Source organism: Mobula birostris, chromosome 5 (genome assembly GCF_030028105.1).
Source record: "Mobula birostris isolate sMobBir1 chromosome 5, sMobBir1.hap1, whole genome shotgun sequence".
Taxonomy (NCBI): Eukaryota; Metazoa; Chordata; class Chondrichthyes; order Myliobatiformes; family Myliobatidae; genus Mobula; species Mobula birostris.
Genome location: NC_092374.1, coordinates 163,767,754 through 163,839,842, shown reverse-complemented (window position 1 = coordinate 163,839,842; position 72,089 = coordinate 163,767,754).

Below are 72,089 nucleotides of genomic sequence, written 5' to 3'. Positions count from 1 at the left end.
GCTTCATCTTGACAGTAGAGGAGGCATATCAGAATGGGAATGGGACATGGAATTAAAATATGTGGCCACTGGGAGATCCTGCTTTCTCTGGCAGACAGAGCGTAGTTATTCAGCGAAATGGTCTCCCAGTCTGTACTGGCCTTAGTTACAATCTGTACAGAATTTTCCCTGTAGTCATAAGGGTGTCCCAAGGATGCACCAATTTCTTCCCACATCCCAGAGGTGTGCTGGTAGATGAGTTAGCTACCGAAAAGTGCCTCTCTTGTAGGTGAATGGTAGAATCTATGAGGAGTAGATGCAGAAGTGAGAGCAATGCAGTTACAGAGAAATAAGTGGGCAAAAGAGACATGGAATTACTTCGCAAGTTGGTGTAGATTCGATGGGCTGAATATCTTCCTTCTGTGCTGTAAGAACATATGACAGTGAATATGAGCTGCCATCAAATCTTACTGGAAAACACTACACTGGAGTGCATAGGCTGTTATATAAATACAGGTTATTGCATATAAATTGTTAAATTGCTTTAGTTTTGAAACAGGTTTGGAGGTATAGTGAAAAGCATTATTTTACATGCCATCGATACAGATTATTTCATCATGTCAGTGCAGTAGATAGTATAAGAAAAAATATGAGCGAATGCACAACAAAATTGTTGCAGCTACAGAGAAAGTGCAGACAGACAACAAGGTGCAAGGCCATTATGAGGTAGATTGTGAGGTCAAGGTTCTATCTTATCATACTAGGGGACCATTCTATAATCTTAAAATAGTGGGTGCCGTCCTTGAGCCTAGTGGTACAGTATGTGATCTAAGTCTTTGTATCTTCTGCCCAATGGAAGCGGTGAGAAGAGAGAATGTATAGTTTGTGTGGGGACTTTGATTATGTTGGTTGTTCTTCTGAGGCAGTGAGAAGTGTAGACTAAGTCCATAGAGGGAAGATTAATTTCCATGATGTGCTGAGCTGTGACCACAACTCTCTGCTTTTTCCTGCAGATACAAGAGTAAAGACAAGATTCAATACCTATACTCATTCCAAAGATCAGATTTGATCTCTTGCATATGACTCTGCACCTGACTTGGGAGTACTTGATATTCTTATTGCAGAATAGGACTATTCATCAGCTGCACCATCCATCACTTTCAGGCAGATGAAACTCACAAGAAAAATGAAAGATAAAATTGCAAGGAAAGTTATTAATTACAGATGAAAGTTTCTGTTCATCTGTAAAATGTCCACTGAATAATTAAATAGCATGTGACTGAATTCCAGTGACGAGATTTGACTGTGTCACACAGCAGATTTGAATGTGTCAGTCAGACTATAAGCAAGGAAGCTTAGACGCAGGCAAAATTTAATAAAGTAAGTCAGCTCAATTGCACACAACTTTGTAAGACAATGTATTAGAGGAGATATTACAGGTTTTTGTTCCTTTGAGTGCATATGGTACAAATATTCATGAGCCACAGTGGAATTTCCATCATTAATTTTCATGGACAGATAATACTTTAGGAGCCATTGACCTCTCATTCAGATTCCCATGAAGTCATGAAAGACTGAACAATGAAATTCAAATACTAAGGATATAAAATCAGTAGTGCATTTTTATGGGGGTGCAAAATATATTATGTATCAGAAATTATGCATCATTTTAAGTTGCAGAACTGATAGACTTTTATTAATGAGTGATATCTAAATTTTTAAATGCCAATTAGAACAACAAGTTTACACACCAGTAACTGAGCTGTACTTAAATATCACCATTCACTAAAAACCCTGAACTTCGAGCACCATCTAATGTGGCAAACTTTCTCACAGCTCTGGATCCCATTCCAATGTGGCAATCTTTCACATTGACTTCGGACTCTTTCCAAGGCCCAAACTTTTTATATGAGACCTCTATCTCCAAACAGACCACGTCCAATGCCTCGACATTTCAAAAGAGCCAATATTATTCGTCGATCCTTCGCTACCCCAAATATTGAATGTTGAAAGGCCTAGATAGAATGGATGTGAAAAGGATGTGTTCTTTGGTGAGGGAATCTAAGATCAGAGGACACGACCTCAAAATAGAGGGACATCCATTTCCAACAGAGATGAGGAGGAATTTCTTTAGCCAGAGGCTAGTGAATCTGTGGAGACCAGACTCTGGGTGCATTTAAGATGGAGGTTGATAGGTTTTTGATTAGTTAGGGTTTGAAAGGATATGTGAAAAAGACAGGAGAATGGAGTTGAGAGAGAACGGATCAGCCATGATGAAATGGCGGAGCAGACTCGATGAGCTGAATGGCCTAATTCTGCTCCTATATCTTATGGTCTTATGGCCTTATTTCCCACTAGGAAAATATTCTCCATTATTTTAGTAACTCTCCTCAAAACAGTTTGCTGGAGGAACTCAGTTAGTTGAGCAGTACATGTGGGAGTGTTTGCGTGTGGCCAAGTGGTTAAGGCATCGGTCTAGTGATCTGAAGGTTGCTAGTTCTAACCTCAGCTGAGGCAGCGTGATGTGTCCTTGAGCAAGGCACTTAATCACACATTGCTCTGCGACGACACTGGTGCCAAGCTGTATCGGCCCTAGTTCTTTTCCTTGGACAACATCAGTGGTGTGGAGAGGGGAGACTTGTAGCATGGGCAACTGCCGGTCTTCCATACAACCTTGCCCAGGCCTGCACCCTGGAAACCTTCCCTGGCGCAAATCCATGGTCTCACGAGACTAACGGATGCCTATAAAAAAAACATGTGGGAGGAAAGGAACTGTCAAAGTTTCAGGACAAAACATTGTATCAGTAGTCATCATGCAGGATTTCAACCCAAAACAACAATAATTCCTGCCCTCCCACAATTACTGCTTGACCCCCTGATTTCCTACAGTGAATTGTTTGTTATTCCAGATTCCAGCATCTGCGGTCTCTCATTTCTCCTTTGTATTTATCTGGCTGTTCTTCCTTATCTTCCATTATTCCATTCATCTTTGCACTGGGATATCTTTTCTGCTGTTTTATTGTCATTGTTTTAAGTCTGCAGGCATTGGATGAAGAAAGACGCTTTTCAAAGCATTCCTTTGCCAAAACATGACACATAGCAAAAATGTCCATCCAGTTGACTGCTTTTCTTGCATTTCCCTTCATTGCTATTCACATCATTTGAAACAATGCCGGCTTCGTGCATAATTTGAAAGTCCACTAATGGATAAAATGAATAATTTAATCCTCTAGAAGTACCCCTGTGAAGCAATTTCTATCTCTTGGACAATTGTTGAAATAAATTTGATGTTTCTTTCATTATTGCCCTGTGCTTATTCATTTGGTTGCAAGCTTCTAAATGTTTGGCCAAACAGTTACAATTTTTATTACGGGCCTATTCATTTGGAAAGGGCACAAGATACACTTTAAAAGACTTTCCAGCTTTGGAATACTTGGTTAATAGCACATATCCAAGCTTTCAGAGGGTATCTATTATTCTAATGACAGGAGGTTATAGATGTGCTCTGATTTTAGCCTTGTACCTTATCGTTTGCATGATTGCAAGTGGTAAGAAAAAATGTGCTTTATAAAGATGGCTCCCAGCAATAAATTAATGAATTCTGTAAAGACTGCAGTCCCACAATAGACCAGAAAATGTATTGACTTGTTCTATGTTTTGCCTTTGAGCACATTTTTTTTTTCTGATGGAGTAGTTTTTTGTTAAAATTCATTGCTAAATTGAAAGCATTTTGGAGATATGATAAGATCTGCCTAGAGGTGCACAAGATTTGCAAATTGATTTGTCATAACTGGCACTCAAACACTGGTAAATTAATTAGTGTAAAATTAGTGGCCAAACCCTGTGTATGGCATGCACCTAAGTATAATGTTAGCAATATCTGAATGACAATAGCTGGGTTTATCGTAGTGGTCATTAGATTCATTTTTAAAATTATATAGTATGAGTGAATCTTTCTCATACACAGAGTTGTGGGCTTTTTATTTGATAAAACATAACATAATTTACTTTCTTTGGCATTCTCCTGCCACTATTTCTGGTACTGTCCTCTGAAAGCATTGACCACTAACTGCAGAAAAAGAACAATTTGGAAGTTGTAACAGACTAGATTACCAAACCATGGATTTGACAGTGTGGTAATATTATCAATGACTGCTCTGAAAATATACCTCGTAACTTTTGAAAATCAAATTCTCATTTCAAACAGGGCTAAAGGGGGGAGAAGAAAATCAATTGAATTGCCTTTTGCCATCTAAGCTAATTTCATATGAGTTGGCATGTGTTTTCATCCACTTAAAGGGTACTAAACAACATCTGGCTCAGCCTTTTCCCTTTGTTCTGCCTATCCCTCACTGTTAACACACTTGAACTCACCCTATGAAAGAAATCACCTCATACCTAAACATTCAAGTTCCTAGGAGTGAACACCACTAGTTCTATTCATGAGAAAGTCATTGCCAAGAAAATGCATGAGTCCCTTTATTTCCTCAGGACACTAAAGAAATTTGGTTTGTCCCCTTTCAGCTGATCATTTCTTCAAATGCTCCATGGAAGGCACCATATCGGAATACAACACAGCCGAATATGGCAACTGCTCTACTCTGCCCGTGACCACAAGGAACTGCAGAGAGTTGTAGATGCAGTTGAACATATCACTGAAAGGGGCCTCCCCTTCGTAGACTCAGTCAGTAAAGCAGCCAGCATAATCAAAATTCACAACATCATCAAAATGAAGCATTTTAGCTTGTTTTACCTCTTAAATCCATGGCAAAAAATGTTCACTGAAATAAGTAGGATCTCTGCTTATACACCCAGTTTAACTGATGAAGAATCCAATGAGTGATTGTCCAAAAGGAAACCTCAGCAAGGCTGAGTTACACTGTTGAAATGTCTGGCTTGCAGTGTTGGTGACAATCTAAAATATTTAACACTCCTCCACTTTCTCTACCTGTCTTATTCTCCACACCATGCTGACAATAAAACAGGAGGTCCCAGAGTCACAGTAAGAGCATAAGATATAGGAGTATAATTAGGTTATTTAGTCCATCAATTCTGCTCCTCCTAATCAACCTCAACCTCATTTTCCTGCCTTAACCCTCTTACTAATCAGTAACACTCATGCCCAAGACTTACTGTACTTGAACCTGAAATGTTGAACATTATGGGAGCCGTTCATTTGAAGTAAGATTTTTAATTTCTCCTTTGAAGTGGGTGGTTTGTTCCTCCAGTAGTGTCAGTCCCAGTCCCATCATCTGACATCCTTTCTCTTTAATTATTAACAATGTTTCCTGTCTGTCTTCCCTTACTCCAAATGGCACATTTATTATTCCATATGATCTAACTGAGTGCAATTAGCTCATGATGGCAGACCTTTTTATCAACTAAGAACTGGGAGTAAGTTATTGGCAAGAGATACCTGCAGTCGCTGTGTGTAGGATTTAATGTTAAAAATATGTAAGTTACTGCTAGAGCAAGTAGATATGCTTTATTTAAGAACAATCGCTTGTCTACAAGTCTTAACAGGATAATTATGTCAGCTCTACCCACTTTGGTTACTTCCATTAGTACAGGATATTTTAATCAGATGGATACAAAATAAGAATGAATATGTCATTGGAATAAAATGCTGAGTAATGCGTTTGAGAATCTCCCGTTGAGTGAGTAGTATTGTCTGAAATCCAGGAGTGGAAAAGCATTTAAGTAAAAATGTTTTAGATATACCTAAGTGCTATCTCCACATGACAAATTTGGCTGAAAATCTCATTACAAAAAATATTAAATTCAAAGATTATAGCAGATTGGTTGGGTCCAAAAGGTGAATTTACCTTGTATTAGTGACACAACTGGCTGCAGATACCAGAATCTGGACGAACAAACTCTCTGCTGGAGGATCTTAGCGGGCCAGGCAGCATTTGTAGGAGGAAAGGAATTGTGCAAGTTTCATATTAAAACCTGCTATTTCTGATCCAGGGTTTTGTCCAAGATGTTGTCAGTTCCTTTCCTCCCATAGATGCTGTTTCACCCACTGAGTTCATCCAGCAGTTTTTTTGTTTCCTTGCAATCGTATTGAGCATTACAAAACCTAGCTGGAAAATGACTTACTCGAGTATATCGGAAGATTAAAGGACAAGAATAGTGCATAGAGATAAATGTACATTAACCCTGAAATAGTTTGTGAGGTTGTGGAGTTAGTTATAACTCCCAATATGAAGAGGTTTAAAAATTAAGATTATGAGTAACATTAATTATAATAAGGTATCATTCAAACCCAAAGTTAAAAGAACCTCAGTAATGACGGTGAATTTCTCAGAGCTTGTTGCTTAAGGACGGTTCAGGAAAACTCAAAAGTTGAAACTATCCTTGGCATCCTACTCTTTCAGATGAAAAATAGAAAATGTTGGAAGCACTCAGCAGGTCAGGCAGCACCTGTGGAGAGAGAAGCAGAGTTAATGTTTTGGGCTTTCATGAGAACTGATCAAGGTACAAGAGTAAAGCAATAATAAAATGCAGAATAAAATGTTTCAGTTTCAGGGAAAAGGAAATCAGGAGGGCTGAGAGAAGACAAGAGGTTGCCTTGGCAGTCAAAGTGAAGGATAATCCAAAGAATTTTTACAGGTGTATTAAGAGTAAAAGGATTGTAAGGGATAAAATTGGTCCTCTTGAAGATCAGAGTGGTCAGCTATGTGCGGAACGAAAAGAAATGAGGGAGATCTTAAATGGGTTTTTTCCATCTGTATTTACTAAGGAAATTGGCATGAATTCTGTGGAATTAAGGAAAACAAATAGTGAGATCATGGAAACTGTACAGATTGAAAAGGAGGAGGTGCTTGCTATCTTGAGGCAAATTAAAGTGGATAAATCTCCAGGACCTGACAGTGTATTCCATCGGACCTTGAAGGAGACTAGTTTTGAAATTGCAGGGGCCCTGGCAGATATATTTAAAATGTCGGTGTCTACGGGTGAGGTGTCAGAGAATTGGAGAATGGCTCATGTTGTTCCGTTGTTTAAAACAGGATCAAAAAGTAATCCGGGAAATTATAGGCTGGTAAATTTGACAGTGGTAGTCGGTGAGTTATTGGAGGGAGTACTAAGAGACAGAACCTACAAGCATTTGGATAGACGGACTTATTAGGGAGAGTCAACATGGCTTTGTGCGTGGTAGGTCAGGTTTGACCAATCTATAGGAGTTTTTAGAGGAAGTTACCAGGAAAGTGGATGACGGGAAGGCAGTGGATGTGGTCTACATGGACTTCAGTAAGACCTTTGACAAGGTCCCCCATGAGAGGTTAGTTAGGAAAATTCAGTTGCGAGGTATACATGGAGAGGTGGTAAATTGGATTAGACATTGGCTCAATGGAAGAAACCAAAGAGTGGTAGTAGAGGATCGCTTCTCAGAGTGGAGGCCTGTATCTAGTGGTGTGCCAGAAGGATCAGTGCTGGGTCCATTGTTATTTGTCATCTATATCAATGATCTGGATGATAATGTGGTAAATTGGATCAGCAAATTTGCTGATGATACAAAGATTGGAGATGTAGTGGACAGTGAGGAAGCTTTTCAAAGCTTGCAGAGGGATTTGGACCAGCTGGAAAAATGGGCTGAAAAATGGCAGATGGAGTTTAATACAGACAAGTGTGAGGTATTGCACTTTAGAAGGACAAACCAAGGTAGAACATACAGGGTAAATGGTAAGGCACTGAGGAGTGCAGTAGAACAGAGGGATCTAGGAATACAGATACAAAATTCCCTAAAAGTGGCGTCACAGGTAGATAGGGTTGTAAAGAGAGCTTTTGGTACATTGGCCTTTATTAATCAAAGTATTGAGTATAAGAGCTGGGATGTTATGATGATGTTGTATAAGGCATTGGTGAAGCCGAATCTGGAGTATTGTGTTCAGTTTTGATCACCAAATTACAGGAAGGATATTAATAAGGTTGAAAGAGTGCAGAGAAGGTTTACAAGGATGTTGCCAGGACTTGAGAAACTCAGTTACAGAGAAAGGTTGAATAGGTTAGGACTTTATTCCCTGGAGCGTAGAAGAATGAGGAGAGATTTGATAGAGGTATATAAAATTATGATGGGTATAGATAGAGTGAATGCAAGCAGGCTTTTTCCACTGAGGCAAGGGGAGAAAAAAAAAACAGAGGACATGGGTTAAGGGTGAAGGGGGAAAAGTTTAAAGGGAACATTATGGGGGGCTTCTTCACACAGAGAGGGTGGGAGTGTGGAATGAGCTGCCAGACAAAGTGGTAAATGCGGGTTCTTTTTTAACATTTAAGAATAAATTGGACAGATACATGGGTGGGAGGTGTATGGAGGGATATGGTCCATGTGCAGGTCAGTGGGACTAGGCAGAAAATGGTTCGGCACAGCCAAGAAGGGCCAAAAGGCCTATTTCTGTGCTGTAGCTTTTCTATGGTTTCTATGGAAGGTGTATCACAGGAAGAGAATAAGGTGCAAAGCCATGACAGTATAAATTGTGAGGCCAAGATTCCAACTTAACATAAACTTGGATATTTTCTTTGTCAGCTAAAACACTTGAAAGCTTCTACAAATGTACCGTGGAAAGCATTCTGACTGGCGGCATCACCTTCTGGTTTGGGGTTGGGGGTGCTACTGCACAAGATTGACGAAAGTTGCAGAATCTTGTAAAATTACTCAGCTCCATCATGGGTACTAACCTCCGTAGTATCCAAGACGTCTTCAAGGACCGGTGTGTCAGGAAGGTGGCATTCATCACTGAGAGTCTCCACCACCGAGGACTTGCCCTTTTCTCATTGTTACCATTGGGAATGAGGTACGGAAGCCTGAAGGCACTCACTTAGCAATTCAGGAATGGCTTCTTTCCCTCTGTCATCTGATTTCTAAATGGACCTTGAAATCTGGAACACTACCTCACTATTTTTTTTTATTTCTGCCTTTTTTGCATAAATAACTTAACTAATTAATAGATTAATATTAACTAATTAATATATATTCTTAATATAATTCAGTTTTTTCCCTCTATATTTATCTTTAATGTATTTCATTGTACTGCTGTGGTAAAGTTAACAAATTTCATGATATACAGTATGTTGATGTTATTAAACCTGAATCTGAAAAGAGGTCTGTCAGTAATCTTATAACAGAAGGATTGAAGTTGTCCTTGTGGAATGTGCTTTCAGGCTTTTGTACCCTTTCCCTGAAGGGAGCGAGGATAAGACAGAATGAACAGGGTCTTAGATTATGCTGGTTGTTTTTCTGTGGTGGTAAGAGGTACAGACAGTATCTGTGGCGAGATGGTTGATTTTCATGAGCTGTGTCCACCATGCTGTACAGTGTGTAAAATGACCTGAAGTAATTGCCAAATACGCTTCCCTAAAGGGAAGCAAAAATCAGTTTTCTATTGCTTCTCACTGAACTAGACATCAATGTGCTATTAAATTTACAAGCATTAAGATTCTAAAAAGGAGATATGAATTGTTATATTTTTTCTCTCCTGACTGAAGATATAAAACAAGATTATCTCAGTAACCAGAAAGAACTGTGAAAACTCTGCAATAGAATCAAGTTCTGGCCTTTCTGATGGACTGAATGATTATTTTTAAGTAATTAAAAAACAATCAAAGTATGTAAAAATGCAGCTCTAATGTAATTAATAATGCTACTACTGTATATGTGTAATATAACCACTATTCCCTTAAGGGTCATCGCAGCAAATAGAATATCACTTCCATCTTTGCCGCAACATGTTAACATTTGGTTGAATCCTTTTAAAAAAAAATCAATTAAATGTATTGAACAAAATTAAGAAGATGCACAATAGCAGGCATTACCTTTCCCTATCGAGCAAAGTCATCAGTCTCTCTGACATTCGCAGCTGTAGCATCAGTTTTGACAGTGAGAGATTGACTGATGTGACCATGCATTAAGGTCACACACACCCTCGTTTGTTTGCTCTGACCTATCTTTTACACACCACATACTCCAGAGGGAACATTTCAATCATGGTCATTGCTGGCTCACTTCTACGCCCAGCTGAAATCAGTCCTGCCTCTCTCCTGCACAAATATGGGAAAAGTATCATTGAAAGCATGATGGAGAAAAAGACGACAATCAAACCTCTATCTCTGCGTACAATCTGCTCAGGCACTCCTTTTCATCTTTCCCTCTCTGCAGCTGTCCATCAATGTCAATCAATTGTGGTTGGAGGAATTCACCAAGCTTGCTACTGATTTAATTTATCGAGATCAGATAACAGTCAGGTAATGCTCAGCAAAGCAAGATTCAGAGAGGCAAAAATACCAAAGGCTTGTCAAGCATATATGTGAAGTTGATTGATTTGCTGCATGTCCCAAGCGATTAGCATGCAATTATGTAAATAATTCACTTAACTAGATCTGGTCAATGGGCAAGGTCTGTAATATAAATGCGGTTGTTTCCATCTGGAACAAAGTATAAATGGAGAGCTGCTTCAGACTGGAGTGAGTTTGAAATGTTAAGTTCAACATGTCCCTTCCATCTCTGAAGTACATTGTGATTAGCAAGACGGAAATGAAAGCTTTATGCTTCTTGATGTAAATATCACCAACAATTTGTCCTGCTTCAGTCACATGGCCAAGAACGTACACCAGCTAAGAAGGCTATGGAGATTCAACACGTCCCCAATGATCTTACAAACTTTTACAACATAGAAATCATCCTAAATGATTTCCAGAAGCTTAGTATATCAAATTAAAGTTCAAATTCAAAGTAGATTTTATTAACTAAGTACATATATCTCACCATATTTAATCCTGAGATTGGATCAGCCTTGATGAAATGGTGGAGCAGACTCAATGGGCCAAATGGCCTAATTCTGCTCCTAGATCAAATACCATCTACAAATTTGCTGATGATACAACTGTTGTTGATAGAATCTCAGGTGGTGATGAGAGGGTGTACAGGAGTGAGATATGCCAACTAGTGGAGTGGTGCCGTAGCAACAACCTGGCACTCAACGTCAGTAAGACGAAAGAGCTGATCATGAACTCCAGGAAGAGTAAGACAAAGGAACACATACCAATCCTCATAGAGGGATCAGAAGTGGAGAAAGTGAGCAGTTTCAAGTTTCTGGGTGTCAAGATCTCTGAGGATCTAACCTGGTCCCAACATATCGATGTATTTATAAAGAAGACAAGACAGCGACTATACTTTATTAGGAGTTTAAGGAGATTTGACATGTTAACAAATACACTCAAGGACTTCTATAGTTGTACCGTAGAGAGAATTCTGGTATGGTATGGAGGAGCTACCGCACAGGACCGAAAGAAGCTGTAGAAGGTTGTAAATCTAGTCAGCTCCATCTTAGGTACTAGCCTACAAAGTACCCAGGACACCTTTAGGGAGCAGTGTCTCAGAAAGGCAGTATCCATTATTAAGGACCTCCAGCACTCAGGCAATGCCCTTTTCTCACTGTTACCATCAGGAAGGAGGTACAGAAGCCTGAAGGTGCACACTCAGTGATTCAGGAGCAGCCTCTTTCCCTCTGCCATCCGATTCCTAAATGGACATTGAACCTTTTGGACAACACCTCACTTTTTTTTTAATATACAGTATATCTGGTTTTGCATATTTAAAAAAAAATCTATTCTATATATGTAATTGATTTACTTGTTTATTGATTATTATTATTATTTTTATTTTAGTTATTATAATAATTATTATTTGTTTCTCTGCTGGATTATGTATTGCATTGAACTGCTGCTGCTAAGTTAACACATTTCATGTCACCCTGTCGGTGATAATAAACCTGATTCTGATTCTGATATCTTATGATCTTATTCATTTTCCTGCAGGCATACTCAATAAATCTACAGAATAGTGATTATAACAGGAGCAATGAAAGATCAACCAAAGTGCAAATGCAAATATAAATAAATAGCAATAAACGAGAACATGAGATAATGAGATAAAGAGTCCTTAACGTGAGATCATTGGATGTGGGACCATCTCAATGGATGGGCAAGTGATTGTCAAGAGTTTTTGGAGTTTCATCTGGAGCTACAAAACATAACACCTCCCAGCAAAATCATTCTCTCTTCTCCACTCCTCCATTAGGCAGGAGGTTCTAAAGCTATAAAGCATGTACATCTAGGCTCAATTGATCCTACTGTTACCAGACTCTTGAACAGGCCTCTCATAGTTAAAATGTATTTTTGATCTACCTCCTTATGGCTTTTGCACTTTATTTGTTTACCTGCACTTCACTTTTTGTGTACCTGTAACATGATATTCTGTATTTTGATTTCCCTTTGCATGTCCAGTTTTTACGTATGGCATGATCTGCCTGGATGGATGACATATAAACGAAAGTTTTTAACTACATCTCAGAACACACGATAATAATAAACCAATCAGGAGTTACTATGTAATGAAGAGATTATTTTATGTGGGAAGACTGAACAGATTGGAACTGCACTTACTGGAGTTCAGAAGAAGGGGTGAAGTTATTGAAACAACCATAATTTTGGTGGAGGTTGTCAGAGTAGAGGCTGAGGGATGCCAAGAACTAATGAGCACACTTTCAGAATAATAAGTTGCTCGCTTATAATGAGGAGAGATTCCAGTTTATATATTTGTTATTTTGACGCGAGGCCCTTTGGCCTACAAGCCCTCAACATCTAACTACGCCATATCACTAGTTAACCTACTAACCCATGTGTCTTTAGGATGTGTGCGGTCACAGGAAGAATGTAAAAACTCTTCACAGACAGCGGTGGGAATTGAACCTGGGCCACAGACGTTGTTAAGCATTGTGCTAACTATTACGCTACCATGCGGCTCCAAAGGGCTGTGAACCTTTGGAATTATTTACAGCTGAAAGGAAACATTGACTATGTTCATGGCTCACACAAAAGTTTGTATATTGAGGCGGTCTCGGGTGATTAAGACAATAAGTAGTAGGAGCAGGAGTAGGCCATTTGCCCTCTCAGGACTGCTCCACCTTTCAATAAGATCATGGCTGATCCAACTTTAAGTTAAATCCACATTCCCAGTCTTTCTCTCTCTCCATAACTTGACTGCTTCATTGATTTAAAGTATACCTCAGCTTTGACTATGATCAATGATTCTGCCTCCACATCTTTTTGAGGCAAGGAATTCAAAAGCCTCAGGCTTGTTCTTCCTCATGAGTGTTGATTTATTCTGAGACCATGCCCTCTTGTCCTAGACTGCCCCTTGAGGAGAAACTTCCCCTGCATGAACTGGTTGTTGACTTTCATGACTACCCACTCTCAGCTACATTCAAGGAGCTCACATAATTCAGAACAAAGCTAGCTAAATAACAGTGCCACCTCCCCCCTAACTATCCATTCTTCCCAAGGAAGGATGAACAAAAGAACGATGGCACCATGGTTCAGGATGCCATTCAGGGGAGGAGAGACAAGAGAAATTGTACTTGGGATTAGTGTAGTCAGGAGAATAGACGTAATTTCTTGTCATAAGGATTGAGAATCCTGAAGGTGAGTTGTCTGCCTGATGTCCAGGTTTGGGAAACCTCATATGACCTACAGAAAAATTTGGAGTGGAAAGGAAAAGATCCAATTGATGTGATTCATGTAGCCACCAGTAGTACAGGCTACAAAGGAAAGAGGTTCTGTTGAGAAAATTTGAATAGCTGGGGACTAAATTAAAACACAGAACCAAAAAGGTAATAATCTCTATGTTGTTACCTGAGCCACATGCAAAATGGATCAGAGAGCCATTTGTGTGACTCAAAGATTGATGTGAGAGAAATGGGTTTGAATCCATGGGACATTGGCACCAGTGCTGGGGAAAGGGGAGCTTTTACAATGGGACCAGCTCTGCCGGAAACCAGGGTCCTGATGAAGTGCATAATTAGGGCTATGGATAAAGGGTTAAAGGTCCATTTTATTATCAATCTACGCAGAATACAACTCTGAACGCAGTCTTCTCTATATAAGACTTTAGACTGAATAGTAGGGGGAAATGGGTTCAAAATCTTGGAAATTATGGATAAAGGGAAGTAGAGTCAGATTAATGTTTAATGTCAGGTCAGGGCCTTGCCTTGCTACTGGTACCACGTAGCCCAGCACTACCTGTCTCAGGTCGGGTTGTCGGCAACTCAACCAGCACACCCCCTGGTGCACTTCAGTTAACCGGGGGGAGGGTGTGCAGGCACCCAGCGGGACTAAAAACAAAACCTGTCAAAGGGCAGATGAACTCTTTGTGAGTCAACGGCCACCTACTGTCTGTGTGAGGAGTGGCGCGCCACACAGTCTTTCGTTTCGTGCCTTGTAAGGCATTATGATAACAGATAACCCAACATACCCTACACTTCCAGAGCCGGGAGTGCTCAGGAACTCTGTGGAACGCCCAGACCCTGGCCGAGACAGACCATATGAAGATGCAACCTCAAACCCCACGGGGAGGGTTGAGTCCGACAAGGGGGCCGAGCGAACTGCGCCTCTTTTGCGTTGTAAGGTAAAAACGATCATCTCAACCTTCAATGCAAACACCATCCGCCTCTTGCCTCGACGCACAGAGTTGGCATCACAGGCGAGCAGCTACGAGATCTCCATCCTGGGGATCCATGTATACCCTGACGAAGAGATAAAGTTCACAGAGAACCTTGTCCACATGGAGGGAGCCGACGACGATGTCAGCACAAGGTGGAGCAGGGCTGATGTTGAACCACAAGGTGAAGGAGGCACTGAGGGGCGTAGTCTCAGTCAGTGACAGAATCCTTACTGCGAAATTTGACAGAAACCCGGTGACCTCTGTCATCATCAGTTACTCCCCGCACAACTGCAGCGAGGAGAAGGAGGTTGTGGCCTTCCACAGTAAACTTCACAAAGCTGTCCCTTCAATACCGGCACATAACTTCTTGGCTGTGCTTGGCGATTTTAATGCCCAGGTCGGACTGGAAGATGTTCCATACTCATACCAAGACTTGACCGACAGAAATGGACAATATCTAGTTGATTTCATCCAGGAACACAGTCTCATTGCCGCCAACACACAATTCAAGAAGCCAGCTGGTAAACTGAGGACTTATGAAAACAGACCCTCCATCTACAGGAAACAGCTCGATTACATCCTCGTAAGAACAAAATGGCGTAATTGTGTGATCAACACAGAAGCCTACAGCACCTTCAACTCAGTCAGTTCTGACCACAGAGTAGTGTCAATGCAAGTGAGACTAAGCCTGCGGCACCCAAAGCTACAGGTCCCAAGGAGAAGATAGACTGGAAAGCATTCTCCTCACAACCTATTCTTCAAGCCCAGTACACAGTGGAGGTGAGAAATCGCTTTGGGCCACTGGAAAAGGTGGGGGGAGAGACTGCCACCGACCACTATCAACGGCTCATAGATGCACACACAGATGCAACAAAAAGTTCGCCTACTGTGAAGTGAATCAAGAGGAACCGGATCTTGAAACATCCTGATGTTGTCGCAGCAAGAATTGTGGTCAATGCTTGTCATGCCGAACTTAGAAGGAGCGAAACAGAAGAGCTAAGAGACAAGTTCAAGACAGCAAAGAAGAATCTCTTTACCACCTATGAACGACTGAAGGAAGAGGAGCTAGCTGAGAGGATTAGAGAGATAGAAGCTGCTGATGAAGACATGCAGCATGGAAAAGCATGGCGCCTAGTCAATGAGATCAGTAGACGGAAGAAGTCCCCATCAGGTCAAATAAGTGGTAAAACAGCAGAGGACCGTGTCCAGACATAGTTTGCCCACTTTAAGAACCTGCTGGGAAGCCCTCCAACGATCACAGAAGAAGAAGAGGACATACCCACAATACTAACGCAAGTCGACATCGATGATGGCCCATTCACCACTCAGGAGCTGAAGAAGGCCAAATATGCACTCAAACAGGGCAGGAGCGCTGGACCAGATGGGATACCAACAGATGTCCTGAAGAACTGTGACCTGGATGAAATCTTGCTGGACATATGTTGTTTTTGTTGTTGTTGTTGTTCGTCCTTCGTAGTTGAAGATGACCATGGCTTCAAAGTCAAATGGGAGATTGGTGGCTGTGGGTCCGGAGGTGACTGATGAGGCCAATCCGGGCCCTGAAGGCTCGCCCACATGTGGGACACAAGTGGGTGGGTGCTGTTGTGGCAGTGGATGCTGCTCGGGCCTTGCGCACAGCACGCTTTCGTTGCGCCTCGATGATGCGCCTGACTTCAGCTGCACAGGCTCCTGTGGTGATTTTGCTGTGCCAAACTGGACGGCCGAGGGTAAGCATCTCCCATGTGTTGATGTCGACACCCAGGTCTTTGAGGGACGCTTTGAGGCAGTCTTTGTAAAGTTTCTTTTGCCCCCTGACTGAGCGCTTGCCCTGACACAGTTCTCCGTACAGCAGCTGCTTAGGCAATCGGCTGTCTGGCATTCTGACCACATGTCCAACCCACCTGGCTTGGGCTTTCAGCAGGAGGGTGCAGACGCTGCAGAGCCCAGCTCGTTCCAAGATTTCCGTGTCACGGACTTTGTCCTGCCACCTGATGTGGAGGAGTCTGTGGAGACAGCTCAGGTGACAGTGGTTGAGCTGTTTGGTGTGTCTGCTCTAGACAGTCCAGGTCTTGCTGGCGTAAAGGAGGGTGGTAAGGACCACTGCACAGTAGACCTTCAGCTTGGTGGTGAGGCTGAGTCCTCTCCGCTCCCAGACGTTCTCACAGAGTCTTCCAAAGGCGGCGCTGGCTTTGGCAATCCTGTCGTTGACCTCAGCGTCTATGTTCACTGCGCGAGAGAGTATGCTGCCCAGGTAGGTGAAGTTGTCGGCTGCCTGGAGGTTCTGGCCCTTCACCGTGATGCGCCGCTCCTGGTATGGCTTTCCTGGGGCAGTCTGGTACATAACTTCGGTCTTTTTGGTGCTGATAGTGAATCCGAAGTTGTCGCAGGCTTGTGAGAAGCAGTCCATTTCACGCTGCATCTCCTGCTCTGTGCTGGCGTTGAGTGCGCAGTCATCAGCAAACAACAAGTCTCTGATGACAGTCTCTCGCACCTTTGTAACTGCCTGCAGGCGCCTAAGGTTGAACAACCTGCCGTCAGTCCTGTACCTGACGTGGATTCCTTCTTCGTAGTTATGGAAGGCATCTGTCAGCATGGCAGAGAATACCATACTGAACAGAGGCAGGGCAAGAACGCAGCCTTGTTTGACGCCATTTGTCACTGGGAAGGCCTCCGACTCGTCGCTGTCATCCAGAACTTTCACCATCATACTGTCGTGGAACTGCCGGACGATCGTGATGAACTTGCTGGGGCAGCCAAGCTTCTCCATGATCTTCCACAAGCCTTCTCTGCTGACCATATCAAAAGCCTTGGTTAGATTGACAAAGGTCACGAAGAGGTCGCTGTGTTGCTCCTGGCATTTTTCCTGGAGTTGGCGCGCAGCAAAAATCATGTCCGCGGTCCCACGTTCAGCACAGAAGCCGCACTGGCTTTCTGGGAGCAGACCTTGCTCAAGATGTTGGAGAAGGCGGTTGAGCAGGACGCGGGCCAGAATCTTCCCCGCAATGGACAAGAGGGAGATGCCTCGGTGGTTGTCGCAAGACTGGCGGTTGCCTTTCTTCTTGTAGATGTGGACTATGCTGGCATCTTTCAGCTGTTGCGGGACCTGTCCCTTTTTCCACATGGACTGGAAGAGTACAGTCAGCTTTTGCATCATGACAGGGCCTCCTGCTTTGTATACCTCAGCAGGGATTGCATCAGGTCCTGGCACTTTGCCACAGGAGAGTTGCTTCACTGCCTTCCTGACTTCATCTACTGTGGGGAGGGTGTCGAGATTCTTGTTGATCTCTACCTAGGGCAGGTGGGCAATGACCTCATCGTTGATGTCGGCAGGGCGGTTAAGGACGTTGTTAAAGTGCTCAGCCCACCGATCCAGAATCTGCTTCTTCTCTGTCAGCAGCTGCGCCTCATCTGCATTGAAGAGGGGTGAGGAGCCGGAGGACTGAGGTCCGTATACAGCCTTAAGCGCATCGTAGAAGCGCTTTATGTCGGGGCTGTCTGCATAGCCCTGGATTTCATCGGCCTTCTTGCTGAACCAGCTGTCCTGCATCTCGCGAAGTTTTTTCTGCACCTTTCTTCTTGTGCTGGTAAAGGCATCTTTCTTGGCAAGCAATGTGGGGTCGTTCTGATGCATTCTGTAACGTTGATGTTTCTCCATTAGTAATGCCTGTAACTGCGACAAAGGTACTCTCAAGACTGTAGAGAATGATACCATTAAGGAAGTCTTTGACTACAAGTACCTTGGGTCAAGAATGATGAGTTCGGAGAAGGACATAAAGATACGGAAGGTGCTGGCGTGGAGGGCTATGAACAACATGAAGGAAATCTGGAAGTCAAACCTGACCAGAGGGCTTAAAAAGAGGATTTTCATAGCAGTCATAGAGTCCATTCTCGCGTACGGATGCGAGACGTGGACACTCATCAAGACGGTACGAAAGTCTGTAGATGGTTGTTATACACGAATGCTCTGGATGGCTCTTGAAGTGAGTTGGCAACAGCACATGATGAACGTTGAGCTCTATGACTACCTACCGATGCTCACCACTAAAATCGAGGCGAGAAGACTGCAACTAGCGGGGCATTGTCTACGCCACCCCGAGCTACCTGCCAGCCTAGTCGTCATATGGGAGCCCAAGCATGGGAGGATGAACCCTGGCACCCTCCCAAGACTATGGTTAACATGCTCCTAGAAGACAGCAGCGTGGCTAATGTAGATGAAATGAACACACTGATGAGGGAGAGGGAGAAGCGGAGAGTCCATCATCGCGCTCGACGCCGGCCCCCTAGGCCTGAGCTGACGTAGTAGTAGTAGAAGTAGAGTGCAAGAGAGGTTACTCAAGAGTCTAGTATAAAGAAAAAGGCAAAAAGTTATGAAAGAGAAGTATTTAATTTTGGGAAAAATTAGGTCAAAATTGGCAAGCAGGGTGGTGAATATGTGTTACATTTGAATGCACAGCTAGAAATTGACACAAATGATATTGTTGACATTCCTGATTTGTGGTTGAAAGATCATAGCCTGAAAATTAACATCCAAGAATACACATCGTATCAAAAGGACAGACAGGTGAGCAGAAATATGGTCAGCTCTGTTAGTAAAAAGTAAAATCAAATCCTCAGAAAAAAGTGACACAGCATTACAAGATGTAGATTATTTATGGTAGTGCTAAGAAACTGCAAGGATGGTGAAGCCCTGATGAGAGTTATATATAGCCCTCTAAACAGTAGACAGGATATGCGGTATAAGTTACAATGGGAGACAGAAAAGACATTTAAAATGGACAATGATGTCACAGTGGTCAATGGGGATTTCATATTTAGGTCGATTCAGAAAATCAGGTTGGTGTTGAATCCCAAGAGAAGAAATTTGTGAAATGTCTATGAGTTGGTCTTTTAGAGCTCTAAAGAGCTTATGGCAAAGGAACTTTTAGGAGATAGTGTTTATAGCATGATTGCACTCGCTCAGCATTTAGAGAGAAGATAAAATTGGATATATTTGTATTAATGATGAGTAAAAATAATTACAGGAGCTTGGGAGAGGAGATAGCCAAAGCTAATTGGAAGGGAACACTGGCAGGGGTGACATTAGAACAGCAAGAGCTGGAAGTTTTTAAAAACAACAGAAACAATTAGGAGAGAAAAAATGAAATATGAAGTTATATGAAATAATATAAAAGAGGATACAAAAGGTTCTTTTCAGATATATGAAGAGTAAAAGAGAGGTAAGAATAAATATCAGTCCCATGGAAAATGATGCTGTAGAGGTAGTAATGGGAGAACAAGAGATGGCAGTTGAACTCAGTAAGTATTTTTTCCAATCTTCATGGTGTAAGACACCAGCAGCATGTCTGAAATTTGAGAGTGTCAGGGAACAGTAGTGAGTGTAGTCACTACTACTAAGAAGAAATGATTGGTAAACTGAGAGGACAGACGATACATGCATAACTTGGAACAAATGGATTACGCCCAAGGTACAGTATATGAACAGATTGTGGAGGCGTTCGTAAATTGCCAGATTCTGGAATGGTCCTGAAGAACTGGTAAATTGCAAATGTTACTCCACTCTTTAAGACAGAAGGGAAGCAAAAGACATGAAGTTATAGGCCAGTTTGCCTGACTTCAGTGGTTGGCAAGATATTGGAGTCCATTATTATGGATGAGGTTTCCAAACACATGATAAACTTGGCCAAAGTCATCATGGTTTTCCTAAGGAGAAAACTTGCCTGACAAATCTGTTGGAAGTCCTTGAAGTAATAACAGGCAGAATAAGCAAAGGAGAGTCAGTGGATGTTATTTACTTAGATTTTCAGAAGGCCTTTGACAAGGTGATACATATGAGGTTGCTGAACTACATAAGAGCCCATGGTACTATAAGTAAGATACTAGCATGGATATAAGATTGGTTGACTGGCAAAAGTAAAAGAGTGTGAATAACATGAGCCTTTATTGGTTGGCTGTCAGTGAAGAGTGGTCTTCTACAGAGGTCGGTGTTGGGACAACTTCTTTTTACATATATGGTAATAATCTGGATGGTGGAATTAATGACTATGGCCAAGTTTGCAGATGATGAAAAGATAGGTGGAGGGGCTGGCAGTATTGAAGAAACAAGGAGTCTGCAGAAGGACTTGGACAGATTAGGGTAATGTGCAAAGAATTGGCAAATGGAATATCGAGCATGGTCATGCACTTTGGTAGAAAGAATAAGGGCATAGACTATTTTGTAAATGGGAGTAAAGTTGGACATTGAAGGCGCGGAGGTACTTGGGAGCCCTAATGCAGGATTGCCTAAAGTTACCTTGCAGGTTAAGTCAGTAGTAAGGAAGGCAAATGCAATGTTAGCATCAATTTCAGGAGGACTAGAATATAAAAGCAAGGATGTAATGCTGAGTTATTATAAGGCATTGATCATATTGCATTTGGAGTATTGTGTGTAGTTTTGGTCCCTTATCTAAGTAATTATATGCTGTCATTGGAAAGACTCCAGAGGAGGCTCACAAGAATGATTCTGGGAATGAAAGCTTTCACATGTTAGGAGAACTTGATGGCCCTGTACTCACTGGAGTTTAGAAGAATAAAGGGAGATCTCATTGAAACCTATTGACCTTTGCAAGGACTAGATAGAGTGGACATGGAGGAGATAGTGGGAATGTCTAGAACCAGAGGGCACAGCTTAGGATAGAAGGATGTCTCTTTAGAAAGGAGATGAGGAGGAGTTTATTTAGCCAGAGTAGTGAATCTGTGGAATTCACTGCCACAGATGGCTGCGGAGATCAAGTCACTTGATATATTTATAGTGGAGGTTTACAGTTCAAGTTCAAAGTACATTCCTTATCAAAGAATGTATAAGTTATAAAACCTTGATATTCATTTGCTTACAAAGAAAGAAACTGTCATGGTCCGGTCCGTGAAACCCATATTCCGGTTCACGGTCTGGTCCATCAACCCTTATTCCAGGTTTTCCTATCTACCCTGTTTCTGTTCTTGTTGAGCTAATTGAGGCAGCTGAAGCTAGTTGGGGCTGGCTGCATAAATACCTCCAGAGACCAGGCCATGGCTGCTGGATTGTTCTTGTCCCCACTCCTTGTATCCCTTCTTCTGCCTTCCGTTTCCTCTCCCGTAACCCTTGCCTCGTCTTGCCGGTAACTCTCGCTTCGCCTGAAGTTCTCGTCTCGCCTTGCATTGCCTGAAGCCCTGCCTTGTCTTGCTGGTAAGCCTTGCCTCGCCTCAAGTCTCCTGCCTCCAGCCTCGCCTCGCCTCGTCTCCAGCCTCGCCTCACCTCAAGCCTCCAGCCTCCAGCCTCGCCTCAAGTCTCCAGCCTCCAGCCTCGCCCCGCCTCCAGCCGCCAGCCTCGCCCCGCCTCCAGCCGCCAGCCTCGCCCCGCCTCCAGCCGCCAGCCTCGCCCCGCCTCCAGCCGCCAGCCTCGCCCCGCCTCCAGCCGCCTGCCTCGCCTCGCCTCCAGCCTCCAGCCTCGCCTCGCCTCCAGCCTCCAGCCTCCAGCCTCGTCTCCAGCCTCCTGCCTCGCCTCGTCTCAGGCCTCCGGCCTCCAGCCTCCGGCCTCCGGCCTCCAGCCTCCGGCCTCCGGCCTCCAGTCTCCGGCCTCCAGTCTCCAGCCTCCGGCCTCCAGCCTCCGGCCTCCAGTCTCCGGCCTCCAGCCTCCAGCCTCGTCTCCGGCCTCCAGCCTCCAGCCTCGTCTCCGGCCTCCTGCCTCGCCTCGTCTCCAGCCTCCTGCCTCCAGTCTCCTGCCTCTCCTCCAGTCTCCTGCCTCCAGCCTCCAGCCTCTCCTCCAGTCTCCGGCCTCCAGCCTCCAGTCTCCTGCCTCCAGCCTCCAGTCTCCGGCCTCCAGCCTCCAGTCTCCGGCCTCCAGCCTCCAGCCTCCAGTCTCCGGCCTCCAGCCTCCAGCCTCGTCTCCGGCCTCCAGTCTCCTGCCTCCAGTCTCCTGCCTCCAGCCTCCAGCCTCCAGCCTCTCCTCCAGTCTCCGGCCTCCAGCCTCCAGCCTCTCCTCCAGTCTCCTGCCTCCAGCCTCCAGCCTCTCCTCCAGCCTCCTGCCTCGCCTCGACTCCAGCCTCATGCCTCGCCTCATCTCAGGCCTCCTGCCTCCAGTCTCCTGCCTCCAGCCTCCAGTCTCCTGCCTCCAGCCTCCAGTCTCCGGCCTCCGGCCTCCAGCCTCCAGTCTCCGGCCTCCAGCCTCCAGTCTCCGGCCTCCAGCCTCCAGCCTCGTCTCCGGCCTCCAGCCTCCAGCCTCGTCTCCGGCCTCCAGCCTCCAGCCTCGTCTCCGGCCTCCTGCCTCCAGTCTCCTGCCTCCAGCCTCCAGCCTCTCCTCCAGTCTCCTGCCTCCAGCCTCTCCTCCAGTCTCCTGCCTCCAGCCTCCAGCCTCTCCTCCAGTCTCCGGCCTCCAGCCTCGTCTCCGGCCTCCAGCCTCCAGCCTCGTCTCCGGCCTCCAGCCTCCAGCCTCGTCTCCGGCCTCCAGCCTCCAGCCTCGTCTCCGGCCTCCAGCCTCCAGCCTCGTCTCCGGCCTCCTGCCTCCAGCCTCTCCTCCAGTCTCCGGCCTCCAGCCTCCAGCCTCTCCTCCAGTCTCCGGCCTCCAGCCTCCAGCCTCTCCTCCAGTCTCCGGCCTCCAGCCTCCAGCCTCTCCTCCAGTCTCCTGCCTCCAGCCTCTCCTCCAGCCTCCTGCCTCCAGTCTCCTGCCTCCTGCCTCCAGTCTCCTGCCTCCTGCCTCCTGCCTCCTGCCTCCAGCCTCCAGCCTCCAGCCTCCAGCCTCCAGCCTCGCCTCCAGTCTCCAGTCTCCAGTCTCCAGTCTCCTGCCTCCAGCCTCCTGCCTCCAGCCTCCTGCCTCCAGCCTCCAGCCTCCAGTCTCCAGCCTCCAGTCTCCAGCCTCCAGTCTCCAGCCTCCAGTCTCCAGCCTCCAGCCTTCAGTCTCCAGCCTCCTGCCTCCAGCCTCGCCTCCAGTCTCCAGTCTCCTGCCTCCAGCCTCGCCTCCAGTCTCCTCGCCTCCAGTCTCCTGCCTCCTGCCTCCAGCCTCGCCTCCAGCCTCGCCCCTCCAGCCTCGCGCCTCCAGCCTCCAGTCTCCTGCCTCCAGTCTCCTGCCTCCAGTCTCCAGCCTCCAGTCTTCTGCCTCCAGCCTCACCTCCTGCCTCCAGCCTCCAGCCTCGCCACCAGTCTCCTGCCTCCAGCCTCCAGCCTCGCCTCCAGCCTCCAGCCTCGCCTCCTGCCTCCAGCCTCGCCTCCTGCCTCCAGCCTCCTGCCTCCAGTCTCGCCTCCTGCCTCCAGTCTCGCCTCCTGCCTCCAGTCTCGCCTCCTGCCTCCAGTCTCGCCTCCTGCCTCCAGCCTCCAGCCTCCAGTCTCCTGCCTCCAGCCTCGCGCCTCCAGCCTCGCGCCTCCAGCCTCGCGCCTCCAGCCTCGCGCCTCGCGCCTCCAGTCTCCAGCCTCCAGTCTCCTGCCTCCAGCCTCCAGCCTCGCCTCCAGTCTCCAGCCTCCAGCCTCCAGCCTCCAGCCTCGCCTCCAGTCTCCAGCCTCGCCTCCAGTCTCCAGCCTCCAGCCTCCAGCCTCGCCTCCAGTCTCCAGCCTCCAGCCTCGCCTCCAGCCTCCAGCCTCCAGCCTCGCCTCCAGTCTCCTGCCTCCTGCCTCCAGCCTCCAGCCTCGCCTCCAGTCTCCTGTCTCCAGCCTCCAGTCTCCTGCCTCCAGTCTCCTGCCTCCAGTCTCCTGCCTCCAGTCTCCTGCCTCCAGCCTCCAGTCTCCTGCCTCCAGTCTCCTGCCTCCAGCCTCCTGCCTCGCCTCCAGTCTCCTGCCTCCAGTCTCCTGCCTCCAGCCTCCAGCCTCGCCTCGTCTCCTGCCTCCAGTCTCCTGCCTCCAGTCTCCTGCCTCCAGTCTCCTGCCTCCAGCCTCCAGCCTCACCTCGTCTCCAGCCTCCAGCCTCCAGCCTCCAACGTCCTGCCTCCTGCCTCCTGCCTCCTGCCTTCTGCCTTCTGCCTTCTGCCTTCTGCCTCCAGCCTCCAGCCTCCAGCCTCCAGCCTCGCCTCCTGCCTCCAGCCTCGCCTCCTGCCTCCAGCCTCGCCTCCAGCCTCCAGCCTCCAGCCTCCAGCCTCCAGCCTCCAGCCTCCAGCCTCCAGCCTCGCGCCTCCAGCCTCGCGCCTCGCGCCTCCAGCCTCGCGCCTCGCGCCTCGCGCCTCCAGTCTCCAGCCTCCAGTCTCCTGCCTCCAGCCTCCAGCCTCGCCTCCAGTCTCCAGCCTCCAGCCTCCAGCCTCGCCTCCAGCCTCCAGCCTCCAGCCTCGCCTCCAGTCTCCAGCCTCCAGCCTCGCCTCCAGTCTCCAGCCTCCAGCCTCGCCTCCAGTCTCCAGCCTCCAGCCTCGCCTCCAGCCTCCAGCCTCCAGCCTCGCCTCCAGTCTCCTGCCTCCTGCCTCCAGCCTCCAGCCTCGCCTCCAGTCTCCTGTCTCCAGCCTCCAGCCTCGCCTCCAGTCTCCTGCCTCCAGCCTCCAGCCTCGCCTCCAGTCTCCTGCCTCCAGCCTCCAGCCTCGCCTCGTCTCCTGCCTCCAGCCTCCAGCCTCGCCTCCAGTTTCCTGCCTCCAGCCTCCAGCCTCGCGCCTCCAGCCTCGCGCCTCCAGCCTCGCGCCTCCAGCCTCGCGCCTCGCGCCTCCAGCCTCGCGCCTCGCGCCTCCAGCCTCGCGCCTCGCGCCTCCAGCCTCGCGCCTCGCGCCTCCAGCCTCGCGCCTCCAGTCTCCAGCCTCCAGTCTCCTGCCTCCAGCCTCCAGCCTCGCCTCCAGTCTCCAGCCTCCAGCCTCCAGCCTCGCCTCCAGCCTCCAGCCTCCAGCCTCGCCTCCAGTCTCCTGCCTCCTGCCTCCAGCCTCCAGCCTCGCCTCCAGTCTCCTGTCTCCAGCCTCCAGCCTCGCCTCCAGTCTCCTGCCTCCAGCCTCCAGCCACGCCTCCAGTCTCCTGCCTCCAGCCTCCAGCCTCGCCTCCAGTCTCCTGCCTCCAGCCTCCAGCCTCGCCTCGTCTCCTGCCTCCAGCCTCCAGCCTCGCCTCCAGCCTCCAGCCTCGCCTCCAGTCTCCTGCCTCCAGCCTCGCGCCTCCAGCCTCGCGCCTCGCGCCTCCAGCCTCGCGCCTCGCGCCTCGCGCCTCGCGCCTCGCGCCTCGCGCCTCGCGCTTCCAGCCTCGCGCCTCGCGCCTCGCGCCTCCAGTCTCCAGCCTCCAGTCTCCTGCCTCCAGCCTCCAGCCTCGCCTCCAGTCTCCAGCCTACAGCCTCCAGCCTCGCCTCCAGTCTCCAGCCTCCAGCCTCGCCTCCAGTCTCCAGCCTCCAGCCTCGCCTCCAGCCTCCAGCCTCCAGCCTCGCCTCCAGTCTCCTGCCTCCTGCCTCCAGCCTCCAGCCTCGCCTCCAGTCTCCTGTCTCCAGCCTCCAGCCTCGCCTCCAGTCTCCTGCCTCCAGCCTCCAGCCTCGCCTCCAGTCTCCTGCCTCCAGCCTCCAGCCTCGCCTCCAGTCTCCTGCCTCCAGCCTCCAGCCTCGCCTCGTCTCCTGCCTCCAGCCTCCAGCCTCGCCTCCAGTCTCCTGCCTCCAGCCTCCAGCCTCGCCTCCAGTCTCCTGCCTCCAGCCTCCAGCCTCGCCTCCAGTCTCCTGCCTCCAGCCTCCAGCCTCGCCTCCAGCCTCGCCTCCAGTCTCCTGCCTCCAGCCTCCAGCCTCGCCTCCAGTCTCCTGCCTCCAGCCTCCAGCCTCGCCTCCAGTCTCCTGCCTCCAGCCTCCAGTCTCCTGCCTCCAGTCTCCTGCCTCCAGTCTCCTGCCTCCAGCCTCCTGCCTCGCCTCCAGTCTCCTGCCTCCAGTCTCCTGCCTCCAGCCTCCAGCCTCGCCTCGTCTCCTGCCTCCAGCCTTGCCTCCAGTCTCCTGCCTCCAGCCTCCAGCCTCACCTCGTCTCCAGCCTCCAGCCTCCAGCCTCCAACGTCCTGCCTCCTGCCTCCTGCCTCCTGCCTTCTGCCTCCAGCCTCCAGCCTCCAGCCTCCAGCCTCCAGCCTCCAGCCTCCAGCCTCGCCTCCTGCCTCCAGCCTCGCCTCCAGCCTCGCCTCCAGCCTCGCCTCCAGCCTCCAGCCTCCAGCCTCCAGCCTCCAGCCTCCAGTCTCCTGCCTCCAGCCTCGCGCCTCCAGCCTCGCGCCTCCAGCCTCGCGCCTCCAGCCTCGCGCCTCGCGCCTCGCACCTCGCGCCTCCAGTCTCCAGCCTCCAGTCTCCTGCCTCCAGCCTCCAGCCTCGCCTCCAGCCTCCAGCCTCGCCTCCAGTCTCCAGCCTCCAGCCTCGCCTCCAGTCTCCAGCCTCCAGCCTCGCCTCCAGTCTCCAGCCTCCAGCCTCGCCTCCAGCCTCCAGCCTCCAGCCTCGCCTCCAGTCTCCTGCCTCCTGCCTCCAGCCTCCAGCCTCGCCTCCAGTCTCCTGCCTCCAGCCTCCAGCCTCGCCTCCAGTCTCCTGCCTCCAGCCTCCAGCCTCGCCTCCAGTCTCCTGCCTCCAGCCTCCAGCCTCGCCTCCAGTCTCCAGCCTCCAGCCTCGCCTCCAGTCTCCTGCCTCCTGCCTCCAGCCTCCAGCCTCGCCTCCAGTCTCCAGCCTCCAGCCTCGCCTCCAGCCTCCAGCCTCCAGCCTCGCCTCCAGTCTCCTGCCTCCTGCCTCCAGCCTCCAGCCTCGCCTCCAGTCTCCTGTCTCCAGCCTCCAGCATCGCCTCCAGTCTCCTGCCTCCAGCCTCCAGCCTCGCCTCCAGTCTCCTGCCTCCAGCCTCCAGCCTCGCCTCGTCTCCTGCCTCCAGCCTCCAGCCTCGCCTCCAGTCTCCTGCCTCCAGCCTCCAGCCTCGCCTCCAGTCTCCTGCCTCCAGCCTCCAGCCTCGCCTCCAGTCTCCTGCCTCCAGCCTCCAGCCTCGCCTCCAGTCTCCTGCCTCCAGCCTCCAGCCTCGCCTCCAGTCTCCTGCCTCCAGCCTCCAGCCTCGCCTCCAGTCTCCTGCCTCCAGCCTCCAGCCTCGCCTCCAGTCTCCTGCCTCCAGCCTCCAGCCTCGCCTCCAGTCTCCTGCCTCCAGCCTCCAGCCTCGCCTCCAGTCTCCTGCCTCCAGCCTCCAGCCTCGCCTCCAGTCTCCTGCCTCCAGCCTCCAGCCTCGCCTCCAGTCTCCTGCCTCCTGCCTCCAGCCTCGCCTCCAGTCTCCTGCCTCCAGCCTCCAGCCTCGCCTCCAGTCTCCTGCCTCCAGCCTCCAGCCTCGCCTCCAGTCTCCTGCCTCCAGCCTCCAGCCTCGCCTCCAGTCTCCTGCCTCCAGCCTCCAGCCTCGCCTCCAGTCTCCTGCCTCCAGCCTCCAGCCTCGCCTCCAGTCTCCTGCCTCCAGCCTCCAGCCTCGCCTCCAGTCTCCTGCCTCCAGCCTCCAGCCTCGCCTCCAGTCTCCTGCCTCCAGCCTCCAGCCTCGCCTCCAGTCTCCTGCCTCCAGCCTCGCCTCGTCTCCAGCCTCCAGCCTCGCCTCCAGCCTCGCCTCCAGTCTCCTGCCTCCAGCCTCGCCTCGTCTCCAGCCTCCAGCCTCGCCTCGTCTCCTGCCTCCAGCCTCGCCTCGTCTCCTGCCTCCAGCCTCGCCTCGTCTCCTGCCTCCAGCCTCGCCTCGTCTCCTGCCTCCAGCCTCCAGTCTCCTGCCTCCAGTCTCCTGCCTCCAGCCTCCTGCCTCGCCTCCAGTCTCCTGCCTCCAGTCTCCTGCCTCCAGCCTCCAGCCTCGCCTCGTCTCCTGCCTCCAGCCTTGCCTCCAGTCTCCTGCCTCCAGCCTCCAGCCTCGCCTCCAGCCTCCAGCCTCCAGCCTCGCCTCCAGTCTCCTGCCTCCAGCCTCCAGCCTCGCCTCCAGTCTCCTGCCTCCAGCCTCCAGCCTCGCCTCCAGTCTCCTGCCTCCAGCCTCCAGCCTCGCCTCGTCTCCTGCCTCCAGCCTCCAGCCTCGCCTCCAGTCTCCAGCCTCCAGTCTCCTGCCTCCAGCCTCCAGCCTCGCCTCCAGTCTCCAGCCTCCAGCCTCGCCTCCAGTCTCCAGCCTCCAGCCTCGCCTCCAGTCTCCTGCCTCCAGCCTCGCCTCCAGCCTCCAGCCTCCAGCCTCGCCTCCAGTCTCCTGCCTCCTGCCTCCAGCCTCCAGCCTCGCCTCCAGTCTCCAGCCTCCAGCCTCGCCTCCAGTCTCCAGCCTCCAGCCTCGCCTCCAGCCTCCAGCCTCCAGCCTCGCCTCCAGTCTCCTGCCTCCTGCCTCCAGCCTCCAGCCTCGCCTCCAGTCTCCTGTCTCCAGCCTCCAGCATCGCCTCCAGTCTCCTGCCTCCAGCCTCCAGCCTCGCCTCCAGTCTCCTGCCTCCAGCCTCCAGCCTCGCCTCGTCTCCTGCCTCCAGCCTCCAGCCTCGCCTCCAGTCTCCTGCCTCCAGCCTCCAGCCTCGCCTCCAGTCTCCTGCCTCCAGCCTCCAGCCTCGCCTCCAGTCTCCTGCCTCCAGCCTCCAGCCTCGCCTCCAGTCTCCTGCCTCCAGCCTCCAGCCTCGCCTCCAGTCTCCTGCCTCCAGCCTCCAGCCTCGCCTCCAGTCTCCTGCCTCCAGCCTCCAGCCTCGCCTCCAGTCTCCTGCCTCCAGCCTCCAGCCTCGCCTCCAGCCTCGCCTCCAGTCTCCTGCCTCCAGCCTCCAGCCTCGCCTCCAGTCTCCTGCCTCCAGCCTCCAGCCTCGCCTCCAGTCTCCTGCCTCCAGCCTCCAGCCTCGCCTCCAGTCTCCTGCCTCCAGCCTCCAGCCTCGCCTCCAGTCTCCTGCCTCCAGCCTCCAGCCTCGCCTCCAGTCTCCTGCCTCCAGCCTCCAGCCTCGCCTCCAGTCTCCTGCCTCCAGCCTCCAGCCTCGCCTCCAGCCTCCAGCCTCGCCTCCAGTCTCCTGCCTCCAGCCTCCAGCCTCGCCTCCAGTCTCCTGCCTCCAGCCTCCAGCCTCGCCTCCAGTCTCCTGCCTCCTGCCTCCAGCCTGGCCTCCAGTCTCCTGCCTCCAGCCTCCAGCCTGGCCTCCAGTCTCCTGCCTCCAGCCTCCAGCCTCGCCTCCAGTCTCCTGCCTCCAGCCTCCAGCCTCGCCTCCAGTCTCCTGCCTCCAGCCTCCAGCCTCGCCTCCAGTCTCCTGCCTCCAGCCTCCAGCCTCGCCTCCAGTCTCCTGCCTCCAGCCTCCAGTCTCGCCTCCAGGTTCCTGCCTCCAGCCTCCAGCCTCGCCTCCAGTCTCCTGCCTCCAGCCTCCAGCCTCGCCTCCAGCCTCCAGCCTCCTGCCTCCAGCCTCCAGCCTCGCCTCCAGTCTCCTGCCTCCAGCCTCCAGCCTCGCCTCCAGTCTCCTGCCTCCAGCCTCCAGCCTCGCCTCCAGTCTCCTGCCTCCAGCCTCCAGCCTCGCCTCCAGTCTCCTGCGTCCAGCCTCCAGCCTCGCCTCCAGTCTCCTGCGTCCAGCCTCCAGCCTCGCCTCCAGTCTCCTGCGTCCAGCCTCCAGCCTCGCCTCCAGTCTCCTGCCTCCAGCCTCCAGCCTCGCCTCCAGTCTCCTGCCTCCAGCCTCCAGCCTCGCCTCCAGTCTCCTGCCTCCAGCCTCCAGCCTCGCCTCCAGTCTCCTGCCTCCAGCCTCCAGCCTCGCCTCCAGTCTCCTGCCTCCAGCCTCCAGCCTCGCCTCCAGTCTCCTGCCTCCAGCCTCCAGCCTCGCCTCCAGTCTCCTGCCTCCAGCCTCCAGCCTCGCCTCCAGTCTCCTGCCTCCAGCCTCCAGCCTCGCCTCCAGTCTCCTGCCTCCAGCCTCCAGCCTCGCCTCCAGTCTCCTGCCTCCAGCCTCCAGCCTCGCCTCCAGTCTCCTGCCTCCAGCCTCCAGCCTCGCCTCCAGCCTCCAGCCTCGCCTCCAGTCTCCTGCCTCCAGCCTCCAGCCTCGCCTCCAGTCTCCTGCCTCCAGCCTCCAGCCTCGCCTCCAGTCTCCTGCCTCCAGCCTCCAGCCTCGCCTCCAGTCTCCTGCCTCCTGCCTCCAGCCTCGCCTCCAGTCTCCTGCCTCCAGCCTCCAGCCTCGCCTCCAGTCTCCTGCCTCCAGCCTCCAGCCTCGCCTCCAGTCTCCTGCCTCCAGCCTCCAGCCTCGCCTCCAGTCTCCTGCCTCCAGCCTCCAGCCTCGCCTCCAGTCTCCTGCCTCCAGCCTCCAGCCTCGCCTCCAGTCTCCTGCCTCCAGCCTCCAGCCTCGCCTCCAGTCTCCTGCCTCCAGCCTCCAGTCTCGCCTCCAGGTTCCTGCCTCCAGCCTCCAGCCTCGCCTCCAGTCTCCTGCCTCCAGCCTCCAGCCTCGCCTCCAGTCTCCTGCCTCCAGCCTCCAGCCTCCTGCCTCCAGCCTCCAGCCTCGCCTCCAGTCTCCTGCCTCCAGCCTCCAGCCTCGCCTCCAGTCTCCTGCCTCCAGCCTCCAGCCTCGCCTCCAGTCTCCTGCCTCCAGCCTCCAGCCTCGCCTCCAGTCTCCTGCCTCCAGCCTCCAGCCTCGCCTCCAGTCTCCTGCGTCCAGCCTCCAGCCTCGCCTCCAGTCTCCTGCGTCCAGCCTCCAGCCTCGCCTCCAGTCTCCTGCCTCCAGCCTCGCCTCGTCTCCAGCCTCCAGTCTCCTGCCTCCAGCCTCGCCTCGTCTCCAGCCTCGCCTCCAGCCTCGCCTCCAGTCTCCTGCCTCCAGCCTCGCCTCCAGTCTCCTGCCTCCAGCCTCCAGCCTCGCCTCGTCTCCTGCCTCCAGCCTCGCCTCGTCTCCTGCCTCCAGCCTCGCCTCGTCTCCTGCCTCCAGCCTCGCCTCGTCTCCTGCCTCCAGCCTCGCCTCGTCTCCTGCCTCCAGCCTCGCCTCGTCTCCTGCCTCCAGCCTCCTGCCTCCTGCCTCCTGCCTCCAGTCTCCTGCCTCCAGTCTCCTGCCTCCAGTCTCCTGCCTCCAGTCTCCTGCCTCCAGCCTCCAGCCTCGCCTCCAGTCTCCTACCTCCTGCCTCCTGCCTCCAGCCTCCAGCCTCGCCTCGTCTCCTGCCTCCAGCCTCCAGCCTCCAGCCTCCAGCCTCCAGTCTCCTGCCTCCAGCCTCCTGTCTCCTGCCTCCAGCCTCCAGCCTCGCCTCCAGTCTCCTGCCTCCAGCCTCCAGCCTCGCCTCAAGTCTCCTGCCTCCAGCCTCACCTCAAGTCTCCTGCCTCCAGTCTCCAGCCTCGCCTCACCTCAAGTCTAGTCTCAATCCTCCAGCCTCGCCTCACCTCAAGTCTCCAGCCTCCTGCCAAGCCTCGCCTTGTCTCTTGCCTACCATCGAGCCTGAAGACTCCTGCCTCTAGCCTTGAGCCTCTAGCCAAGCCGAGCCAAGTCTCTAGTCTCTAGCCTGAGCCCGAAGATTCCAGCCTCGTCCTGCCTGCCTGCCAAGCCTCGTCCTTAGTTCTGGGGTTTGAGCCAGAGGCAAGACCCAGGTACTGGGTCCTTGTACAGTCTCCGGCTTGGAGTCCAAGCCCGGGCTCCTAGCTCTCTTGTTCAGTCCTATTGCAGGTTCCTGTTTTTCCTGTCCATGTCCTTGCCATCACCCTGTATCCTAATCCTGTCCCTAGTACTTCAGTGTCTGTGCCTTGCACTTGGGTCCGTTCCCAGCCAGGCCATTGACAGAAACCAAAAAAAAAAAACAATTATAAAAAGGCTAACACCTGGTGTGCAGAGAAAGGATGAAAAAACACAAATCATGCAAGTAATAGAAGCAAACAACAGCATTCCAATCCAAACATGAGGAAATCTGCAGATGCTGGAATTTCAAGCAACACACATCAAAGTTGCTGGTGAAGGCAGCAGGCCAGGCAGCATCTCTAGGAAGAGGTACAGTCGACGTTTCGGGCTGAGACCCTTCGTCAGGACTAACTGAAAGAAGAGATAGTAAGAGATTTGAGAGGGGGAGGGGGAGATCCAAAATGATAGGAGAAAACAGGAGGGGGAGGGAATAGTGGAACAGACTCAATAGGCCATATAGCCTAATTCTGTTCCTATGTTTTATGGTCCAACTGATCATGACTTCAGTTAGCAGCATTTACTAGAATCACTTGTCAAAGTTTCAATCGTACTTTCTAACCCTAACTTCCACTTGCTTGTAAAACAAGGGGGAAGATGGACACCTTTGTATTGCCTTGGGCAAATGGAATTTACAATTTGGTCACACTTTCCTTACTTGGAAATATATGAGGCGTTCTTTTCAAGTTGCTCATCCAGTGAGTTCTCAAATTCACAGTAGGGATACCATGTAGGAATCAGAAAGAAGATAGTTCTCCATGATCTTCTAAAATAATTTTAGACAGATAGTGTGATAGTCTTGAAAACGATGTCCTCATCATGACAACAGCTTGAAAGTTTTGGCTTTCATAGCAAAAATAACCAACTGGGCAATGAAGCAGAAACCAGATAATAGCAAATTAATAGCTTAGTAGATGAACGTGTGGAAATTGACAATAAAAAGTGATGATTAGAAAAGTTTAATCAGCTGTATCTAGTCCATGTTACTTATAGATGAGGTTGAAAAGTCGTGCTTACATTTATTGTTTTAAACTCTATAGGTTCTTGAAACAGATTCACAACAGCAATATACTTCTACCCAGAGCCATCTATGTAGAGAAATAGCATCCCAAGGCACTTCTCAAGGATGTAAATACAACATTATTTGACAGCAAGTAACATAAAATGTGATTAGGACAAGTGATTAAATGGTTGGACAGAAGGAAAGCTTTCACATGAAAGCTGGCAAGAAAGGAAAAGATAGGGAAGAAATTCTAGATCTCATTCCTGCCTCTCAAAGGTGAAGTGAAGGGTGGGGTGGGGGTGAATTCACCAGGGGCAAGCATTTGTATTTATTTATTTATTGAGATACAGCGCAGAATAGGTTCTTCCAGACCTTCAAGCCGTGCCACCCAGCAATCCCCTAATTTAACATTAGTCTATTCGCAAAACAATTTATAATAATCAATTTACCTACCAAATAGTACATCTTTGGACTGTGGGAGGAAACCAGAGCACCCTGAGGAAATCCACTGCTGTCACAGGGAGAACATACAAACTCCTCACAGGAAGCAACAGGAATTGAACCTGGGTTGCCTGTACTGTAAATTCCTGTGCTAACCATTATGCAGAAGGTAAAGTGGCTGAAGAGTTTAATACATGGGAGGGGAATAAATTATCCAGATCTACTTTCAAGCCGTAAGTGATTCTTACCAGAGACTGACAGCAGTTTTAAATTTAGCAAATTCCTGGGAGTAAACACATGTCCCTACTATCGATAGCAAAGACAACTCAATGTATTTAAGGAACATCTGGTTGTTTATAATGTCTTAGTTGATACCTCAGTGGCAACAGTATTATTCCAGTTTTAAAATATTAGCAATTGCTCCTAATATAGTGACTACTGAGTTTTATTGGGTGATAAAACAGAGAAGCCTTCAAAAATTAATAGAGACAATGCCATATCATCAGTAATAATAGGAAGTGCAATATAAACTTACCAGTAATTCACCAACTCCAGATTCCTAATCAGTCTTTACCAAAACGCTCCCACATCTCCTTCTATTGCTTTCAATATATTACTTTGAATGTTTCTTGTGCACTGTCAAAAAACTAATCGCATAAAGGATGAAAACATTGCCATTGATGTGACATTTTATTAAATTATAAGTATGTGCAGCCTACGTTGCAGATGTTATTGTACAGAATTCAATATCATTTATACTCAAATGAAAAGAATGGTAGTTTGGTTCAGAATGCAGTCATCTAATGCCCTTATGAAATTTGTCTAAAGCAAACTTTAGGTGAGGTATAATAGCAGAAACTTTTGGAAACATTCAGCAGATCAGGCAGCATCTGTATATAGAGAGAGAGAGAGAGAGAGAGAGAGAGATTCTTCTATACCTGAAGTCTTCATCAGAACTGGAAAAGACAGAAAATTTGTTAGTTTTGTTAGTTGTCAGCTGTTAGGCTCAGTTCATAATTTAATTGCAGGGGCATTAGTAATTGTACAAGGTGTTAGTGAAGCTGGATTTGAAATACTGTGCTCAGTTTTCATCACCTTGCTGCAAACTCTATAAGCTCTTCAGTATCATAGACCATAAGACCATAAATCAATCCTTCGTCCCATTGAGTCTGCTTCGATAATTCACCATGACTGGTCCATTTCCCACGTAACCCAACAGCCATATGTGGCAACAAATTCCACAAATTCACCACTGTCCTAAAGAAATTCCACCTCATCTCTGTTCTAAAGTGGCATTTCTCTATTCTGAGGTTGTGCCTTTCTGATCCTAAACTCCCTCAACATAAGAAACATCCTCTCCACATCCACTCTACCTAGGCTTTTCAACATTCAATTGGCTTCAATGAGATCCCTATTAATTCTTCTAAGCTCCAATGGGTAAAGGGACAGAGCCTTCAATCACATATCATTCAATAACCCTTTCATTCCCAGAATCATTGTCATGAACCTCCTCTGAACCCTTTCCAATGTCAGCACATCTTTTTGAAGGGTCCCAAAACTGCTCACAATACTCCAAGTGAGGCCTTACCAGTGCCTTATAAAACCTCTGCATTGCATTCTTGTTTCTAAAGTCTAGTCCTCTCAAAATTAATGCTAACATTGCATTTGCCTTCCTCACCACCAACTCAACCTGCACAAGGAACAAGGACTCTCAAGTCTGTTTGCAACTCAGATCTTTGAATTTGCTCCCCATTTAGAAAATAGTCTATGCCTTTAGCCCTTCCACCAAAGTGCATGACCCCCATACACTTCTTGACACTGTATTCTATTTGACACCTTTTTTGCCCATTCTCCAAAACTGTCCAAGTTCTTCTGTAACCTCCCAACTTCCTCAATACTGCTGGCACATCCACCTATTTTCGTATCATCCACAAATTTGGCTACAAAGCCATCAATTCTATCATCTAAATTATTGACATATAATGTAAAAAGAAGTGGTCCAACGCAGACCCCTGAAGAACATCACTAGTCTCAGGTGGCCAATCAGTAAAGGATTCCATTATTCCCATCTTTGTCTCCTGCAATCAGCCAATGCTGTATCCATGCTAATATTATTCCTGTAATAACATGGGCTCTTACCATGCACCACCTTGTTAAAGACCTTCTTGTAATCCAAGTACACAACATACACTGATTCCCCTTTGTCTATCCTGCTTATTAGTTCCTCAAAGAAATCTCACAGACTTGTTAGGCAAGATTTTCCCTTGAGGAAACCATGCTAACTTTGGCCTATTTTACCATGTGCCTCGCAGTACCCCAAAACCAATCATTAACAATCGATTCCAACATCTTCCCAAACAGAGAGATCAGGCTAACTGGCCTATAGTTTCCTTTCTTCTGCCTTCCTCCCTTCTTGAAGAGTGAAGTGATATTTGCAAGTTTCTAGTCCTCCAGAGCCATTCCAGAACCAAGTAATTCTAGAAAGATCCTTACTCATGCCTCCAGAATCCCTTCAGCTAACTCTTTCAGAAATCCAGAGGTCTAGTTCATCTGGTTCTGCTGACTTATCTACCTTCAGACCTATCAACTTCCCAAGTACTTTTCCTCTAGTAATACCAACTGTGTTCACTTCTTCCCCTGACACCCTCCAACTTCTGGCATACTGCTAGTATCTTCCACTGTGAAGACTGATGCAAAACACTAAGTCAGTTTGTCTGCCATTTCCTTGATTCCCATTACCACCTCTTCAGTGTCAATTTCCAGTGGTCCAATAATGACTCTCACCTATAATTTACTCTATACTGTATATCTGAAAATACTTATAGAACATGGAACATAGAACATAGAAATCTGCAGCTCACTACAAGCCCTTCAGCCCACAATGTTGTGTCGACTATGTAAGCTATTCTAGAAACTGCCTAGAATTTCCCTTGCACATAGCCCTCTATTTTTCTAAGCTCCATGTACCTATCTAAGAGGCTCTTAAAAGAACATATTGTATCTGACTCCACCACTGCCACCAGCAGTTCACTCCACACACCCACCTCTCTCTCTGTGAAATACTTACACCTGACTTCCCCTTGGTACCAATTTCCAAGCATCTTAAAACTATACCCTTTTATGTTAGTCATTTCAACCCTGGGGAAAAAAGCCTCTGGCTAGCCACAAGATCAATACCCCTCATCATCTTATAATCCTCTATCAGGTCACATCTCATTCTCTGTTGCTCCAAGGAGAAAAAGGCCAACTCAACTCAACCTGTTCTCACAAGATACGCCCTCCAATCCAGACAACATCCTTGTAAATCTCCTCTGTACTCTCGCTATAGTGTCCACATCCTTCCTGTAGTGAAGTGACCAGAATTGAACACAGTACTCCAAGAAGGGTCTGAACAAGGTCTTATATAGCCGTAACATTACCTCACGGCTCTTGAACTCAGTCCCATGGTTGATGAATGCCAACACACCATATGCTTTCTTAACAACACTGTCAACCTGCGCAGTAGCTTTCAGTGTCCTATGGACATGGACCCCCAGATCTCTCAGGTCCTCTACACTGCCAAGAGTCTTACTATTAACATTATATCCTCTCTTCAGATTGGACATACCAAAATGAACCACTTCACACTTATCTGGTTTGAAGTCCATGTGCCACTTCTCAGCCCAGTTCTGCATCCTATTGATATACTGCTGTAACCTCTGACAACCCTCTAGCCTATCCACAACACCCGCAACCTTTGTGTTATCAGCAAACTTACTAACTCACACTTCTACATCTTCATTCAGGTTATTTATAAAAATCCCAAAGAGGAGGGGTCCCAGAACAGATCTCTGTGGAACACCACTGGTCACCAATCTCCATGCAGAATACAAGGCATCTACAACCACCCTTTGCCTTCTGTGCGCAAGCCAATTCTGGATGCACAAAACAAGGTCTCTTTGGATATCATGCCTTGTTACTTTCTGAAGGAGCCTTAGATGGGGAACCTCATCAAATACCTTACTGAAATCCAAATACACTACGTCCACTGCTCTACCTTCATCAATGTGTTTTGTTACTTCTTCAAAGAATGCAATCCTGTTTGTAAGGCAGGACCTGCCCTTGACAAAGCCATACTGACTATCCATAATCAGATTATGTCTCTCCAAATGCTCATAAATCCTGTTTCTCCAAATGCTCATAAATCCTGTTTCTCCAAATGCTCATAAATCCTGTCTCTCAGAACCTTCTCCAACAACTTGCCCAGCACTGAAGTCAGACTCATTGGTCTATAATTCCTTGGGTTGTCTCTACTCCCGTTCTTGAACAAGGAGACAGCATTTGCAACCCTCCAATCCTCCATTACTTCTCCTATCTCTACTGATGATGCAATGATCATTGCAAGAGGCTCAACAATTTCTTCCCTCGCTTCCCACAGTAGTCTGGGGTATATCTCATCTGGTTCTGGTGATTTATCTAACTTAATGCTTTTCAAAAGCTCTAGTACATTCTCATTCTTAACGTCTATATGCTCAAGCGTTTTAGTCCGCTGTAAGTCATCCCCACAATTACCAAGATCTTTTTCCCTGATGAATAATAAAGCAAGGAATTCATTAAGTACCTCCACTACTTCCTCTGACTCCATGCACACGTTTCCACGATCACACCTGATTGATCATTTAAACCCAAAACGTCGACTGTACCTCTTCCTAGAGATGCTGCCTGGCCTGCTGCGTTCAGCAGCAACTTTGATGTGTGTCACAACTGATTGATCCTATTCTCATGCAGCTTATCCTCTTGCTCTTCACATACTTGTCTAATGCCTTGGGATTTTCCTGAATTCTGCTCACCAAGGCCTTCTCATGGTCCCTTCTGGCTCTCCTAATTCCATAAGACCATAAGATATAGGAGCAGAAGTAGGCCATTCGGCCCATCGAGTCTGCTCCGCTATTCAATCATGGGCTGATCCAATTCTTCCAGTCATCCTCACTCCTCTGCCTTCACCCCATACCCTTTGATGCCCTGGCTAATCAAGAAACCTATCTATCTCTGCCTTAAGTATACCCAATGATGGCCTCCACAGATTTACCACCCTCTGACGAAAGTAATTTCTCCGCATCTCTGTTGTAAATGGACGTCCATCAATCCTGAAGTTGTGCCCTCTTCTCCTAGACTCCCCTACTATGGAAAAAAACTTTGCCATATCTAATCTGTTCAAGCTTCTTAGCATTTGGAATGAGAGCCACTTTCATGCGAAAATCCCCAACGATTATCAAGACATTGCCCTTCTGTCTCGCCTTTTCTATCTCTTGATGTAATTTGTAATCCACATCTCATCTGCTGTTTGGAGGCCTGTATACAACTGCCATTGTGGTCCTTTCACCTTCGCCATTTCTTAACTCAACCCATAGAGACTCTACACCTTCCGATCCCCTGTCATCCCTTTCTAATGATTTAATATTATTTTTATACACAGTGCATCACCACCTCCTCTGCCTACTAACCTATCTTTCTGATACACGGTATATCCTTGGACGTTCAGCTCCCAATGGCAGCCATCCTTTACCAAGATTCAGAGATGGTCGTAATGTCATACTTGCCAATCTGTAGCTGAATTTCAAGATCGTCCATTTTATTTCTTATGCTGCATGCATTAAAATATAACACTTTCAGTCCAGTATTTGTTGCTTCCTGTTTTAACTGCACCACGCCTCTATTGTCCTGTAAGTCATCCCATTGGCTGTGATTATGTCTCATCTCCTTCCTGTCCTTTATATCGTCTCTGGTGCACACTATCTTTGATTTATTTCTGTTTTGCCCTTCTGCAGCCCTATCACTCTGATTCCCAAACCCCTGCCAAATTAGTTTAAACCCTCCCTAAACCTCTGTTAAACCTCTGTTAAATTAGTTTGAACCTTCCCTAAAACTCTGTTAAACCTGCCTGCTAGGATATTGGACCCCTTTGGGTTCATGTGTAACCTGTCCTTTTCGTACAGGTTGTACCTCTCCCAGAAGAGGTCCCAATGATCCAGGATCCTGCCCTCTACAGCAGTATCTCAGCCACGTATTAATATGCTTAATCATGCTATTCTTGAGCTTGTTTGCACATGGCACAGGCACCAATCCTGAGATTACTACCCTGGAGGTGCTGCTTTTCAGCTTCCTACCTTAAGAATTCCATTCTTAACCTCCTTCCTAGCAAATCTGTAATTTTCTAGAGCTCTAACAGTACCTAGTTTCTTGAACCTTTAGTAAGCTGTTCTTTTCTTCTTAGTTAGATTTTCTACATCCTTTGTACACCATGGCTCTTTAACCCTTCCATTCTTTCCCTTCCTCAATGGAACATACCTATGCAGAACACCATGCAAACGTTCCCTGAACATTTGCCGCATTTCTGCTGTGCATTTCCCTGAGAACATCTGCTCCCAAGTTCCTGTCTAATAGAATCATATTTCCCCTTACCCCAATTAAATGTTTTCCCAAATGGTCTGTTCCTATCCCTCTCCGGTACTATGGTGAAGGAGACAGAGTTGTGGTCACTACCTCCCATGAGAGATCTGACACTTGACCAGGTTCATTTCCCAATACTGAATCAAGTACAGCCTCTCCTCTAGTTGGCTTATCTACATATTGTGTCAGGAAACCTTCCTGAACACACCTAACAAACTCCACCATATCTAAACCCCTTGCACTAAGGAGATGCCAAATAATATTAGGAAAGTTGAAATCTCCCATCACAACAACCCAATTATTATTGTCCATTCCAGAATCTGCCCACCCTATCTGCTCATCGATATCCCTGTTACTGTTGGGGGGTGGGGGGTGTCTATAAAAAACACCCAGTAGAGTTGTTGCTCCTTTCCTGTTTCTGACTTCCACCCACACTGACTCAGTAGACCACCTCTCCATGACTTCCATCATTTCTGCAGCCGTGTGTGTGGTCTCCGTCACTCGTGGTCAACCATGGGCACTGCGCCTCTGGTAGTCACTGAGAGTGGCCTCTCCAGGGCGCAAGCTAGGGCAGAGTTGATATGGAGATCCGTCTGTGGCCCATGCAGTGGGACCCCCGTCTCCATGCTGATGACAGGTCCAAAGGAACGACGAAAGTCGATACAGTTTGGTGCCAGCAGCATCACAGGAGTTGCCATACCGGTGCTGGGTACAGCAGTCAGCCGCCTTCGGGACTCTGACTCCGGATTTTCCCTCAGGGTTCATTCCCAAAGCCTTTCCCGTGAGCTGGTATAGCCGCAAGGCAGCAGAGGTTTGAAATCGGAGTTTTTCCTCTCCTAGATGAGCTACCATCTGTGGTTAACAAGCACCATCTGCCTGGAGCAACTAGTTTTAAGGCACCAGTGGCCCGCCTTTGCTCCTTCTCCTGTCAGTGAGAACAGCTCCACCGGGCATAAGAACTATGCTACATGTGAAGGCCAGGAGTTGGACTTGGTTGTCAGAGGCTGTTTGAGTCGCATGCCATGAAGAACATTGGTTTTGCAGTGGGAGCTCATCCCCATGATCACCCTTCAGCTATGACGACCTTTGGAACCGTGACAGTATCTCTAATTAGCAATGCCCTGTACCACTTCTTTTGCCTCCCTCTCTGTTCTTTTGGACCATCTAAAGCCTGGCACACTCAGCAGCCATTCCTGCTCCTGAGACATCCAAGTCTCTGCAATGGCCACAACATCACAGTTCCATGTATTGATCCATGCTCTAAGTTTATCTGCCATGTTTATGATACTCCTTGCATTAAAATAGACACATCTCAAACCATCAAGTTGAGTGCATCTTGGCTCTAACATCTGCCTGTCCTTCTTCATAAAATCCCTACAAGCTGTCTCTACTTGTTCTCCAACCTACCCATCAGTTCAACCGCCTCTTCATTTCGGTTCCCACCCCCCTGCAAATCTAGTTTAAACCCTCCCCAATAGCATTAGCAAACCTTGCCACCAGGATATTGGTTATCCTCGGATTCAAGCGTAAACCTTCATTTTTGTACAGGTCACATCTGCCCCAGAAGAGGTCCCAATGATCCAAAAATCTGCATCCCTGAGCCCTGCTCCAATCCTTCAGCCATACATTTATCCGGCACCTCATTCCATTCCTATACTCACTGTCATGTGGCACAGGCAGCAATGCTGAGATTACTACCTTTGAGGTCCTGGTTTTCAGCTTCCTTCCTAACTTCCTGTACTCTGCTTTCAGGACCTCCACCCTTTTTCTACCTATGTCGTTGGTACCAATATGAACCATGACCTCTGGCTGCTCACTCTCCATTTCAGGATATTGTAGATGCATCCAGAAACATCTCAGACCCTGGCACCTGGCACCTGGCACCTGGGAGGCAAAAAAAAATCATCCTTTTTTTTCCGCACTCACAGTATATCTATCTCCTGTGGCCCCGGCGTGTACTTCTGGTATAGTCAAGTCAAGTCAATTCAAGTCATTTTTTATTGTCATTTCGACCATAACTGCTGGTATAGTACACAGAAAAAAACAGACGTTTTTCAGGACCGTGGTGCTACATGAAACAATACAAAAACTACACTGAACTATGTAAAACAACACAAAACTACACTAGACTACAGACCTATCCAGGACCGCATAAAGTGCATAAAACAGTGCAGGCATTACAATAAATAATAAACAAGACAATAGGCACAGTAGAAGGCAGTAGGTTGGTGTCAGTCCAGGCTCTGGGTATTGAGGAGTCTGATGGCTTGGGGGAAGAAATTGTTACATATTCTGGTCGTGAGAGCCCGAATGCTTTGGTGCCTTTTGCCAGATGGCAGGAGGGAGAAGAGTTTGTATGAGGGGTGCGTGGGGTCCTTTATAATGCTGTTTGCTTTATGGATGCAGCGTGTGGTGTAAATGTCTGTAATGGTGGGAAGAGAGACCCTGATGATCTTCTCATCTGACCTCACTATCCGCTGCAGGGTCTTGCGATCCGAGATGGTGCAATTTCCGAATGAGGCAGTAATACAGCTGCTCAGGATGCTCTCAGTACAACCTCTGTAGAATGTGATGAGGATGGGGATGGCGGGGTTGGGGTGGGTGGGGAGGTGGGAGATGGACCTTTCTCAGCCTTCACAGAAAGAAGAGATGCTGCTGGGCTTTCTTTGCTATGGAGCTGCTGTTGAGGGACCAGGTGAGCACCAAGAAATTTGGTGCTCTTAATGATCTCTACGGTCGTGTCATCGGCGAACTTGATGATGTGGTTCGAGCTGTGTGTTGCAGCACAGTCGCGGGTCAGCAGAGTGAACAGCAGTGGACTGAGCACACAGCCCTGGGGGGCCCCCGTGCTCAGTGTGATGGTGTTGGAGATGCTGCTTCTGATCCGGAATGACTGAGGTCTCCCAGTCAGTAAGTCTAGGATTCAGTTGCAGAGGGAGGTGTTCAGGCCCAGTAGGCTCAGCTTTCCAGTCAGTTTCTGAGGAACGATTGTGTTGAATGCTGAACTGAAGTCTATGAACAGCATTCGAACATACATGTCTTTTTTGTCCAGGTGGGTTAGGGCCAGGTGGAAGGTGCTGGCAATGGTGTCGTCTGTTGAACGGTTGGGACGGTACGTGAACTGCAGGGGGTCCAGTGAGGGGGCAGCAGGGTCTTGATGTGCCTCATGATGAGCCTCTCGAAACATTTCATGACGATGGATGTGAGTGCAGCCATGGATGTTAGTCGTTGAGGCAAGACACTGAAGACTTCTTCGGCACAGAGTCAATGGTGGTGGCCTTGAAGCACGTAGGAATGACAGTGTTGCTCAGGGAGATGTTGAAGATGTCAGTGAGAATATCTGCTAGCTGGTCTGCACATCCTCTAAGCACTTTGATATTCTTTGATATTGTTGGTTACTTTACATTCACATTACTGCTTATGGCTATTTTAGTTGCCTTCTGTTAGTAAAAGTTTCCAAATCCACTAACTTCCCACTAAGTTCTGCTCTATTATATGCCCTCTCTTTTACTTATATGTTGGCTTTAACTTTCTTGTCAGCCACAATTGCGTCATCCTGCCTTTAGAACACTTTTTCCTTTGAGATGTATCTATCCTGTGCCTTCTGCATAGCTCCCAGAATCTCCTGCCATTGCTGCTCTGCCGTTATCCCTGCTAGTGTCCCCTTCATACCTCTGAAATTTCCTTTATTCCACTGTAATACTGATACATCTGACTTTAGCTCCTCCCTCTTAAAATGCAGAGTGAATTCTAGCATATTATGATCACTGCCTCCTAAGCGTTTTTTTTACCCAATGCTTCGTAATCAAATCTGGGTCATTACACAACAACCCTTCTACACTGCCATACATCCCACAGACTGCAATTTTGCTCCTTTTTTTCTGCCTGTTCTTTCTGACAGTATCTCTAAATGGTGCCTTTGCTTGTAAACCAACAGCCCCATCCTCAGCCCTATCACTCCAGTTCCCACTCCACTGTCAAATTAGTTTAAAACCTTACCCAACAGCTCTAGCAAATCTGCTCTCAAGGATATTGGTCATCTTCAGGTTCAGGTGTAATTTGTCCCTTTTGTACAAGTCATACTTTCCCCAGAAGAGATCCCAATGACCAAGAATCCTAAAACTATGGCTCCTGCACTAGATTCTCAGCCACGCATTCATCTGCCAAATCATTGTATTATCCTAAATAGCTTGTGTACAGGAGCTACCAGATATTGTTACCCTGGAGGTCCTGCTTTTCAGCTTTCTACCTAGCTTCCTGAATTCTCTCTTCAGGACCTCCTCACTTGTCCTGCCTACGTTGTTGGTGCCAATATGTACCAAGACTTCTGGCTGCTCACCCTTCCCCTTTAAAATGTTGTAGACCTGATCCAAAACATTCCGCACCCTGTCCCTGGGAGGCACCATACCATCCAGGTGTCTCGATTGCATCCACCGAATCCCCTCTCTCCACTGAAGTCCTCTTCTTCCCCCTTCCCTTCTGAACCATTGCACCAGGCACAGTGCAAGATACCTGATCGCACTGCAGTTCCTCCCTCTGCCCCTCCATAGTATCCAGAATGGTATACTTATTTTTGAGGGGAACAGACACAGGGGTACTCCATACTGGTTGTCTATTTCCCTTGCCACTTCCCACTTCTGACAGTCACCCATTTACCTACCTCCTGCAAATTAGCTGTGACTACCTCCCTGTAGCTCCTATCTATTTTCTCCCAGTTTCTCATATAAGCCAAAGGTCATGAAACTTCAGTTCCAGTTCCTTAACATGTTCTCTGAGGAGCTGCAGCCTGGTGCACCTGGCGCAGAACTGGTTATCTGGGAGGCTGGAGCTCTCCCAGAACTCCCACATCTCTCACAAAGAACATAACACAGCCCTTGGAGCCATTCTCACTGCTCTAACTGTGTATTAACAGACAAAGAATGAAGAATGGAGATGAAGAAATTTAACACATATGTACCTTACCCAAGTCTGTTCTTAGATAACCCTAATGAGCCAGAGCCTCCCCACTCTAACACCGGCCCTCTCACACAATGGCCACTCTGCCTGTCCTGGCCTTATTTTTATTTTTCTTTGGCAATGTGTGAGCCCTCCTGCACTGATTCAACTGCAACCGTGCTGCTGAAATCCGACAAAAACACCTTTATTTATATCTCTCACTCTCTGACCTACGTGAGGCCTCCTGTGTTGATTTGACTGCGACGGCACCTTCCACCAAGAAACCTCCTTTTTCCAGTCCTAGCCTCTATTGTTACATCATTCCACCAAAACTGCTCTTGCCTCAAAGTAACTCATCTTCTGCTTCACTCCTCCCCACTTCTTAAAGCCTTTATATTCGCGCCCAATTCTAATATTCTCTGATGTGTCTCACTGCTAAACTTGCCTAACATTATCCTATATAAAGGCTTTGGAATTGCCAGTGTTAAGGGTGCTGCATTACATCAGAAAAGCTTCATTAGCTTATCATGGAAAAGTCATAGCTACTAACTCATGTCCTGGACAAAGCATGCCAATAGAATTGTGAAGACAGCTTGGAGTGCCTCTACTTCCTTAGAAGTCTGCGGAGATTTGGTATGACATCAAAAACTCTGACAAACTCTAAGTCTAAAGATATGTAGGGGAGAGTGTATTAACTGACTGCAACACAGCCTGGTATGGAAACACCAATGCCTTAGAATGGAAAATCTTACAAAAGGTAGTGGATTTGGTAAAACCCTCCCAACTATTGAGCGTTTATACATGAAACACTGTCATAGGAAAGCAGCATCCATCAACTGAGATCCTCACCACCCAGGACATGTTCTTTTCTCACTGCTGTCATCAGGTAGAAGCTACAAGAACATCAGGCATGGCGCCATCAAGTTCAGGAACAGTTACTACCCCTCAGCCATCAGGTTCTTGAACAAAAGAGGATAATTGCACCCATTTGCCCATCCATTGAGATGTAGCCACAACCAATGATCTTAGGGTACGTCCACGCTACACCAGATAATTTTGAAAACGCTTTTTCTGTTCGTTTTGACCTTCTGTCCACACTGAAACAGTGTTTTCATCCCCCGAAAACGAAGATTTTCAGAAACGATCTCCAGAGTGAATAAATCTGAAAACGCCTAATATCCGTTGTAGTGTGTATGGGGTAACCGGAGAGATTTAAAAACGCTGTCATGACAACACCACAACAACAATGCTTTTTCTGCTTCTGCTTGGTACTGCGCAAGCTGTTATAACACGCAGTTGGTGTGAACGGCGTGAGAGTTAAATTGTGAAGTGAGCTTTTTTGACTATTTAAAAACGCTGTCATGATGTGCCGGAACAGATTGCCACAGCGCGGCATTTCGTTGTTTTCTTGAATGCAACCACCTAACAATTTCAGAACAAACGGCAATGAGACTGAAGCCAGAAGGATTAGAAATGTACTCACCAAATACTTTGACCCATAGCTTACTGAATAAATAAGTATACTCACTTTGCCCTGTTTTCTGTCCTTGCTTGTATGAAGGTGGTTTACCTATTTATGCAAGTACTTCTCTGACAATAGATGTGTAACAGCCTAATGTAACATTGTATGGAAATACAAGATAACACTGATGCAGACGTTTTATACATTTAACAAGGTGCTTTATTAATGCAACAGAGTTAGTCAGTTTTTCAATGTTCGTCATCAGCTGGGTCATACTGTCCATGAGCTCCCTGTCAGTTGCCTCCATACGCTCCAGTATTTGTTTTTTTTAGTTTTAAGTCCTCCTGCGTGAGAGCCAAGAGCAAGTCCTTTTAAGTTTTTCTACTCTGTAACTGGACAAACGCGCACCAAGTATATCGTTTCCTCTTCACTTGTTTTCTGTGTGTTCTGCGCATGCCCAGTAGGAGGAGATTCGCCCAAATATCCGCCTAATGTGGATGGAGATATTTTGAAAAACACTTAGTGTGGACGCCTGTCGTTTTTACTCAAAACCGGCATTTTCAAAATTATCCGGAATAGTGTGGACGTAGCCTAAGGACTCTTTAACTTGTTATTTCATGTTCTCGTTATTTATTGCTATTTATTTGCATTTGCATTTGCAATTTGTTGGTTTCTGGTTGATCTTTCATTGATCCTATTGTAGTTACTCTTCCATAGATTAGCTGAATATGCCTACAGAAAAATAAATCTCAGGGTTGTATGTGGTGACATATGTGTACTCTGATAATAAACATTTGCTTTGAACTTTGAAATGCTCAAAGGGAAAAGTGCTTTGGGTTCTTGTGCTAAGAATTCATATTATACTCCATTGGTTGGAAAGGGACGGAAATCAGAATCAGAATAAGGTTTTTTTTTACCATTGACATACATATGCCTGAAATTTGTTTTTTTTTGTGGCAGCAATACAGTGCAAAACATACAAAAATATAATAAGTAATAATGAGAAATAAAATCAGTTAGTAATGCAAAAGAGAATAGGGAGGTATTGTTTATGATTCATGGAACAATCAGTAATCTGATGGCAGAGGGGATAAACTGTTCCTAAAACTTTGAGTGTGTGTCTTTAGGCTCCTGTCCCTCCTCCTTGATGGTGGTAATGGGAAGAGGGCATGTCCCGGATGATGAGGGACCTTCATGATGGATGTCATCTTCCTGAAGCACTGCCTTTGGAAGATGTCCTTGATAGTGGGAAGGGTTGTGCTCGTGATGGAGCTGACTAAGTCTACGACTGTCTGCAGCCTCTTTGAATCCTGTGCCTTTGAGTCTCCATAGCAGACGGTGATGCAACCAGTCAGAATATATAATAAAATAATAATGTTTTTTAAGGCATCCGTTAGTCTTGCGAGACCATGGATCTGCACCTGGAAAGTCTTCACTCTCCAGGGCGCAGGCCTGGGCAAGGTTGTATGGAAGACCAGCAGTTGCCCATGCTGCAAGTCTCCACTCTCCAAGACACCGATGTTGTCCAAGGGAAGGGCATTAGGACCCATGCAGCTTGGCACCAATGTCATTGCAGAGCAATGTGTGATTAAGTGTCTTGCTCAAGGACACAACACGTTCCTTTGGCTGGGGCTCGAACTCACGACCTTCGGGTAGATAGTCCAATGCCTTAACCACTTGGCCACCTGCCCACACAAATAATGATGTATAGCGCATATATTGTTTCAGTGACATATAATGCAATACATAAGATGCTGAATGGACTCACCAGGCCAGATAGCATCTGTGGATCAGCTGACCTGAAATGATGGTCCGTTTTTCTCCAATAGATACTGCTTAGTCCGCTGATATTCTCCAAGGCTTTGTGGGTTGCTCCAGATTCCAGCATCTGCAGTCTTTGGTGTCAGCAAAATACAATGCCCTGCCACAGCTTCACTGTGCATTTAAGCAGAAAAGTACAGATAAATTTCAGCCCCTGTGTAAATGCTCATTGTTAGCACTCAGGATGATCTGTAACAAAGTGGAAAAGCTGGAGATGAAATTACCTGAAAAATTACTTGACATGAACCATTATGGAATCTGATCGATGGATCAACCTATATCAGTGTTTTTTTTTCTTTCTCTCCTGAGACAAACAGTGACTATTTTTTTGTTTTCTGAACAATTACCTTTTTGCTCAAGGATTAAAATTTTGGCTCCAAAATAAATTGGCATGTCTCAGGAGTTGTACCAGAGCTGATATACAGAAAGGTAAGCACTAATCTTACTGCCTGGGATGATCACCTTACTCTAAGCTTTGAAAATAGAACACTATCCCATTCAGATGCACAAGTTGTGAGCCAGTGCTATGCAGGTGGTCTCATGCTGAAAAACCTGTGCTAAATTGCTGCTATTCATTATACTTTCAGGCTGTCGGCATGGATGCCAGGCGTGAGCTGGGGTAAGTAATCCATTGCTGTCATAAAATGGCATGTCACTGACAAAGCATTAATTACACCATTTATTAATGGTTTAATTTCCAACATTCCCTGAATTGTGGTTCAAACCTCATTAGTGCCATTTATGAATAATATCTGCCAGTGTTCAGAACTCCATAAAGTCAAGTTTAAAAGAGAGAGGGAGAAAAAGAGTTGGATCTCTTGGGTGACAGGAGTACAAATATCCTGGAGCATAAACTGGCATTTATTTGTGGGAATAGCAACTTCTCAATCATCTGTTAAATAATGATGTTGACTTTGAAGAACAACACCAATATCCCTGTCTCTGACACCGTCAACTGCAAGTTCAACATTTAATTAATATATTATCAAGTGTTTCCTATCATTCAACGTCCTAACTCTTGTACATTTAAACCAGCTTAGCATTTGTCCGTAAGCGTTTTGTCACCATCTCTGACATGTATGAATTTTCCCTTTCTTCTTGCAGCCCTCACAGTTCAGGGCACTTCCTTCGCTGGCTTTGTCATCTAGTATCAGCAGATATTAAAAAGCCTATCAAGTCAAAAAGAGAAGAGAATGTATAAATATTAGTGTCCGAGTATATATAAGAAGCATTGCATAGTTCTTCACCAACCAGTGACAAAAGTATGTAAGTGAAAGAGACAAAAATAGGTAATCATTTTGATATTTTAATGGCAAATGCATTGCTTAATGAGGCATAAGTACAATTAAGGTCTGACATGCTGTGTTCTGTAAGGAGTTTCAAGTCTCGTTATTAGAATACTTCATCAACTGGAGAATAATGAAATATTTAAATTGGCATTGTCTGGATCTCGCGAGGTTTTCACTCTAAATGACTTGACACCCAGGCTGTCAGGATTGTGTTAATTAAGTTCTGTTCATATTCACACAAAAAAAACATGGCACCTTCAAATGATGAGCTTCAGAGTTTTGAAATTGATTAATGAAATGGCTACCGGGCAAAGTGAAAAATGTAAGTGATGGAAACCTTCAGTGATAGAACATATTGCATTACAGAGTTAAAAAATAAATTACGATTCATAGGTATAACTGTCTCTTTACAGACAACAGCCAGAGCACGGCAAATCTGGATGTAGGAGCCTGAAGGTCAAAAGAGGTACATGAGTCTGAGAGTACAGGGCCAAGGACTGGAGGCCCAGAGGTTAGCCTGTCCTGGGGTTGGGTGCCTATCTACTTATGTGTGAGTGGGTGGGAGAGGGGCTTGCAGTACTGTTGTTATCGTGATGTTTTGTTGCTGTTACTGCTGCCAGTGTTGTTCTGCTGAACAATGCGGGCATGCTAAGGAGGTGATAGGATGTCTGGTGATGCTTGTGGACTGGCCCCAGCACGAATGACGCATTTCCATGTATGTTTTGGTATACATGAGATAAACACTGTAAATCTGTATCTGAGTTTAGCAAGGCTGGGGAAGATATAGGCCAACATTTTAGCAGATTAACGTTTATTTTTGTTTCTTCATTTTGTGTAGCTAATTTGCAGAATGCTATTGTTGTGTACAGTTAATCATTTGAGAACGGAGTCCCTGAATCCACTTGTCTTTCCCTGGGGATTGATGCAGAGGTAAAGTACTTAAAGAACCAAGAGCAACTAATAGGCAACAAGTACATCCGGAGATTAGTCCAATTGCATAGCCATAAAGAGGAGGGAAACAGATGGTTCAGATGGTCATGACTAACTTTTAAACCAGTGAGGTTAGGCAGTTCATGCAAAACACTACTAAAACAGCAAAAAACTTTAGGCCACAATTAGATCTGGTCACTCCCTTAGGGGAAGGATGTGTCAGCACTAGAGAGAATGCGGAAGAGATTTGCACATGGATATACAAACAGAACCATCAGAACATGACCCGTTGAAACTGTTCTGCCATTCAGTCAGGCCATGGCTACTCTGATCATAATTTCAACTTCATATCTTTCCACACCCCACTGCCTTAAATAATCTACCTTTAATATATTTTAAGACTCTACATTCTACTTCCGTTGCTCTTTAAGGAAGAGAGTTCTAAATAAACACTTCCGAGAGGGGGAAAAAACGCACGTCACCTGTGTCTATGAATGATGCATTATTATTAAACAACTTTTCCGCATCTACCTTTTTAGAATCTCTGGAGATCTTTTATGTTTCAGTCAGGTTATCACTTGGTCTTCAAATCTCCTATGGATGCAAGATCCATTTGTCTAACTTTTCCTCAGAAGACAATTTGCTGAGTATGCTGGGGGGGCTGGAGGACCAATTCCAAGAGGAATGTTTGGTTTTGTCTAATCTAGCAGAAAACTGGGTAGTGTGGCTCGAAGGGCCAGAAGGGCCTACTCTGCACTTAATCTCAAATAAAATAAAATAAACACTGAAGGGAGATCTAAGTGAGATATGCAAAAATGTTGAGCTAGACAGGAGGAAAAGAAATACATGTGGAATACCCCGTTTCCTTGCTGCATAAGTCTAGTGAAGACAACCTCTGGTAGAGCCAAACTTTAGAGATTGAGGTGCGCTTGATCCCACCCCAAACCTTGGTTTGTGTGGATGCTGTGTCATTTGCTACTCTGCTACCCTGTTACAAATTAATGTTGCGAAATAACAGACAGTACACTGCATACAATCAAAGGAATTATGTTTATGATTCTTAACTAAAGAGTTAGTAAAGAATAACAAAAAGAAAAAGGCCCATTCTAATTAAACATTCAAATATGCGCAAGCTGGAGCTCATCTTGAACTGCTCTGTCACTCACGTGCTGGGCTGTCAGTCAACGTGAAAGCACATACCACTTTCTGAACATCGTTCGCAATCCATCACGAACAAAAGGGTCTCCCAAACGGGTATGCTATGGCTGGTTCTCCCCTGTATCTACTCTTGTCATCTCCTCTCGAACAAAAACAACCCTCAAGCCCAACTTTATTATCCCTCACCAACAAAACCTCTTGCTAATTGAATGGCACACATTCTACATCATCCCTTGTCTTCAACAGTAACCCAAACAGGCTGAAAGCAGATCGACAGCTCTTGCAGCTCTTTATCTAATAAAACAAAAGGAGACTCATTCAGTCATACGCGTTGCTAAGAAAAGTGTGAGAAATTCTGTTTGTGTTTGAAGAATTGTTTTTTTTTAGGTAATATGTGCATATTTATTCTGTGCAACAGTACAAGTTCGTGCTTTGCTTCGGTTCTCACTCTGATTCTTCTGTGACTGGGTCTCAGAGAAGATCAATTGGACTACATCTTCTACAACCAAAGTCAATATAAGTGCTGACACATACACCCTTATTGAGGTGAGGCCATTTTCCTGGTTTTCTTACAGCTCTGTTATTTTATGTCCAAAATTAAGACCAATTGCTCACCTATGGTTCCCTTTAGTTACCCCTCAGCTCTATGTCTTGGGGGGTGGGGGGGGGAGGGAGCTTAGAAAACAAAGTACTAATTGAAAAAAAATGGAGATTTGACAGGTAGATATGTTTTGCTTGGCCATCTGTTAGAATGTGTGATGCTCCATCTGAGTGAGGGCAGAGCATAAAATGTCTCAGCTTGGAGAGCATGCCCCATGAAAATTTAGTTTTAATGGAACTGTTGGTGATCTTGTCTTTGGTTCAATAATTTGGCATATCAGCATAGATTGCTGTAGTTTGCTGTATGATGGGATGGTTAACTAAATCCCTGTCCAACAAATCTATCCAAACCCATGGAAATACATTGGGCAAAGCAATCCCGTTTCCTGGACCAACACCCACCAATCGGGGTCATATTACAGAGGAGAATTACGGAGATTATGGAGGAGGTCTTACAGGGGCATACAGCACCTTAAGGAGTATAGATAGAATTAACACATGGCAGGCATTGTCCTCTGCGGTTGGATGAGACTAGAACTAGAGGTCACAGGTTTAAGGTGAAAGGTGAAATATTTAAGGTGAATCTGAGGAGGAGCTTCTTTACTCAGCGGGTGGTGTGTGATTATGGCATGAGCTGCCAGAGAAAGTGGTAGATGCAGGTTGAATCATAACATTTCAGACAAATTTGAATGGGTACATGGATGAGAGGGTATGGGGAGCGATGCTCCAGGTACAGATATATGGGGCAAGACAGAAGGCCAGGCCAGCATGGACTAGAAGTGTTGATCGGCCTGGTTCTGTGTTGTACATCTTTATTACTTTATGACTTTACTATCACTGAATCAGTTTATCTTTCTCATTGCTGCTTCTGGCTCTTTGTGCGGATCTTACAGCTACTGCTTTCTGCTTTTCTATGGTGACCATACTTCAAGTTCATGATAACACCCAGACAAACATGACACGGCAGATCGTTCTTTACAGAAATGTCTGATAGGAGCATAGGTAGTGTCTACCAATAAGCAAAATATGGGCATCAGTTGAATATTGGTTTATTTATTATTGTCACGTACCAAGATACAATGAAAAATACTGCTTTGTGTGCCATCCAGGCAGATCAGACATAAATTCATCAAGGCAAAGAAAAACAGAATGCAGAATAAAGTGTTGCAGTTCCAGAGGAAGTACAATGTAAAGAGACAAATCAAGTGAAGGGCCACGACAAAGTAGTGATGTGTACACGAGTGTTATGTGTTGTGAATTCCTTGTTTCAAGAGAGATCCAAGGCTGTTTAAAGTCAATTCCAGTACACAAGTGGAAAGGAGAATGAAACAATTGTTACTCCAGATCGGATGCAGCACTAAAAAGCACATTATGATAAAGAATACAATAATAACAAATGCAATAAATATAAATACATAAGACAGCTTATATACTTAGATTTATTGTATGTCCATTAAGTGACGCCGGGCACAGGAATGTTTGTACTTAAAAGTGACTCTGACAGGAAGTAGTAGTGGTGGAAAGTGTGCTGGGTTGACTTGTGGATAGAGATGTTGATCAGCCTTACTGCTTGGGGAAAGTAACTATTTTCGAGTTGAGTAGTCTGGCCTGGATGCTACGTTACCTCCTCCCTAATGAGAGTGGGACATGCAGTCCATGAGCAGGGTGAGTGGGTACGATCCCTCATGACCTTGCTGATCTTTTTCAAGCATTTTCCTATATCAATGTCCTTGGTGGATGGTAGGCTGTTATCAGTGATGATTGGGCTGTTCTCTACCCATTATAGAACTTCCCCTGTTGTTGGTAAATTAGAATACAGTTATGGATAATTGATTTATTATTGTTACATAATAAATGCATTTCTTATGCATTTGTTTCCAATGCTAACCAGACAGATTATTCCATTCATGAATATGGTTGAGCTGTCTGTGCCGTGGGAGGAGGGATGGGAAGAGGCCCATGAGAGAAAGGCTTTGAAGTACCAGACCTTAGTGCAGGAGAGCAAAGACAAGGGATGGCAGGCATGGTTGTTCCCTGTGGAGATCGACTGCAGAGGTTTCCCAGCCAAATCAGCATGGCGGTTGTTGTCAGATCTGGGCCTGGACGAAAGGAGCAAAGAACTAGCAGCTCGTAGGATGGGGGAAGAAACACAACGAGCCTCCTGTTGGATTTGGAGTAGGCGAGAGGAGGGGAGCTGGAAGCCAGGAGCAGATGGGCAGTGATTTGGCCACCACTGCTGGCCCACCAGCTGGAGAGTGTCATGGTTAAGGATTGAAACACTCGGTGAAGGTTGGGAACCACCTGATAACATCTGCTCCTGGCTGAAGGCTATGGTTACCTCACAAGGTAACTGGAGAATGCACCCTAACAGGTGTATGTAACAAGTATCAAGGCATTACAAATGGAAAACAATAACAGAATGCAGCATATAGAATACTGTTACAGAGAACATGTAAAGGCCATTTCAAGTTAGACTGAGGGATCAAGACTTCATCTTTTTGTACGTGAGTACCATTTCAGATTATTAAGACACCAGAATTGAAGCTGTCCTTGAGTTTGATATTATGCATTTTCAAGCAAAGGTGTCTTCTGTCTGATAGAAGGGGTGGTGGGAGTGGTAGGATTGGATAGTTTCCTAATGAAGAATAGCATTAGCTATTTCACGCATATATTAGTGCTGAGATAATATTTTAAATCTTATCTCAACACCAATATAATACATGAAATATCTAATGTGGCACTCTTATAAAGGCTATCCAGTGTTTCAAAGTGTTTCCTCACCCCAGTCATTCTCTTTTCTCCTTCAGTTTCCAGTGATCTGGTTTCCTCCCACAGTCCAAAGGTGCACCAGTTCGTCGGTTAATTGGCCATTGTAAATTGGGCTAGGATTAAGCTAGGATTAAACAGGAGGATTGTTGGGTGGTGTGGCTTGAAGGACCAGAGGGCCGACTCCATCCTATATCTCAATATTAAATATATATAGATTCTCCACCACTCCATAGGATTTAAACTCGAATATAAATTCATTGCTGATTATTTTTATTCAGCACCTTCTTCTACAATGATCATTTATCTTAGTTCAACTCCAGCAACAGTCTTAAACATACTTGATAGTTGCCAACTTTTCCTCAACATTGTGGCCTTCAAAAGGGAAGCTGATAAGAAATTGGTGGAGAAAATTTTGCATGATTACAGAGAAAGATCCGGTGGCAGGAATCACACTGAATTGCGAGCTGTATAGACATAATAGGCTGAACCATCTGGGCCACACCATCTTCTAGCAGCTAGCATTGATCAGGAGATACAGAAGCCTGAAGTCTGACATCACCAGGTTGATGAATACCGCTTCCTTTCAGCCACTCAGCTCTTGAACCAATCTGCACAATCCTAACTATTATCTCAGTACAGCAACTCTATGACTACTTTGGCTATTTTGCAATACAATGGACTTTCTATTATTTATTTGTGTGTTTTCTTGCATTAGACCATAGAGCATCAAACAGCACAGCACAAGAATAGGCGCTTCGTCCCACAATACTGTACCAAACAAAATATGTTAGTCATTATATGGCCAACTAAACTGATCCCATTGAAACAATGTCATTATCCCGCCATTTTTCTTACATTCGTCTGCCAATCTAAATGCCTCTGAAAAGTCTCTAATGTATTTGTCACCACCTCAGAGAGCGCATTCCAGACACCCACCACTTTCTTCGTAAAAAGATTTACCTCTCACAACTCTTTTAAAATTACCCCCTCACCTTAAATGCATGCCCTCTCATATTAGATATTTCAACTCTAAGAAAGGGATTTTGGCTGTCTATTCTGTCTATGCCTCTTATAATCTGATAAACCTCTAACAGATCTCCCCTCAGCCTCCACTGCTCCAGAGAAATCAATCTCTCATTATAGTACATGCCCTCTAATCCAGACAGTATCCTGGTAAACCTCTTCTGCACCTCTTCTAATGTCTCAACATCCTTCCTATAATAGGGCAACCAGAACTGAATGCAATACTCGAGATGCAGCTTAGCTAGAGTTTTATAAAGCTGGCACGTAATTTTCTGACTTTAGAGCTCAATGCCTCAACTAATAAAGGGAAGCATGTTACATACCTTCTTAACCACCCTATCAACCTGAGTAGCCACTTCCAGGGAACTATGAACTTTGACCCAGGACCCCTCTGCTTATCAACACCGTTAAGGGTCTTGCCTTAACGGTGTACTGTCTCTATATTTGAGACAATACATACTATTATTGTTTTAGCTCAATGCACTGTGTAATGATTAGATCTGTATGTACAGTATGCAAGACAAACTTAGCGGCCTCTCGGTACATGTGACAATAATGGATGGGAGGTGACCTGATAGAGGTGTATGAGATGATGAGAGGCATTGATCGTGTGGATAGTCAGAGGCTTTTTCCCAGGGCTGAAATGGTTGCCACAAGAGGACACAGGTATGTGGTGCTGGGAGCAGGTACAGAGGAGATGTCTGGGGTAGTATTTTACTCAGAGACTGGTGAGTGAGTGGAATGGGCTGCCGGCAAAGGTGGCGGAGGCGGATACGATCGGGTCTTTTAAGAGACTTTTGGATAGGTACATGGAGTTTAGAAAAATAGAGGGCTATGGGTAAGCCGAGTAATTTCTAAGGTAGGGACATGTTCAGCACAACTTTGTGGGCCGAAGGGCCTGTATTGTGCTGTAGGTTTTCTATGTTTCTAATAATAAACCAATTCCAATAATTTTGTATAATTTACGTTTATTGTATTGTATGTCTTTCCTGTTTATCTGATACTATATACATGTGACGCTGCTGTGGGAAAGTATTCATTGCACCTATGTATACATGACAGTAAACATGACTTTGACAATGGTGAATTGTCATTTGCACCTGAGAGTAGGTGCACTGCTGAACTCTAATGACAGGACCATGGCTACAACAGACTTTAACATGATGCACAGTGACACCACAATAATCCTACCCTAGATTCAATAGATATCAGGACTGAAAAAATAATAATCCGTGCATGCTCAACACCGTTTCTGACATGCAGTTCCGTAGGCATCCCTGTAGCTGAATTCTTCAACTGGAGCTCAACGTGCAACTATTGAACCCATACTCTTAGAGTGAATTTCTGTCTTGATAACCACAACCATACCGGTTTGAATTCCAAAGAATTTGAAAGCAAATGGAAGGATCTAACTTGAAACTTTATATTGTCAATGTACTTTATTATACCACACAACTAATGAGGAAATGGATTTGGGTGAAGATGTATGTTCATTCTTGCAAATGTTTTTGCATAGAATGTAACCAGGATATCTGAATGAATAATTCAGTAATGATATTCAGAATGGTTCTGAACTTGTGCAAAAATTATAGTCCAGGATGTATAATTATACAGCAGTTCAAACATGCAGCATGCATATGATTGCCTCTGGAGTCGGGGAATTATTTTGAGGTTTCTGTCTGTGCTACAGTCAAATTATAAGTAACATCAGATACTGGTGTAGCAGCACCACTAAAACAGTAAAAGCACAATGAGATTCAACTGATTATCTCTTTCAGACATATATTTCTGATATCTTTAAATTCTATAAAACTATTATGCAAATTGTGTTTCTCAACAAACCGAGGAAGAACTATTGTTTGGCACAGTTAATTCCTGCCATGTTGTGACTTTGAAAGTGGCACTGCTTCACTTGTCATTACGCTTAGTCAGGCTCTCTGTAAGCTTTTAGCAAATATAGCCAGTGGAAAAATCTTTGTAGTGGAACTCAATGTAATCATCCATTCAGCATTTTACTCAGAGCCAAACACTGACAAGAAACATACTTACACAGCTTAAAGTCCAAATGTTCTCGGGGTTGTCAACGACTTTTCACAGTAAACTCATTACAGCATACTAAAAGAAGTAATTAGTTGGGGAGAATTAGGTTCCTAAGTGAAAGCAGAGAATGCTGGAAATGCTTTTCAGGTCAGGCGGTATCCATGGAGAGGGTATTTCAGGTCCCCGATCCTGAGGTATAAATGTGGATTTTTGTTTTGGAGTTGCTGCTTGGAAATTCAATAGAGTGTGAGGACCAAGACCTATCAGACTGACGTTACATATCGAAGGACTCCTCTTCAGGTGCTGTACCAGTGTACACAAGTGAGATCAGGTGAGTCCGACTCTGGGGATAAAAGATCCATGAGGGGTCCTGGACTGCAAGGGGAATCAGGGAGAGTGTCAGCTGTCAACATTCGGTAGTGGTGAGGCCTGTGATATCTGGTCATTTTATACATTGCTATGTTCTATTCTTCATGCTTCTAGATATTATAAGATAGCCAGTATTTTAAAATTTTAAAAAAATGCTTTATTTATAACACTACAAAGTCACAGAGATAATTTTTATAAATCAATAGATCTTTAGATCTCTGGATACTAAGGGCAGAAAAAGATGCTAGGATAGTGCAGCAAGTGATATTGAGTTCAGAGTCAAACATATTATCATATGCACATGTATGTACAGATACAATGAAAAGCTTACTTGAGGCTACCAACTGGGTAGCCTCCAGTCTGATGGCATGAACATGAATTTCTTGAACTTCCGGTAATGCCTGCCCCCTCACAAACCCCCACTCCCTTTTCCCTCTGTCACCTTGTCTCCTTCTAGTGCTCCATCACCTCCTTCTAGTCCAACCAAGCAGAGTCCACTGCCAAGAAGGCCCACCAGCAACTTTACTTCCTGAGAAAACTAAAGAAATTTGACCTGTCCCCTAAAACCCTCATTAATTTTTATAGATCCACCGTAGAAAACATTCTTCTAGGGTGCATCACAACCTGGTATGGAAGTTGTCCAGTCCACGACCGGAAGAAGCTGCAGAAGATCGTGAACACAGCGCAGCACATCACACAAACCAATCTTCCGTCCTTGGACTCACTTTACACCGCACAATGTTGGCACAGTGCTGTCAGGATAATCAAGGACACAACCCACCCAGCCAACACACCTTTCGTCCCTCTTCCCTCCGGGAGAAGGTTCAGGAACTTGAAGACTCATATGGCCAGATTTGGGAACAGCTTCTTTCCAACTGTGATAAGACTGCTAAACGGATCCTGGCCTGGATCTGGGCCGTGCCCTCCAAATATCCGGACCTGCCTCTCCGTTTTTTTTTTGCACTACCTTACTTTCCCTTTTCTATTTTCTATTTATGATTTATAATTTAAATTTTTATTATATTTGTATTCCAGGGAGCACGAAGCGCAGAATTAAATATTGCTGTGATGATTGTATGCTCTAGTATCAATTGTTTGGCGACAATAAAGTAATAAAGGTACATAGTGCTTATCCCCCCTTTTCTTTCTTTCATGGCCTTCTGTCCTCTTCTATCAGACTCCCACTTCTCTGGCCTAGTATCTCTTTCATCAACCAACTTCCCAGCTCTTTATTTAATCTCTCCCCTTCAGGTTTCACCTATTACCTTGTGTTTCTCTCTCCCCTCCGCCCATCTTTTAAATACACTCAGCAGCTTTTTTTTCTCCAGTCCTGCCGAAGGGTCTCAGCCCAAAACATTGACTGTACTCTTTTCCATAGATGCTGCCTGGCCTGCTGAGTTCCTCCAGCATTTTGTGTGTGTTGCTTGAAGCAGCATCACAGCCACATAACAATAGAGCCACAATATTCACCAGAAGGACATACATTAAGCATAAATTATACAAAGTTTATGCAAAAGCAACACAACAAGTACAAAGGTCAAAGTCCATTGCAATGTAAAGCGGTCATAATGTTGCTGTACTGAGGTAGTGATATAGGTTGCGCAGTTCAAGAAACTATTGGTTGAAGAGAAGCAGTTGTTTTGAAATTTGAACGTTTGGGACTTCAGGCTTCTGTAGCTCTTGACCAATGGTGGTTATGAGAAGATCACATAACAACACACATAAAAGTTGCTGGTGAACGCAGCAGGCCAGGCAGCATCTCTAGGAAGAGGTGCAGTCGATGTTTCAGGCCGAGACCCTTCGTCAGGACTAACTGAAGGAAGAGTGAGTAAGGGATTTGAAAGTTGGAGGGGGAGGGGGAGATCTAAAATGATAGGAGAAGACAAGAGGGGGAGGGATGGAGCCAAGAGCTGGACAGGTGATAGACAAAAGGGATAAGAGAGGATCATGGGACAGGAGGTCCGGGAAGAAAGACAAGGTGGGGGGGCGGGACCCAGAGGATGGGCAAGGGGTATATTCAGAGGGACAGAGGGAGAAAAAGGAGAGTGAGAGAAAGAATGTGTGTATAAAAATAAGTAACAGATGGGGTACGAGGAGGAGGTGGGGCCTTAGCGGAAGTTAGAGAAGTCGATGTTCATGCCATCAGGTTGGAGGCTACCCAGACGGAATATAAGGTGTTGTTCCTCCAACCTGAGTGTGGCTTCATCTTTACAGTAGAGGAGGCCGTGGATAGACATGTCAGAATGGGAATGGGATGTGGAATTAAAATGTGTGGCCACTGGGAGATCCTGCTTTCTCTGGCGGACAGAGCGTAGATATTCAGCAAAGCGGTCTCCCAGTCTGCGTCAGGTCTTGCCAATATATAAAAGGCCACATCGGGAGCACCGGACGCAGCCTATCACCCCAGCTGACTCACAGGTGAAGTGTCGCCTCACCTGGAAGGACTGTCTGGGGCCCTGAATGGTGATAAGGGAGGAAGTGTAAGGGCATGTGTAGCACTTGTTCCGCTTACATGGATAAGTGCCATGAGGGAGATCAGTGGGGAGGGATGGGGGAGACGAATGGACAAGGGAGTTGCGTAGGGAGCGATCCCTGCGGAATGCAGGGGGGTGGGGAGGGAAAGATGTGCTTAGTGGTGGGATCCCGTTGGAGGTGGCAGAAGTTACGGAGAATAATATGTTGGACCCGGAGGCTGGTGGGGTGGTAGGTGAGGACCAGGGGAACCCTATTCCTAGTGGGGTGGCAGGAGGATGGAGTGAGAGCAGATGTACGTGAAATGGGGGAGATGCGTTTAAGAGCAGAGTTGATAGTGGAGGAAGGGAAGCCCCTTTCTTTAAAAAAGGAAGACATCTCCCTTGTCCTAGAATGAAAGGCCTCATCCTGAGAGCAGATGCGGCGGAGAGGGAGGAATTGCGAGAAGGGGATGGCGTTTTTGCAAGAGACAGGGTGAGAAGAGGAATAGTCCAGATAACTGTGAGAGTCAGTAGGCTTATAGTAGACATCAGTGGATAAGCTGTCTCCAGAGACAGAGACAGAAAGATCTAGAAAGGGGAGGGAGGTGTCGGAAATGGACCAGGTAAACTTGAGGGCAGGGTGAAAGTTGGAGGCAAAGTTAATAAAGTCAATGAGCTCTGCATGCGTGCAGGAAGCAGCACCAATGCAGTCGTCGATATAGCGAAGGAAAAGTGGGGGACAGATAGCAGAATAGGCACGGAACATAGATTGTTCCACAAAGCCAGCAAAAAGGCAGGCATAGCTAGGACCCATACGGGTGCCCATAGCTACACCTTTAGTTTGGAGGAAGTGGGAGGAGCCAAAGGAGAAATTATTAAGAGTAAGGACTAATTCCGCTAGACGGAGCAGAGTGGTGGTAGAGGGGAACTGATTAGGTCTGGAATCCAAAAAGAAGCGTAGAGCTTTGAGACCTTCCTGATGGGGGATGGAAGTATATAGGAACTGGACATCCATGGTGAAAATAAAGTGGTGGGGGCCAGGGAACTTAAAATCATCAAAAAGTTTAAGAGCGTGAGAAGTGTCACGAACATAGGTCGGAAGGGATTGAACAAGGGGGGATAAAACCGTGTCGAGGTATGCAGAAACGAGTTTGGTGGGGCAGGAGCAAGCTGAGACAATAGGTCGGCCAGGACAGGCAGGTTTGTGGATCTTGGGTAGGAGGTAGAAACAGGAAGTGCGAGGTGTGGGAACTATAAGGTTGGTAGCAGTGGATGGGAGATCCCCTGAGCAGATAAAGTTGGTGATGGTGTGGGAGACAATGGCCTGGTGCACCTTAGTGGGGTCACGATCGAGGGGTAAATAAGAAGAGGTATCCGCGAGTTGTCGCTGTGCTTCGACAAGGTAGAGGTCAGTACGCCAGACTACAACAGCACCCCCCTTATCGGTGGGTTTAATAATAAGGTTAGGATTAGTGCGGAGTGAATGGAGAGCAGAGCGTTCCGAAGGAGTGAGGTTGGAATGGGGACAAGATGCGGTGATGTCGAGACGGTTGATGTCCCGTCGGCAGTTAGCGATAAAGGGATCCAGAGCAGGCAGAAGACCAGAGCAGGGTGTCCATGAAGAAGAGGAGGGTTGAAGATGGGAGAAGGGGTCATCGGTGGGGGTGGAAGAGTCCTTGCCGAAGAAGTAGGCTCGGAGACGGAGACGGCGGAAGAAAAGTTCCGCATCATGGCGAACATGGAACTCGCTGAGGTGTGGGCGAAGGGGGACAAAGGTGAGGCCCTTACTGAGAACAGAGCGTTCTGCCTCCGACAGTTGAAGGTCGGAGGGGATGGTAAAGACCCGGCATGGATGAGAGCTGGGATCAGAGGGGGGAGGGGGGAGGCTGAGGGTGTCAGTGGAGAGGAGATGGTTGGGGTGAGAGGAAGATTGAGCCTCTGAGGGCCCAGGAGCTGACGGTGGGATCTGAAGGAGACGGGATTGCAGGGTATTGGTGGGGGAAGGGGAGACGGGAGTCACAACAGCAGCACATAAAGACCCGGCCTGGAGTTCAAGGCTGGCGTCGCAGTTGGTGGTTGCGCAATCGCTGTGAAGGTGTCCATGGTCGTTGCTGGAGTCCGGGTTTTGAATATGCCCTGGGGGGTTGGAGCCGCCGAGATCAATGGCAGGGGCCGCAATCTGAAGTTCATGTCTGCTAGCGTCGGGGCCGGCAGGCTCTGGAGTCCGTAGATGTAGGATCTTGTGATCTTTGCCTAACATGACAAAGTCAAAAAAACGGTGATTGCAGGCGTGAATCCGACAGAGGATGAAATAACGGGTAGGACCATTACAGACGGCGAAGAAAGTGCCCCGAAGGTGTGGAAGGATCTGGGATAGGGACACCAAGTACCTCCTCATGGCGGAGGGAGTCGCCTTCAGAGCTTGATGGGAGAAGCGGCGAGAGGCAGAGTCAATAAAATGTGAGTACCTGGGATCCTCAGAAGGTCCAAATTGAGAGGCTTGGAAACGAATCCTAAAGCCAACTGGAGTAAATTGGCGACGGAGGCACGTTCCAAGAAAGGATATATGGCTGTGATAGCGAGTCTGAGTCAAAGTGTGGTCGAAAAGTTGAAGAGCCGAAGAAATTACAGATGGGGAGCAGTGAGAGATGGTTTCACTGAACTCCCGTCGAAGAGAGGATCTAAACTTCTTTGGTGTAGGCATCACCGGAAGAGGCTTCGCAGTAGTGAATTTAAACGCAAACAACAGGAATTCTGCAGATGCTGGAAATTCAAGCAACACACATAAAAGTTGCTGGTAAACGCAGCAGGCCAGGCAGCATCTCTAGGAAGAGGTGCAGTCGACGTTTCAGGCTGAGACCCATCGTCAGGACTAACTGAAGGAAGAGTGAGTAAGGGATTTGAAAGTTGGAGGGGGAGGGGGAGATCCAAAATGATAGGAAAAGACAAGAGGGGGAGGGATGGAGCCAAGAGCTGGACAGGTGATAGGCAAAAGGGATAAGAGAGGATCATGGGACAGGAGGTCCAGGAAGAAAGACAAGGTGGGGGGGTGGGACCCAGAGGATGGGCAAGGGGTATATTCAGAGGGACAGAGGGAGAAAAAGGAGAGTGAGAGAAAGAATGTGTGTATAAAAATAAGTAACAGTAGCTCAGATGGGTGAAGATGGTGCCTTCTTTAAGCCTCTCCTCCCGTAGATGCTGACAATGATGGGAGGGATGTACCCATGATCTATTGGGTTGAATTCACTACTTTCTACAGCTTGTCATATTTCTGCACATTAGAATTGCTATACCTGATCATGATGCCATCTTGGTAGCAAAAGATCAGCCAGGATCTTGATGAATGGGGATGCAGGATCAAAGAGCTCTGTGGCCTTTTCCTACTCCTCATTAAGGCTCTTCTCACATGTAGTACGGGAAAGAATAGTGAGAGCTAATAACCAATGGACTCACTTGCACGGACTCTTCATCTCATGTTCTCGATATGTGCTGCTTATGAAACCCCTTTTTACTGGGCATCTCTGGAAATGGCATGTTAGCCCCTCGTTAACAGCCACCGGACTCAGTGCCAAGAAAACTCACCTTTATCTGGCTTCATATGTCTAGGATGTATATGACTTTGGTACCACCAAATTCGTGAGATTGGGATGTCTCGCCCATCCATACCCTGGCTGTATGATTTACTGCCCCTGCAATAGCCCGTCGGTATGAAATAACAGATTGCATACTGCATACAATTACAAAGAATTGTATTTATGAATGTTAACTTAACCAAGGAGTTAGTAAAGAAAAGAAAGAAAAAAAAATAAAAAAAGGGACCATTATAATTAAACAGTCAAATATGCACAGGTTGGACCTCAAATCTTCCAAAAGCCATATTCATTGATCCTTGGTAGATCTCCACTCCTCAGTTCCATTGAATCGTGTTTTCCCACCGAATCGCATCCCATGACCAGTTCTATCCAAGGTATTTTGTCTTCATCTCCCACTGAACAAAGACAAAGACCTACATCGATGTTAGTCACAAAAGCCACTTCCCCAGCCTTCTCTAGAACCTTCTCCCCGTTCCACTCTCCTGACTGGATGACCCACATCCCTAAGCATTCCTTATCTTTAATGGTAACCCAAACACTACTACTAAAGAAAGACAATTACAGGAAATACCCTAGAACATTAGCAGTAAAACTTTTACCAGGGTGTTATATTTATTTATATATTATGATTTTTTTTTTGTATTTCACAGTTTGTTGTCTTCTGCACTCTGGTTGAATGACCAAGTTAGATGGTCTTTTGTTAATTCTGTTATAGCTGTTATTCTATAGATTTATTGAGTATGTCCACAAGAAAATGAATCTCAGGGTTGTATATGGTGACTTAGATTCACTTTGATAATACATTTGCATAAACCTGTGAACTTTGAGTAAATAGGGATGTTGATTGTGCCAATGTAATAGCAGGGAACTGCAGACAAAACCTCAAAGTAGAGACATGGAGGTCAGCAGTGATGACACCCAAGTATAGGGAGCTTCACTATTTTATGTTAGAGCATGAATCCATTGTCATAATAGAAAACAGGATATAGACCTGTGGATAATTGTTATTCCTGTACTCTAACAATGGACAGAAAGCAGATGTTGTATACCATAACTCTTCAATTAGCTATGTGGCCGATATTACAATCATTTCAGGTTGAGCTTGATAAGTTGGAGTTTGGAGTGGGGTTTGGGAGAGTCAATGGCTAAGATTGGGGGTGGGGAGGGGAGATTCAGCTGATCAGAGGATATGAAATGTGATTGATGGGTAGGAGAAGTCAAGAGAAGTTTTGGAACTTCTTTTGGAAGTTTTTGAATGAGGCAAGGTGGTGCCGAGGTGTGAGTCTCAAAAAAGGTTTGGGAAATGGATAAGGTGTGAAGGAAATATTATTGTATCTTGTTCTTATAATGACACAGAGCAAGAGAATCAACCCATTAAGTCAATATCAACCCACAGGGAAGTAAACCCATTCGTCTCATTTCACGTCTTGTTTTTCTGTATCCCTGCAACTTCTCTCACACACCACTCAATTCTGTTTTGTTCTTTTTTGTCATTAACTATTGAGTGAGATTCTTCGTCTATGAGGTCAACCTTACTTACATATGGGAGACCTCCCTTTGCATGCTGAGCTAACACAGAATGTGTTTGATGCAGATTCTGTCAGTGGGTTCCCAGTAGGACACTAATTCCACTGGTTTTTGTTCCAAATTTGAACTCCATTTGGAATTCATTGTTAACACTTTATATGGTTTGCCTGCACTGCATTTTCTCTGCAACACTATATTCTGCACTGTTTTACTACTTCAGTATATTTTTGTATGACTTGATCTGCCTGGATGACACATACACACAAAAGCTTTTCACTGTATCTCAGTACAAGTGACACTAACAAATCAATAATGATACAAGCTTCATCAGTGTTTTCAGGCATACACATAGCAAGGACCCAAACTTGCTGGTATTTGTGTTGGTATATATTAACCATCCAGGATAGAACATATGGTGTTAATAAACAGCCAGTGAGTATACAATTAAAGCAAATTTGCCTCTTTTCACACCTTGTATCAGACCTGCTGTGATCAATGGTCAGAGTTCTAATTACCACTCATTCAAATGTCAACTGCTTCAAAGTAGAGGAGGAACCGAATTAGATCAGTGTCTCAAGCCAGAAAGCAAGGCAGGCAAACCATTAACTCATGAAATCTTCAGCAGATGAGGATGTGAGGCTGCCTCGGCTGCTGTGCTTCGTGTCTGTGAGCTTCACGGTGATTTGCCCTGCTGAGACCAAGGCTTGGGCCTTCTCCGGCCTGCTCCAGGGATTTGGATCTAAGCATTTAATTTGGCTCAGAATGCTATTGCTCACTTCTATTGTTTGCATGATCTGTGCTTTTTTTTTCTCTTTCTCTGTTCATTGGGTGTTCGTTCTTTTTTTAAATTTGGTTCTTTTGGTTTTCTTGTTTTGTGGCTGCCTGTAAGCAGACAAATCTAAAGGATGTATAATTTATACACTCTTTGATCATGAATATACTTTGAATCTTTTATTTTCTCCATTATTTTCTCATCTATTCCTATGAAAATGAAATATACTGGACCATCCATTTAAGATCCAAATCCAAGTTCTTCTTGAATAATCAAGGACATGTAGAAGATGAGAAGTTATTGGACTGTGTCAAGAAATTAATGTGAGAATAAATTAAAATTCCTTTTGAATAATATTGGCTGTGGGACAGTGGTAGCATTTCTCCTTCTGAATCTGAAGGTTGTAGGTTTGAATCTTTCTTAGAGACTAAACACAAAAATCTACGTTGATGTTGGAGGTGTTCCTTTGGGACTATAAAACCTCAATCTATTTTTTCTTGTATAGTGTAAACAATTCCTGAAGGAACCTCTTAGGAAAAAACTGCAGGATTGAAATGTTTTGGTAATTCCTCTGTTGATCAAAGTCGGTGACTAAAATTGATTTTACAGGCATAACAATCCTCCACTCACTGCATTTCTCTCTGGAGAAGTTACCCTGATTTTTATAGAAGTTGCTATAATTTCAGTTTCTTCCTGAATTAACCTTGTCTTCTAAGTTCCTTGCCTTGATTTACAATAGAGATTGTTTTCTGTGATTCTTAAGTTCTTCCTCAATCTCACTCATTGTCTAATATGGTGACTTCAAGAAAAGGATCAAGGGAGTATTATTGCATTCCCAGCCAGTATGAACCACTCAGTCTTACTTACTCCCCATTACACTGCTGCTGTTTAAGGCAGCAATGAAAGTCCTCCCTCTCTGTCTATCCATACTGTTGAGTACTGATATAGAAGGATTCTTCATTGTTGTTTCTGTCACAATTTTCTTGACCAGTCAGGGCTGTTAGCCCTGAGCTGAACCCTCATACCTGGAGGACAGGTGGATCACTTTTAGCCTGGCCTCTACCCTTTGACCTGTTTGACAGAGGTGACCCTACCAATAGCCAAAACATAAGGCCCTGACCCCAGCCAACATAGCTCTCTGGGTCATTGAGGCACGCAAGTCTGTAAACCCTACAATGAGGTTGTGCATAGAACATAGAAATCTACAGCATATCGGCAATCGCCTCTGATCTGGGCCGACATTTACGTGCCGGGTGGCACCTAATTAATTAGCTTGTTTATTTCGGCTTTTTTCTTAAAGATGTGCTGGGTGCGTTCTGGCCACCGCTGCACCGCTGCATTCTTTGCGGCAATGTATCGGTCCGCGGCCTGGAGGTTGGGGACCACTGGCTTAGAGGACTCACTCACCCAACATCACTAAGTTGTCTTGTCTGGTCAATATCAAACTATTCTTTGAGAAAGCTCACTATGCACAAGTACAGAAGAATTTAATTATATATAAAGTACAAGGTTATGTATGATTACAAGTCTAAAATTGTAATGGGTGCAATTATATTACACTATAAGATTGCAAGTCTTTCTTGCAGAATTATTAAATATCTCTAACTCTCTGTTCACACAGTGAGTTACTTTTCCAACATAATGATTACTGTTATGTGATCAGTAGGAATAAACAATACGTTCTTAGATGACTTTTTTTAACTTCAGTTCAAACATGCAAGCATTTAAATATTTATTTCTGGACTGTTTGAAAATTTTTCAGTTTGGGAGTTCTTTAAGAGGAGATGTAAAAATAAATTCAAACCCATGATGCAAATTGAATGTTGTGAAATTAATAACGGGGTTATCACAATGTCAATTTGCCTCAACTCCCACTTAACCCCAAAATGTAATTTTGCATCAACTCCCACTTTTTTGTCACAAGTATCTGGATAATAAACTATTATGCACCTCTGTGATGGAATGAAGGGATTGGTAAATAGGGGGAAAAACAGGGGACAATGATTAACTTATAATCAATCACCTTGTGGGTGCCTTAGCTTACTGTTTTGGACAGTCAAAAAGAAGCTTTACCCAGCAACCGGTGACGTACTAGTCATTGATTTCTAAAGATAGGCAAAGGCTCAAATAAGGAACTATCTGATCTTGCAGAAGCAGCTCAAGGTATAGCTAAATATGGGAGGGATGAGGTAATGGCTAGAATGTTCTTGAGAAAAGGGGAAGGGGCCTGAATGGGAAACTGATGGACTAGCATTGGCTTAAAATAATTATAACTAACTGACCAATGATTATCTTACATCTAATTGTATCTTAGCATGTGATTGAAATGATCCTAATATTGTCTAAACTTGTAATCGTAAGATTTCCTGCTACCTGATCAATGTTATGAATTGTGGAGAATTGTGTAATTCGGGGGCAGTTTCTGGACTGGCTGTTTTGGGAGATCAGTCTGTAACTTCCCCCATAGCATGCTATGAGTAGAGAATAAAGGTTTGAAAGGAATTACGTGTGTCAGTGTATTTGTGGTACAATTGCTATTGCATCGGGTCCGATCGAGTACGACACTCTGTCCCAGGTAAAATCCAACCGCTGCTTAGGAGATAATGTGTTGAAAGGATGAAATTAACAGATACAAAAGACGTTTTGGTGTTATTGTACTTGATTTATCAAGCAATAACCTGAAGTCTACTGCTGGTGGATTTAACTATTTCATAAATAATTCTAAAGATTTTGTGTTCAGCATTGTAAATGGAGTTCAAGACTTTCTCAAAGGATAGAACACAAAAATCTAGGCTGATAGGCTGTGCAGTTCCTCATTGTTGAAGGTGTGTGTGCTTTCTCTTTGGTTGAGATTTTAATCTGTTTTCCAAGATACAGGGTGAAAGATTCTATTGCACTATTATGAAAAGGATGAAGTATGTGACAAGGCAGGATAAAGCTGAGTACATAATCCCTCATTAATCAGAACTGAGAATCAGGTTTAGATTTATAATCATGAACTTATATACCAGGTTTTGTTTTTTGCTGTGGCAGTGCAGTACAAAGACTTAAAAATACCATAAGTTACCAAGGTAAAAAGATAAATATATAGTTAAAGAAAAGAAATAATGTGGTAATGGGTAATGGTTTAATGGACCATTCAGAAATCTGATGATAGAGGAAAGGGAGCTGTTCCTAAATCAGGATTTTCAGGTTTCTATACCTCCTCCTTAATGGTTGCAATATGAAGAGGATATATCCCAATGGTGAGGGTTCTTATTGATGGATCCCGCATTCTTGGGGAGAATTGTGCCCATGATATACTAGCTGAACATATAACCCTCTGCAGCCTTTTGTGATCCTATGGAGGACATGGAGGATCCATGTCAGCCTGTGAGGCAACCAATCAAAATGTGCTCCGCAGTACAATCATAAAATTTGTAAGAGTCTTTGGTGATATGCTGAATCTCATCAAGCTCCTTACAAAGCAGAGCCCCAGGCATGCTTTCTTTTTGATTGCATCAATGTGTTGGGCCCAGAAAAAGTTCTCCAAGATGTTGACACCCAGGAATTTGAAGCTGCTCACCTCTTCCACAGTTCAAACCTTAATGAGGTATCTGTTCTCCTGGCTTCCCCTTCCACTCACTGCACATTTTCTCTGGGGAAGTTACCTTCCTTTTAAATGAAGACATTGCTGTGGTTTCTGTTTCCTCAGTCTTGGAACAGATTTTGCTTTTTGAATACTTTGCCTTTCTCTATTGTACAAGATCATTTCCTGTGACTCGTAAATGTTGTTCCTATGCTTCACTTTATTAGTGGATGTTATGTCATCAATAAAGGATTTTGTTTCCTGTGCTCTAATCAAAGTTCTGCATTGACTTCCTTTGTGTAAATAAAGAAGTTCCAATAAACACTAATTCTAACATTTTAAATCTATTAACTTGAACCAGTTTTACACCATCTCGTTGCATATTCTATCATCCAGATTTACCATTATCCAAAAAATCTTCTTTCACTGATGGCATCACCTTTCAGTTGTCTACAGCTGAGGCTGCCGAACCTTAAGAAAGTGAAATCCAACTTTGATCGCTAACCTTAGGTTGACAAAAAATATCATTTTCCGAAATATCCAAAGATTTGATCACGTTAGAGCAAAGATTTTCAGTCATCAGGCATTGATTGAAAGTGCCAATCTCTGCAGGGCATTGGGAAACAGGGAAAGCAGCCAGGCATCTTCACCAAACAAGTAACATGGAGTAACACTGATTCAAATTAGGAAGTATGAAGAAAAGTATATAACTTCAAAAATATATGGAAAACAAATTAAAGAAAGGAACCTATGTATGGAATTAACAGAAAAAGATGAAAGAGTAAACATAAAATTTTTAAAAGGTACTTTCCTCTGACAGTTTAAACTCTTACTTTCTTTAGGGCATGATAATTTGTTCAGCAGTATTATCAATAAATTTTAATATGTTGAAATCTTTCTCACTTCCAAGTGCATCATGCTCTAAACTTTTCAGTCATCTTTACTGTAGGGCCAATGAATAATTACAGCAAATTCACATCATTGCTGACATTTCCATGGTAAGCCTATCAGTGATTAATGGAACAAAGCAGTCCATGAAATAATTATCGAATTACAGTAACATATCAGCCTGAATCAACAAGGAAAAATTTTGTCTGAAAATAAATGGTCCAAATCCACTCTTACAAGATGATCTACCAAGATGTTTCAGGGAAAATTTCCAGGGAACAATTTTTGTTTCCAAGGAAAGGCATGAACAGAGGAATAAACTCCTCCAAATTGAGCCATGGAGTCATATAGCACAGAAGCAGGCTCTTCACTCTCACTATGTCCATGCTGACTGTTGTACTTATTAATATTGATCCCCCTTATTGGCATTTGTTCTGTATCCTCCTATGTCTTTGTGAGTCAAGTCTTTCACGTGCTTTTCTCAATGCTTCCTAAGTGCTGTAAGGCTCTCTACATCCACCACTTCCTCAGACAGTGTGTTCTAGATGCCAAACACTCCAAGTGTAAAAGTATTGCCTTCTCCTCAGATCCCCTGTCTCCTAACTTTTAGTGTCATGGCTGTGACTCAACAGCGGCAGGCATGTAAATTTCGATACTTTAATTCCCCAGCTGCCACTATCGTTTTAAGACTCAGACAGCCAATTATAGCCTGCCACGTTCCTTCATGGAAAGTTAGTATTTAAAGGCCTCATGCTGATCACTCAGTGCTCAGTTGTAGGAATTCCATTTCTAGTGCTTCTGTTTGTGATTTTGCCTTTGGATTTCATTTGTGCTGACTTGTTTATTTCAAGTCTGGGTTAATTCTAGAACTTACTCTGCATTTCCGTTCACCACCATCCATAGCTCTCTTGTTGCATTTACGAATTTTTGGCTTAGACACCTCACCAAGGTAAAAAAAAATAAATCATACTACCTACTCTATTTATCTATTTTATAATTTTGTATATATAGAAACATCTTAGAATTCCTTTCCCATTATTACTGGGGAGCACGATGGTGCACAACACTTTACAGTACCTGTGATCCAAGTTC